Raw genomic sequence first — 72,089 nt, 5'->3', positions numbered from 1 at the left:
CAATTGTCGAGGCCGAATATCGAGGCCAATTGTCAAGGCTCAATGTGATGGATATGCGACCTGTATTTGAGGCCCATTGTAATGTGCATTTAGCCCGTGTTTGAGGCCTAATGTGATGTATATACAGCCCATATTTGAGGCTCGTTGTGATGTGTATTCAGCCCGTGTTTAAGGCCCAATATGATGCATATGAGGTTTATGTGATGAGGCCCATTAGGATGCATTTGAGGGCTAAGCGATGGAGCCCATTGTGATGTATGTTAGGCCCATGTGAAAGGCCTATTGTGATGTGTATTAAGCTCTTGAGTGAGGCCCATGGTGTTATATAATTGGCCCTTGTGTGAGGCCATGGGTCCACTATATGTTAGGTTATATGTGGGTCATTCCTTAGGGGCAATGTTGGTTAAATGTCCACATTATCGAGGCTGATTGTTGATACCAGTTATTGATACCGATTATGAGTATGTCACAGCATAGCATCATAATACATGCCCATACGCATCACTGCATGTTTGTTATGAGATGTGAATGACTATTGCATATGTCATTAGATAGGTTGTTATGAGACTCCCTGATAGGCGGAGGTAATCTCACATGAGTACGCGGTATGCGCAGGATTGATACATGACTGGATTGTATAACTCATGTATCTTACATTGTGTGTTGTGATTACTGTATGCCCTATCGACATCAGGGTCGTAGCCTCCACAGGCATATTGTGGATGGCCAGATGGGATACCAAAAATGTTTGGTTCGAGCATCGGGCTGTCATAGATGGCCCTGGGTGAAAATCCCTAAACCATTTTGGTACCAGAAGATGCCCCAACGTCGAGACCGAGTGGATATATATATATATATATATATATATATATATATATATATATATATATATATATCTATATATATATATATATATATATATATATATACACCGTAACTTTTATTGTAACAGTAGTAAGGTTGACCGTTAGGGTCACCATTATGATACCAATTTAACTATTCTCACCTTGCATCTACCCTTGAACCTAAATCTGACCACCGGGAATGACCTTCATCCATAAATCAAGTCATCCGACCGTTGATCATGTAGTCGAATACATGTACCTCCCCTCAACTAAATCGGTGAATAACTCTTTAACCATAATGATTTAGATGCAAGTTATTTTGTAAGAATTGTTTAGAAATAGACATAGATCCAAGTAGAACCGTTAGATTTCACAAAACTCTTAGATCAACAATAATTATGAAAATGCCATCAACCTATACCCTGAATTCAAATTCACATGGTCCTCATTATCCGTTTCATGTGAAATTTTATACCAGCCCTAATTATGATAAATTAACTGTACACATCAAATTTTAGCCCTTAAATCACATTAAATTAGCTACTGGATCTCTACATTCGCCCATATACTTATCAGATCAAGATTCTGATCCGTTTATCTTGTTCACACCGTATGAATATGCTTAGCCTACCATTAAAATTATAATATGAGAAACCTACACGTGTGAGAAAGTCACTCGAACCTAATGATATACGTGTCCAAACCCTAATTACTCCAGAAACACACGTTATGACCATCTGTATACGAAATTGACCATACATCCACCTACCTACATTGTTAGGGTGCTAACCACCAAGTTCCCTATTTTTTAACTAGTCATCAGACCATCCATCATGTTTGGATCTGCCAAACAGGCCACATGAATATCGCGGTGAATCGACCATCATAAAGATCTTAGGACATAGGTTGAAATTACCTGGTAACTCGTCAATCAAAGATGTACAAATACTGTTTCTAATTTCGGAGAGTGTTAGCCAATAAAAGAGCATCTCAGCCATCCTTGACAGAACGGGCCCCAAATTTAATCGGTTGAGAGATCTTAAGAAATGAAGATGATTAGTAAACTTTCAATTCTTTTGGATAGCACGGTAAGGAGGAACGGATGACAGGAGATACAGTAAGGGGAAGGGCAAATTTATAAATACCAAGTACATGGCAACCACGTACTAAGGAGGATGGGATTAAATGGTGAATGACACCTCATGCATCAAAGGATCGTGTGACCCACCTTGAAAGCAGATCTGACTCAAACTTGGGGCTGTGGGCCACAACGACATGTAAAGAGTGGTGAATGGCATGGATTCTCCAAAAGATCATTACAATTGGACCCCACCTAATCAAACAAGATTGGCATTTTTCCGCACAAGCTAGCTGTAACAACAACGACTAAACCGAACGGAATGATGGGTTTCACCCCATTTCCCTACCCCGCGTGTGGGTCACCTGATCAATGCATTCCCACCATATTTTAGCCCCTGGCCTAAAACAACCCTACAAAACTAATGAACGGATTAGATCTCTAGGAATGCCATTAAAGTGGACCCCACTCAATGCTACAGTAAGTCACAACTCTCCAAGCTAGAAATCCTTTCGAAATAAGTATGTAGTCAAATTCAAAAAGAACTACCTCCATTTCTTGCTCCTAAAACAATCACGTTCTAACTAGGATTAGCATCAACAGATCTCACCACTCCATATGGGATGATCCCTACCCTCAGTGGACCCCGCTAACTCAGGAACCGATTTGGAAAAGAAACTCTCTCGCATGCTATAACAATGCCCGTGAAAACTGTCAGTGTAACGATCTGTAGTTTAGCTTTGGGGTGTACCCCATTAGCATGGGCTACTTGAGTTTTTATCTTGCACCACCCATAGTCAGATGGCCTAAATAGGACCCATAAAACATGACAGAGAATATGGATCTCACTAATCCTCACTGAAGGCCCCACACATTAGTGGTGCGTGTACACATAATGTGTACACTCTCGAGGATCACCAAAACCAAGGCTAGCCAAGATTTCACTCGAGATTTCAGCAAAGGAAATCCTTTCTTCCTTTCGCATTCACGGACGACCGTCCGCTGGGATGAGTCGTGGCCCACCACGATCATACCTAAGGATGATCTGAACCATCTAAACTCATCCTCAGGATATTCTTAACCCCGCTAAGGAGGCCGAATTGGGAGATACCTCGCCCCTGGATCACTGGCCGATCTGTTCTACAAAGGAAAAACCGCAACTGCCTTCTCTACGCATGAAATCGGGGCTACGTAAGTCCAGCCAATCATCCGGTTGCATGAAGGATACGCACGGGTCCTCATGTCTACAAAATACCTCCCGTCCCACTAGTATAAGCCACGACAGAAAGAAAAGAAGAAACGTGGGAGAAAGAGAAGGCTGAAAGATTCAGGTAAAACCCTAGATCTGAACTGCAATTCACACCATTATTAGAATCTAGCCGTTCTCCCATTAGTTGGATTCAAATCCTCCTGTTTTAATAGATATTTTAGTTCATCTTACGCATTTTTCTGTTTTAAAATTTTGATTCCAGTTCCAGTGCAGGTCTCTTGAAACCGGTTGCATTTCGGCCACATTAAGAGGTCCTGCTCTCACTTCCTGATTTTGATATATAAATATTTATCTTTTCATCCATTATTATAAAACCCCTCTCTTATTAGTATTATTGCCAAATAAATCCTAATCTTACATGCCAGTCGTAAAAAAAGAAATAAAAAAAACTTGGCTGAAGTGGGGTACTACTTCTCTAGTAATCTGAGGAGCCCACATGATCTCTGGTTTGATCACTATACATATATTCCATGTAGAGTGTGGTCAACATTACCTGGATCTTACCTGTATCAATGTTCGACCCGGCTAGGTAATCTAAACCTTAGGTTGAGACCTTAACCCTAAATAGTTTGTAAGCTTGAACCTAACTGTATAAATTTATAAGTCATGATAGGGTTTGATTCTAAGGAAACACGCACTCCCTAGCAACACTGGTTAGCGATTCAAAGTATAAGGTGATAATTTTTCCCCTTAAGCTTACCATTTCCAAATTGGTTTAAGTTATAGTCTTTATCAAATGTTAAAATTGTTAATTCATAGCATGCGATCTCTTATATGATTTATATATGATTTACGATTGATAATTGTGAAACATGATTGCATGCGATAGTTGCTACATGATAGCTCTCATTTTAATTTATAGTTCACATCATGACCTGTTGTGATTATTATGCTTAACATATGCCTGTAATGCTATAGCGGTATATTTTCGTAAGAATTATTGTACGTCATTATGAATCTGTATTCACTACACTTATTAGTGGGTAAGCCCTCTAGTGTATGTGAACCCATACTTAGGATGTAACATGATGGAGTGTGGAATGGAATGAACCCTCGACTGGAAGTTATGTAGGACACGATATTCCCTACTCAATTAATTTGATTAACGACTGATCGATGGGTTTCATTAAACATCTTAAGGTGGGAGAAATCTCATGAACTGGGGATGGTGGTAATGGGATACTATGCTTGAGCTGTCGGCTTACGTTGGGTGACGAGCCCCCGTACTGACCATTGAGTTACTTAAAATGGCTGATTGTAATTGGAATAATAACAGTTTGGCTGATCATGCATCCATAGCATATTGGCGATGACGGGTGGCTAATTCTGGATGTTGTAGCATGTTCCCTTGGGAGCATTAAGGGATTACTTTGCTAGCTCCCAGACCACCGACTATCGACCTATTTGTCCAACTGGAAGAGCATTTCCAGGTCGATGATTGCATGGGTGATGAGCCCAAATCCATCTGGATACATCCCCAGGTCGATGATTGCATGGGTGATAAGCCCAAGTCTAATTGGATGAACATCCCTAGGTCGATGTGCATTCACGCATCCATTCATTTAAATAAGACTGTATTTTAGTTGTTTTGAATGTTTGTTGTTTTTAACTATGCTTAGCTAAGGTGGTGGTGTATAATCTTGAGGGGAATTCATACTGAGTTGGCCACTTATCCATCAAATATATAATCGTACAAGTAGCACAGGTAGCTTAAGTAATATGCAGGTTCAGACTGATGAGGAGTCGTATAATAGTCAAGGATGCGTAATTGTACCTACCAAGGAAGCTGCACGATCTTACGGCTTTCGTTTATATGTTTTTATATATTCCTCATGTATGTAAATCTTGTAATGTTAACGTGGAGGCATTGGTTTGTATAAGTCATTATAGGCAAACTCTTGTATACTCTAAATGTAAATGAAAATATTCCTTTATGCTGACTTGTCTATTCTACGCTTATCTGCTAACTCTGATAAAATAAGAAGATTATATATGAAATTTGGCACTTTTTAAGTTAACACTCGGGTTCTTGGGAAACGGGTCATATATTTGGGTCCTGAAAACACCGGGCGTTACAATATATGAGCGCATGAGGGCCGTATACCAGTAAGTCATGTCTTCCACTGTGTCGTGGTTGGTTGGGAGGGGGTGTGGCCTTACTCGCCTAAGGGAGTAGGCATAGCTAGGCTGACTTTGACCAGCTCATGAATGGATCCGCTATCGACATGCCGGGTAGATATTGGCTGACTACTGGTCAAGCGGATAATGAAGTCTCTTCCACTTACCCAGTTGTGCGCTTGATGGGGCGGCAAGCTGGTGTAGAGTATACTAGACCTCGGTGATGATCCCAGAGATGAACTGTACTGATATGTGGACTTATTGAGTAAGAGTTGCATACGCATTCATTCACTATCCACTTGGGCTGGTGGTGCACAACTATTTGTTACGTGTACCTTCGTAATGGCGAGGATTTTGGTTAGGGCGCATGACTAACCTGAGATTAGGAGTTTACTACATTGAGTCTGACTATCCAAATTTAGGTATGGGACTGGTTTAGATAAAAGTCCCTTGTGGTGGACCTCGTAGCCTGCAATACTACGTACTATCATTCTGACTTCACATTGGTCATTTCATTCGCATTGCATATTGCATCCTCAGCACATAGTATTTGGCTCACTGTCTTCGCATTGCATAGCTAATTTACATTGCTTTCTTAGTATATTGGTTCATTATATTTTTGTATCGCATAGCCTGGATAAGACTGATGGTATTTATGGGCCTATCATCATGTTTTCGCATTATTCTGATATTGTATGATTTATAGGCTTGTCAGTATTTTCGCTTACTCTGATTACTCTGATATTGCTTACTTGGCACTTACCTTGGGCACACACTTTCACCACCCACTAAGCTTTCTATAAGCTTATGCACAATAGATGCGTGCAGGTGGCGTTAGGTTGCAGCAGGTTGAGCTTGGAGTATACAACAGATCTCTGGAGCTTTGATTTTCGATATATGTATTTTCCTTTCAGCATTGTATTCAAATAATTATATTAGTAGATGTGTGATGACGATGTTGTCTTTGTGATTTGGGTATACTTGAGTTATGCTTCTTACGAGATAAATGTATATTGGAAAATCCTCCTTGTAGGTTCCCAGCATTGGAATCTGGCGTATTGGCACTAGAAGTCGAGAATGGGGTACTAAGGATGCTGTCAGCACCGGATTTGAAAATCGAGAATTTTATGAGCTTGGTTTTCGAGTTTGGGGTGTGACACCGTTAGTCGAGATCAATTCTGATTGTCGATTCCAATTGTCAAGGCTGATTCTGATTGTCGAGGCCGATATGATTCCGATTATTGAGGCCAATTCTGATTGTTGAGGCCAATTCCAATTCTGATTGTCGAGGCCAATTCTGATTGTCGAGGCCTATTCTGATTGTCGAGGCCGATTCTGATTATCGAGGCCGATTCCGATTGTCGAGGCTAATTGTATAGGCTGATTCCGATTGTTGAGGCCGATTTTGATTGCCGAGTCCGATTGCAAGACTCATATGATGTATATGTGGCCGTAGTTGAGGCCCACTGTGATGTGTATTCGGCCTGTGTTTGAGGCCCAATGTGATATATATGCGGCTCGTATTTGAGGCCCATTAGGATGTGTATTCAGCCCGTGTTTAAGGCTTAATGTGATATATATGAGGCCTATGTAATGAGGCCCATTATGATGCATTTGAGGGTCAGGCAATGGAGCCCATTGTGATGTATGTTAAGCCCATGTGAAAGGCCCATCTTGATGTATATTAAGCTCTTTAGTGAGGCCCATGATATTGTATATTTGGCCCTTGTGTGAGGCCATGAGTCCACTATATGTTAAGCTCTATGCGGGCTATTCCTAGGGGGCAATGTTGGTTAAATGTCTACATTATCGAGGTCAATTGTTGATGCCGGTTATTGATACCGATTATGAGTATGTGACAGCATAGCATCATGATACATGCTCATACACATCATCTACACGTTTCTTATGAGATGTGATTGACCATTGCATATGTTATTGAGTAGGTTATTATGAAATTGTCTCGCATAAGCACACGATATATCCAAGATTGATGCATGACTAGATTGTATGACTCATGCATCTAGCATTATGTGTTGTGATTACTGTATGCCCTAGTGACATCAGGGCCATAGCCTCCACAAGCATATCGTGGATGGTCAGATGGGACACCAGAATTATGTTATTAACATCGTGCTGTCATAGATGACACTGAGTGAAAATTCCTAAACCCTCTTGGTACCAGAGGATGCCCCAACATCGAGACCGAGTGGATATATATGAGCACATGAGGGTTGTATACCAGTAAGATGCGTCTCCCATTGTGTCATGGTCGGTTGGGAGGGGGTGTGACCTTACCTACCTGAGAGAGTAGGCAAAGCTAGGCTAAGTCTGACCAGCTCGTAAATGGGTCTGCTATTGACGAGTCAGGCCGATATTAGTAGGTGGATAGTGAGGTCTCTTCCACTTACCCAGTTATACGCTTAATGGGGCGGCAAGCTGGTGTAGAGTGTGCTAGACCCCGGTGATGATCCCAGAGATGTACAGTATTGATTTGTGGAGAAGGAGTTGCATACTCATTCATTCATTCATTCACAATTCACTCGGGCTAGTGGTGCGCAACTATTTATTACGTGTACCTTCGCAATGACCAGTATTTCGGTTGGGGTGCACGACAAACTTGAGATCAGGAGTTTACCACATTGAGTCTGACTATCCAATTTAGGTATGGGACTGGTTTGGATAGAAGTCCCTTGTGATGGACCCCATAGCCTGCGATACCACGTACTATCATCCTGACTTCACACTCCAGCTTGGTCATTTCATTCGCATTTCATATTGCATTACATCCGCAGGCATATGACATTTTGGGTTGTTATGTTTCTGCACTTATATGGCCTAGACAGACTCAGCAAGATTTACACATTACTTTGTACCCTCGACATCTGATATTTGCGTCATTATGATCTGTATTGCATACTCTGATATTGTATGACCCGTTGACTTACCAGTATGTTTCCTCTTACTTGATATCGTATGATTCATAATCTTAACAGTATTTTTGACATTGTATGATTATGACATTATATTAAATACTTGGCTCTTAGTTTGTACACACACATTCACCACCTTCTAAGCTTTCTATAAGCTTATGCACAATAGATGCGTGCAGGTGGCATTATGTTACAGTAGTATGGAGCTTGGAGCATGTAGCTAACTTCTGGAGCTTTCATTTCAATATATGTATTTCCCTTTCAGCATTGTATTCAAATGTTTATATTAATAGATATGTGATGATGATGATGTTGCCTTTGTGATTTGGGTATACTTGTAGTTATGCTCATTACGAGTTAAATGTACATTGGAAAATCCTCCTTGTACAATCCCAGGATCGGAATCTGGTGTATGGACGCTAGGAGCCGAGAATGGGGTACTACGGAGGCTGTCGGCACCAGATTCAACGATAGAAAATTTTGTGAGCCTGGTTTCTGAGTAAGCCTAGTTTTCGAGCTTGGGGCGTGATAAGTTGGCGACTTTCTATCGTCGATTTATGCGAGATTTTAGGACTATAGTCGCACATATAACAGATTGGATGAAAAAAGAACTATTCCAGTGGACAGATAAAGATGACAAGAGCTTTCATGAGATCAAATATCGTTTGTCTACAACACTAGTCTTGGTGCTTCCTAATTTCGACAAATTGTTTAAAGTTGAGTGTGACACTTCATACATCAGAATTGAAGGAGTATTATCACAGGAAGGCAGGCCGATAGCCTTCTACAGCGAGAAGCTCAGCGAAGCTTGAAAGAAGTGGTCGACTTATGAGCTTGAGTTGTACGCAGTTGTTCATGCACTGCGACATTGGTGGCATTATCTGATTCAAAGAGAGTTTGTTCTTTATACTGACCATTAAGCATTAAAGTTTATTAATAGTCAGGCTAACGTGAATTGTATGCATGCTAGATGAGTTACATTTTTACAGGAATTCACATTCGTTCGGAAGCCCAAGTCAGGGCAGTAGAACAAGGTACTGATGCACTTAGCTGTCATGCATCACTACCTGTTACGATGAGCAACGAGGTGGTCAGCTTCGACTGTCTCAAGGAGCTATATGCCGAGGAAGAAGACTTCAAAGATTCTTAAATGAAGTATCAAGAAGGTCACCCCAGTGACCTTTATATACAGCACGATTTTCTCTTCAAAGGGAATCGATTGTGCATCCCCCAAAGTTCTCTGAGGGAGAGGATTATTCAAGAGCTACATGGAGGTAGCTTCAATGGACACCTTGGGCGAGACAAGACACGAGCTCTTGTGGAAGAGCGGTATTATTAGACGTAATTAGTACGTGATGTGGGAAAAGCGTACAATGTTGTCGTGTTTGTCAGACCTCCAAGGAGCAATCTCAGAATACGGGTCTCTACACCCCGTTACCTGTACCTAACGGTCCTTGGGAAGATTTATTAATGGACTTCATGTTTGGTCTTCCACGAACACATTGCGGCATGGATTCGGTGTTCGTGGTAGTAGATCATTTCTCCAAGATGACACATTTATCCTATGCAAGAAGACCCTCGATGCAACACACATGACGAATTTATTCTTCAAGGAGGTCATACGGCTACACAGGGGCCCCAAGACCATTACTTCTAATCGTGACGCAAATTTTATTAGCCACTTTTGGTAGACTTTGTGGACTCGATTCGATACACGACATCAATTCAGTAATGCTTACCACCCATAGACTGATGGGCAGACCGAAGTTGTGAATCGCATGTTGGGAAATCTCATTCACTGTATTTCTGGAGAAAAACCGAAGTAGTGAGATTTGGCCTTGTCTCAAGCAGAGTTTGCATTCAACAAAATGGTGAACCACTTGACAGGGAAATCACCATTTCAGATTATCTACGAACGAGTCCCTTGCCACACACTTGACTTGGTCCCTCTGCCCAAGCACCCAAGCACGAGCATTACATCAGAACATATGGAAGACAAGATCATGGGCATCTATGCGGAAATGCAGACCAAGCTATATGCCTCGAACGAGAAGTACAAGGAATAAGCGGACAAGCATCGGCGACAAAAAGTGTTCGAGGTAAGCGACCGCGTTATGGTCCATCTGCGAATAGAGAGATTTTCGACTGGGACGTATAACAAGTTGAAAAATAAGAAGATTGGATCCATCCCAATCATTTGAAAGATCAATGGTAACGCTTATGTTGTTGATCTTCCAGATGACATGGCAATCACACAGACTTTCAACGTCGTGGACCTGACCGAGTATCATAAACCAGAGTAAGATGAGAACTCAAGGATGAGTTCTTTTGAAGTGGAGGGGATTGATGTAGAGCGGGTCGCGTACATTTTCATGGCCAAGATGGATCAAAAAAGGCCCGGTCGACGACAGAAGTGATCCGAACCGTCGGACACTAGATTGGGCGGTATCTCACAATCTGAAATGAGTTATCGGGCGTAAAATATATGATTTTGGGGTAAAACGAGCTACTTTAGCCAACCAACCCAGCTATGCCGAGTTACGAAAGCTGAATTTATGAAATACGCCTGGATTGACGGTCATTTCCCAGTTTTAATTTCATTTTTACTATAAATAGTAAGTTTTAGTTTGATTATAACTCTTCATCCGTCGGGCTTTAGGAGTTACATCTAATGTGAAAAGAGCTTAAAATAATTAGGAGAAAGGTTTAGTAAAGCCAAATAGGACACTATTTTTGGCCAAAAACCTTGCGTACTAGTAAACATCACGACCGTCTATAAATAGTAAGTTTACTATTTATAGTAAGTCATGGATTCTAGGAGTTTTAGTTGTAGTTTGATTTTGATTTCTTTCCCATTGCTTGGTACCCCTATTTAAAGGGTTGTGAACTCATTTTTATTCATTCATTAATCAATTTTGAATTTATTAGAATTTATTTCTATTTTTTGCTTTCTTTCCTCGTGGATTCAAGAAGTCTCTATGAGGAGTCCAGAGAAGTTCTGTGGATTCGGAATAGTTATCCTCTTGAGGAAGACGGTGCTCGACCTCACGTCCTTCCCTATTTTACTTTGGTATATAATTTCTTCATTCTTGACTTTCAAATCTCTAAGCTTCACTTTGGTAATCTTTTGAGCATTAATTCACTATTTTATGTGTCCTCTTCTCCAAAGCTCTCAAAATCACCTTGTAAGAGAAAATAGTGTAAATAAATCAATTAAGCACTATCATGTCATAAAACTAAGGAATAAATATGGAAAAACATGCAGTATTTCATACTTAACACACTCCCCAACTGATATTTTGCTAGTTCCAAACAAAATATGCAAACCCAAATTCTCAAAATTCAAATTTCAACTTTCCTTAGCAATTTTCTATGCAATGCTATATATGTGAGTGATATTTAAAGGTATGAGAATAGAATATGGATAATTTAGATCTTAATATCCTTAGCAAACAATTGAGCTAAATCCTTCCTAATCACTTAATTAATAGAATAAGTCCTAACATCAAGTTTCTAACATGTTTAGTGAACTCTAACTTATAATTCTATGAAGTTAATTTACTTTTCATATTGTTAGTCATGTTCATTACCTTAAAGTGGACAGCTCAACATGAGTACTAATTCTGATTTTATCCCCTATTTCACTTATTTTTCAGCTTTTGAATTTACATCGATGGCTTTCACCTATATTCATTATTTTTATGATTTCTTTACATAAAATTTTCATCTAAAATACATCTAATAGGTAGCCATAATCAATCTCGATATGTTCTAGCTGGTTTGCTTTTCTTCTTTTAGTAATTTAGGTAGATAATGATATCTAGACTCGGTTCCTAATCACTTTTAAGTAATTATCATGCTATCACTTAGAAAGTAAATACTTTTATGCGTAACATAAGTTAGATGTAGATTGTGAGCTAGACTCAGTCTATGTTTATATATGGAGAAACGTCTACCATGAATTTGGCTGGGTCCACTTGACTTAAATAATGGCCTTTGTCAGAACCAGTGGGCCGATTTTACTTGCCATGCAAGGCACCCATGTATGAAAGCAATCGACAACATGAAAAGAACTTGTTAATCTTAGGCATTCAGTGCACGAGTGCAGGCATGAAAGTAATCAACAGTGTGAAAAGAACTTATCAATCTTGGGCATTCAGTGCATGAGTGGACAGGCTTGGCATTCGGGCCAGGTCATCTTTTTAGTATGGTCCATTTTATAGGTGGCTCATAATTCTCACACACATGTGCCAAGGTGACGTGTATTATGTGGGGTGGGGGCTAACAGGCATAAATAGAAGTTATACGTAGAAGTTATAGTCCTTGGTAGAGAGATCAACACCCTTTTTAACTGTCCACATGCGTCACCCCGTTTTGATTTATTTGATATGATGTAATTATTTGATAAGCTATATTTTTAAAGCTTGAAGACATTATAAATAAGTTAATTTTTAACTTATGCTAAGTAATTAAGTTACTTTTTTTTAATAATTAAGTTCATTTGGTAAACATCAATGTAAAAGTAACTTATTTGCCAAAAACTACTTACCTTAATAAGTAAATTTTTTAAAGCTTCATAACTTATGACTTTTCTACTTATTTATTTTTTATTTTTAAGAAAAGGTCATTTCATATATGAGAATGTAAGGAACTGTACAAGTATGGATGGGCCTATTAATAAAAAGGAAAAATAGGCCCATCAATCAAAAGGGGAAAACAAAAGCTCTAACGTTCTCTCAAATAGCCTAAACCAAGTTTGTCCAGGAAGAGGCAACCTCTAATGATGGGAGGAAGCCGTTCCAAAGACTGGAGGCATCTGTAAAGTTGACCTCCACTACCCATGCAGGCTATCTTGTCTACCACCGCATTGGTCTCTCTAGGAGAATAGGAGATGTTAGCCTCAATTCTGTCCATGAGGGACCTGATTTTGATCCACTAATACCACAAAGCCAAGACTGGATGGCCTTCTTGATGATAGAGTCCACCAACAATTTGGAGTCACTAACAATCTCCACCTTGCTGAAGCCTTTTTCAATGCAAAGGTGTAAGACCCATATCCTATCATGTACCATTCCGTAGGCCTCCACAGTTCTCCTGGTTGAATTCTGGCGACCTGCAATCTGTTATCAGCATTTGCGTGTGATCCTGAGTCATATCCCGTGCTTTAAAGTTGGCTTGACCCGAGACTTGTACCCTTGTGACCACACCGTCATCTTGGTTCTGACGCCGCGTTTCGCGTGCCGAGGCGATACTCGAACCAGGAGATGTGGGCCTGCGTTCAGTTCGAGGAAAAACACTGCGCAAGAGAATCTCTACCAAATGTCAAATCAATCTCATCAATCAATCAAAGTACAAGCCATCACTCCATCACATCCCCAAGTACACAAGCCATTCCCCAAGTCAACTCTCTCTTACACAACCCATACCAGCCATCACCCATCATCCATCACTCCATACATCACCCATCTCTCTCCCTTACATCACTCGTATTTCTCTCTCTTCACTCCATTTTCTCAAGCAACCCCATGAGAGCAATCAACCAAGCTCCATGGATAGAGTTTATGTGGCCCACTTTCTATCTCCTATCTCCACCATCCAAGTTTCATCTCAACCATTAAAGTTGTTCCTTTGGAGCTCTAGCATGCATTGGCGGAAGAAGGAAGAAGAGATCAAAGGTGGGTGATTTTATAATTTGATTTTGTGATTTGAGGGCCCACATTGGTCGGACCCATCTTGATGTATGCATTGTATAGAGAGGGCCCATAGTGGTGGGGTCCCTCCCCTTCTCACTGATATTTTTCTCTCTCCCTCTCCTTTATGGTGATGATGAGGCCTTGTGGCCAACACGGATGGACCCCACCATGAAGTATGTATTTTATCTAGGCCATCCACCAAGTGGGCCCACATAAGTGGTGAAATCCCACTACAGTGTGAGTGTGATGGGGTATGGTAGACGCTGCTACCAGTGTCCAGAGAACACTGCAGCAAGCAGCGTCCAACTTGCTTATAGTAGAGAGGACAGTGGGACTCACAATAGGCCCCATACATGATGCATGTATTTAATCCACACTGTCCACCCTATTTCCCTACTCATTTTAGGCGTTGAGCTAAAAAAAAGAGCCAAAAAAAAGCCAATTTGAATCTCTAGCAGGCCTTATTGTAGAAAGTAGTAGTTTTGGTGATATAAATTATTAGGGGCTGTTGTAATGTTTCTGTGCATCAGATCATGTCTAATACTAAACTCATTTGAACTGTCCCGAGCCTGGGAATCCAACCAACGGATTAATCTTCTTGATGTGGGCCCCACCTATGAAAAACTATCATAAAACAAAAAATATATAAATAGGTAACTGAGGGGCTGGACGCCCCCTTGCTGCTGACGTCAAGCATCCAGAGGACGTTGTAGTGTCATGCTGTTGGACGTAGGTGGGAGGGTGGACCCCACCACAGGCCCCACCGTGATGTATGTTGAATATCAGCACTGTGCATTTGATGGGCCCCCTTTAATTATTAGGACATCCTAAAAATCAGCCATTCACGGCACTTAGGTGGCCCACACCATCTTAAATCATGTAAAGACATGTTTAACATATAAAAGCACTTGCTGTGAGGGCCACTTGATGTTTGGGTCTTATCCCCATCTTCCATATGGCTGGACGGTGGGACCTAGCATTGATGTATTTATTCTATATCCATGCTAGCTATCAGGTGGACCACTGTAAAAATCAGTGGAGATTGAACGTCCACCATTGAAATCATTTTTGGGCCATAGAAGTTTTGGACCTATATGAAATTTGTTTTTCCTCTTAGTTCAAGTCTCTGTGACCTTATGTACAGATGGGATGGAAAATAAACGTTGTGGTGGGCCCGACATGGGACCCACTGATGAAAGTGTTTTACCCACACCGTCCCCACATGTGGACCCACCTTATGAAGTGGGACGGCTGGTGTACCTCACTCCAGCTATACAGCTGCTGTAGTGATGTCAACAAGTTCTGTGGGACCCACGCAGCTAGCAGCTGCTGTGAGGTCAGCAAGTTCTGTAGGTCTCATTCCATTGCGTCCATCTATTTTTCAGCTGGATCATCCACCCATGTGAACCCTACCATGATGTATGTTTTGTATGCACACCGTCCAACAATGGATGGCGGTGCCCATTATGTATGTGTTTCATATCCACACCATCTAAACGGTGGGACCCCACCTTACGTATGGGTTGTATATCCAGTCTGTCCATCAAATGGACGCCCCCTAGAACCACCATGATTTATGTGTTTTATCCTAACCGTCCGTCCACTTGCTGGGACATCAACCCCATCCACATGGGACTCCCTGATGTATGTATCTTTCCCATGTTGTACATGGCTAGGACGTGGGGCCCATATGATGTATATTCATACCATCCATCCCCAATAAATGAGGCCCACCTTAGTGTATGTATTCTATATCCACTGTCCATCCAGTTTGCTGGACGGTGGACTCCACTTTGATGTATGTGTTTTATACTATCCGTCCATCTGCCCCAGGACGGTGGTAACCCACCTCATGTACATTCACGCCGTCCATCTATTTTCTGGGGTGGGACCCATCTTAATGTATGTATTGTATTTTAGCACCGTCCATCTGGACGTGCTGAGGGGCCAACTGCGATGTATATGTTTGACCTGCACCATCCAGTGGCCCACCTACTGTGTATTCGCAGGGCCCACCATGTTGTACGTATTTCATCTATATCGTCCACTTATGCGGCGAACCTTGATGTGTGTGTGGCAGGCACATTGTCCATCTGTTAGGGCCCACTTTATGATGTGTTGTATATCTGAGCCGCCCAGCAGCTCATGCTGCTGTTGACGTTAGCAGCTATGGACTAACCATGGGGCATGTGTTTCTCCAAGCCGTCCACCTGTTTTGCCATGTACAGCCCCACCATGATGTATTTATTTCATCCACACTGTCTAGATTATGCTAGACGGTGTTGGACAATGTTTGGATTGTGCTGATTTACATAGACAATGTTTGGACAATGTTGATCATTAGTAGTGGGCCATGTGCCCCATGGAATGATAGTGTACAGTGATACACATGTTACACCTACAACTATTGAAATGATTTTTGGTATGCTACAAGCCCATTTGAGGCCCATTGGTGCGGCCCATCCATGAGGCCCATCATGATGTACTTTTGGCCCATAAACGGGGCCCACTTGTTTGAATTTTGGCCCATGTGACAGGGTCCCCCTGCCTTGCATTTGAGGCCCATGTGATAGGGCCCACCTGCCTCGTATTTAAGGTCCATATGATGGGGCCCACCTATAAGGCCCAATGAGATGTATTCGGGACCCATGAGAGAGGCCCATTGTGACGTATTCATGGCCTATGGGCAAGGCCTATTGTGATGAATTTTCAGCCCATTTGATAAGGCCTAATGAGATGTATTTCCAACCCATATGTTGTGGCCCATTGTGATGTGTATTGGACCATTGTTGCGGCCCACTTGACATATGAGGCCTTTGTGTGAGGCCATGGGCCCACTTTATGTTTGGCTCTATGTGGGCCACTACTTGGGAGCAATGTTGGTTGAATGTCCACGTTGATGGGCAATGATGGTTGAACGTCCACATTGTGACCATCCCTTAGCCCTTGATAGGCCCATTCTCACCAATTCCGATTGTTGAAGTCGAAGCTGATTCCAATTGTCGAGGCTTATTGTCGAGGCCGATTTCGATTGCTGAGGGCGATTGGCGAGACCTATAGGATGTATATGCAGCCCGTGTTTGAGGCCCAATATGATGTATATGCGGCCCGTATGTGAGGCCCATTGTGATGTGTATTCAGCCTGTGTTTAAGGCCTAATGTGATGTATATGAGGCCTATGTGATGAGGCCCATTGTGGCGCATTTGAGGGCCAGGCGATGATGTCCATTATGATGTATATTAGACCCATGTGAGAGGTCCATCGTGATGTGTATTAAGCTCTTGAGTGAGGCCCATGGTGTTGTATATTAGGCCCTCGTGTGAGGCCATGGGTCCACTATATGTTAAGCTCTATGTGGGCCATTCCTTGAGGGTAATGTTGGTTAAATGTTCACATTGTCAAGGCTGATTGTTGATGTCAGTTATTAATACCGATTATGAGTATGTAATAGCATAACATCATGATACATGCCCATGCGCATCATCTGCATGTTTGTTATGAGATGTGGTTGACCATTGCATATGTCATTGGGCAGGTTGTTATGAAACTCCCTGATAGGCGGAGGTTATCTCACATGAGTGTACAGTATGCGCAGGATTAATGTATGACTAGATTGTATGATTCATGCATCTTGCATTGTGTGTTGTGACTAGTGTACGCCCTAGTGATATAAGGGTCATAGCCTCCATAGGTATATCGTGGATGGCCAGATGGGACACCAAAAATGTTTGGTTCTAGCATATGGGCACCATAGATGTCCTTGGGTAAAAATTCCTAAACCTCATGGCCAGGAAACGCCCCAACGTCGAGATCGAGTGGATATATATAAGCGCATGAGGGCCGAATACCAGGAGGCCACGTCTCTCATTGTGTCATGGTCGGTTGGGAGGGGGTGTGGCCTTACCCGCTTGAGAGTAAGGGGTATTGCTAGGCTGAGTTTGACTAGCTCATGAATGGGTCCGCTATCGACGTGCTGGGTAGATATTGGCTAATTACTGGCCACGCGGATGGTGAGGTCTCTTTCACTTGCATAGTCGTGCATCAATGGGAGGCAATTTACATATAGAGTGTACTAAACCTTGGTGATGATCTCAGAGAGAAACCTTACAGATATGTGGACTTATCGAGTAGAAGTTGCATATTCATTCATCCACTATCCACTCGGGTTGGTGGTACGTGACTAATTGTTGTGTACCTTAGTAATGTCAAGGATTTTGGTTGGGCGCGCGACTAACCTGAGATCAGGAGTCTACTACATTGAGTCTGGCTATCCAAATTTAGGTATGGGACTGGTTTAGATAGAAGTCCCTTGTGATGGACCCCATAGCCTGTGATACTACGTACCATTATCCCGATTTCACTCTAGCTTGGTCATTTCATTCGCACCGCAATTGTATTGCATCATCAACATCTGATATTTGGCTTACTGTCCCCACATTGCATGGCTGATCTACATTACTTCATCAGTATATGATATTGATTTTATTATATTTTTACATCGCATAGCCTGGATTAGGTTGATGATATTTGTATAGGACTTATCAATACTTTTGCTTACTCTGGTATTGTATGGTTCATGAACTTACCAGTATTTCCGCTTACTCTGATTACTCTGATATTGGTTACTTGGCATTTACCTTGTGCACACACTTTCACCACCCACTAAGCTTTTTATAAGGTTATGCACGATAGATGCGTGCAGGTAGCGTTAGGTTACAACAACATTTAACTTGGAGTATGCAGCGGACCTCTGGAGCTTTGATTTTGTCATATATATTCTCCTTTCAGCACTATATTCAAATGTTTATATTAGTGGATATGTGATGATGATGTTGCCTTTGTGATTTGGGTAAACTTGTGGTTATGCTTATTATAAGTTAAATGTACGTTGGAAAAAAAATCCTCCTTGTAAGATCTCAGGATCGGAATCTAGTGTATGGACGCTGGGAGCCAAGAATGGGAAACTACGGAGGCTATCGGCACCGGATTTGGTGATCGAAAATTTTGTGAGCCCAGTTTCCGAATTTGGGGTGTGACAAAAGGAATAGGCCCTCCCAGATTACCTTGGTCTCAACTCGACCATTAGAACATATCCCATATCCAAAAGCGAAAGCAAAGATGAAAGGTCCTGAGCTGTCCCTAACAATACCTCTGCCTCTCGATGGGCCTGGATTGCCTAAAGCTGAACCATCAACATTGACCTTGATCCAGCCGGCATTGGACCGAAGCTAATAGACCATCTGCATCTTCATAGGCCCCGTCTTGTCTCTGTCCAGCCCTAAGCTAAATAGGGCAGCAACAGAGGAGCATTGGACTATTTTCGGGAAAGGGAGGTGAGGATCGAGTAGTTTTATCCAATGGCTGATTTTAGATATAACTTTATTAGTATTAATAGTGGATCCTTCCATGCAGGCTACATTTCTAGCCAGCTAGAGCTCCTAGAAGATAAGGGCTAGAGTTAGGCCCGTTAGGGAGATATAAAGGTCAGCTAATCCTGCAATAGACCACCAAATAAAAGCCGTTCCAACCACTAAATGTTGGGAAGTTGTTCTCGGGATGTGAAACAAAGTTTCAAAATTCCTCCATACCTTTGAGGCCAAGGCGCCTGAAGAGAAGACATGGTCGATTGTCTCAAGATTCGGCTATAAAGGGGGAGGGCAACAATCACATTTTAAGGCCATGGAGAAACCTTTTGCTTGGGTTATAATGTCAACAGGGAGGGTATGATGAATGAGCTCCATGTGATGAGGGAAATCTTTGGAGGGAGAATGGAATGCTAAACCCATTTGGACCAGCTCTTCTTCACATCGGAGAGACGAGTGCACAACTAGGCCGAAGCAGTATTGAATTCACTTGATGGAGAATGGATCCAAATCCGGGAGTCGTCTGAGAACAAGGGTACAGATTCCCTCATCGCTTATATGGTCGAGCACCACTTGGGGAAAAAATAGCCTAGAATGAGGTAGATCACACCAACTATTTAGACCTATCCAATCAAGAACACACTAGGGCAAAAGAGTATAGGGTGCAAGTTCCATTCTTATAAGGGGCCAAGACCGGACCAATTGACATCCCAAAAATTGCACTCTCCACGCCCAATGAGCCAGCAAGAGTGGGTAGGAATGGATGGGAAGAGAGAGCAGATTTTTTTCCATAGGGGGGAGGCATAAGAGGCATGGCTAGTACCCCCAGGTTCTACCACATCAGCAGGGTAGTTCTCTTTCATGAAGGTTGCCCAGCAGTTGCCATTTCCCCTGCACAAAACAGTCCATGCCATCTTCAATATGAATGCATTCATGATGCTGCTAAGACTTTTCACATCCAACCCACCTTCGAATTTAGGCAAATAGATGGATTTCTAGTTAACCCAGTGATGATGTTTTCTATTGCCTCCCAGCCCTAGAAATAATTAGAAAAATAATTTTCCAGCTCCTCTAATAGGCCAATAGGGACCACAACAGCTGCCATGATATGAATTAGAATACTGGAGAGAATGTGGTCAAGTAGCCTGCTTGAGAAAGAAATTTTCTTTTCCAACTAGATATACGTAGAGATATCTTGTCAAGGATGGGCTAGAAGAGGGTTTTATGTCGTCTGCCTTTATAGATTGGAACACCTAGATAAGTAAAGGGGGTTGCTCCTTTGTTGAAACCCAGAATCCGTTGGATGGATCTCACTCGCAGATCAGATTGGGTAGCTGAGGTAATGAAGAAACTCTTGTGTGTGTTGAATTTCATGTCGGAAGCTTTCTGGCAGAGAGAAAGGAAACTATTAATGCGTCATAGAGTGTCACAGCTACCATTGGCTAGGAGGACGGTATCGTCAGCGAACGACAAATGGGAGACGAGGTAGCAGTTACTGTGAGTCTAGTAGGATCAGCAGATCCCTCTATTGATTAGATGCTTGAAACCTCGGCTAAGGATTTCAGCCGCAATGATGAAAAGGGCTAGAGAAATAAGGTCCCCCTAGCGGAGGCCTCACGAGGACTTAAAGAAGCCGTTGGGTTCTCCATTAATCAAAATTGAGAACCTTTAGTTGGACTAGCATTTTTCAACCAGAGAAATCCAACTAGAAGTGAAGATGAATCTGCGAAGAACGACTTTGAGAAAATTCCAATCAAGCCTTTCATAGACTTTTTCCATATCAAAGGAGGCCCTATGTGTGGACTGTCTGCATTAAATATGGGGTTCACAAGGTGGATGGTCCACATAAAAGATGGGCTCCACATGATGGATGACCCTCTATTAATGCGGGGTCACATATGGAGGATCCACATCAAAGGCTGACCCATAATGATAAAAGCTCACATCTAAAGTGAGCTAGTATGATGGATGACCCACTTCAAAGGTGTGGCCTACATGATAAATGGTTTGTGTCAAAAGTGGGCCCCACATGAAGGGTAGTGGACATTGAAATTGGGCCCCACATGATGGATAGTCCACATCAAAGGTCGGCCCCTAATAATGAATGACCCACGTCCAAGGTGAGCCCCACTTGATGGGCAACCCACATTGAAGGTGGGTCCCACATGATGGATATTTCACATCAAAGGTGGGCTCCACATGATAGATAATTAATAATAGTGGGCCCCACATGATGACAATTAATAATAGTGGCCTAACATGATGGACAATCCACATCAAGGTGGGCTCCACATGATGGAAAGTCCACCTCAAAGGTCGGCCCTAATGATGAGTGGCCCATATTGAAGGTGGGCCTTGCATAATGGATGGTCCATATCGAAGGTGGGCCTTGCATAATGATGGCCCACATCAATATGGGCCCCGCATGATGGATGATTCATATTACAAGTTGACCCTAATGATGAGTGGTCCATATTTAAGGCAGGCCTTGCATGATGGATGGCCCATATCGAAGGTGGGCCTTGCATAATGGATGGCCCACATCAATATGGGCCCCGCATGATGGATGATTCATATTATAGGTTGACCCTAATGATGAGTGGTCCATATTCAAGGCGGGCCTTGCATGATGGACGACCCACATCAGTGGTGGGGCCCACACGATGGATGATCCACGTTAGAGGTGGGCTCCACATGATGAGCGGTGGATTGAAGGTGGGCCCCACATTATGGACAATAACATTGATGGTGGGCTCCACTTGATAGATAACCAACATCAAAGGTGGGCCCTATATAATGAATTGTGCACATTACGGGCCAGGTCATAATAATGAATGGCCCATATCCAAGTGGGCCCATATGATGGACAACCCACATTAAAGGTGGGGCCCATATATGGAAAATACAAATGCTTGTAAAATCAAAATAATTTCTTTTACATGCGTCTGGTGGGGAGAAAAAAGGGTGAGCATAATTTCACCAGATTTTCATAATTGCATGAGTTGAAATTGGCTCGTTAAAGTAGTGCACAAAATTTATGGGCCCACTGTGATGTGTGTGTCTTATCCATGCCGTATATCCATTTGGCCAGCTCATTTTAAGACATGAACCCAAAAATGAGGCAAATCCAAAGCTCTCACCACAGTAAATATTGATCTTGATGATGTCTATTGATGAAAGTTGTTTTCTTATTAGGGTCCACATTGATGTTTATTTGTCATCCAACTGGTTCATAAGGTCATAGAGTCATGTATAAAGGGAAAACACAAAAATCAGCTAGATCCCCCCCACCAAAAAAATAAAATCAAATCAATAATAGGCCTTCAATTCCCACTCTTTCATGAGGTGTGGTCCACTTAAGCTTTGGATCTTCCTCATTTTTTTGCTCATTCCCTAAAATGAGATGATGGAGTGTATCTACGGTGCGGATAAGAACATACATCATGGTGGGCCCCAAATTTGTAACATCTACGCCACATTGAGAGCAGTGCCAAAAATACAGAAAGTAAATAACGATTATTTATTTATGGTGATTTATCATGGGAAACAAATATTCAAACATCCCCAAGTCTAGAAAACATTTTACGTGCTACAAAACAAAAACTACATTGATTGGATGATATTGTTGTCAGAGAAGATGTCTTAAATCTTCTGGGTTGCTCGACCGGTCAAGCGGGTTACTAGGCTAGTCAAGGCCATCTCGACTCGAAGTCTAGCGAGCACAGATTTTTGGTGTTCAGGCCGCTCGACCAATCGAGGGGATGGCTCAATCGATCGAGGGGGTCCCTCGACCAGTCAAGGACTCGGGTCGACCAGTCGAGGTTACGCAGATTCAAGGCCGGATCTTATGTGGACTGCGAAAATCTGAGGCGGTTTCGCAAAGGTGCGAAAGGGAAGTTTCCTAAACTATAAATAGGGGTCCTTAGGGCTATTCTAAAGTATTCTAAGGCTTCTTAAAGGTATTCTAAAGGGTTCTAGGGTTATCAAAGGGTATAGTAAGCATGAGATTCGAGGTTGTTCGAATCGGGTATGTCCCCTTTCTTTGTAATTGATGCTTTCATAGTGGAATTCTGTCACTTTGTGCCGTGGTTTTTCCCAAAAGGGTTTTCCACGTTAAATCTGTGTGTTCTCTTATATTTTCTTGGTGTCATTGTATTGTTATCCAAGATCTAAATCCTTGTGATTTCGCAGGCCAAAATCCCAACAAGTGGTATCAAAGCAGTTGTTGGGGCACAGATCTGAAACTGAGGGATTAGTAATAATGGGATGCATTAGGTATGAGATTGAGAAATACTTAAGAAAAATAATTTTGAGTTATGAAAGATCAAGATGATGAGTTTCTTAATCAAGCAAGGCAAAGATAGTGCTCTTGAGGAGCGAAAGTCTACTATGACTGATGATGATTGGAATACTCTTGATAAGAAGGCCTTATCATCGATCCATTTACGTCTCACGGATGAGGTTCTCTACAATGTCATGAGGGAGAAAACTGCGGCTAAGTTATGGGTGAAGTTAGAGGATGTCTATGCAAAAAAATCCTCTGAAACTCACCTACAGTTGAAGTGGCAGTGGTATAACTTCAAGATGGCAGAGGGTGGAGATCTGAAGGCTCACATCAGCAACTTTAATAAATTGGTTTGCAAATTGCTGGATATGAAGGAAGTGATGAAAGATGAAGAATAAGCATGTATGTTGCTAAATTCTCTTCCGGCGTCATATGAGTCATTTAAAGACACTATGTGCAGCATGAATAAAACCCTGAGTGTCGACACTGTTATCTCAGCCCTTCAAGGGAAGGCTATGAGAAAGCTAAACGGCGACATGGGGACAACTTCTGATGCATTGTTTACTAGGGGTAGGAATTCTGAACAAGGTACAGGTTCTTCAAGTTCTAGATCAAAATCCAAGGGTAAGGGTAAAAGAAAGGTAAAGTGCTGAAATGTGGGAAGGAAGGACATGTGAAGAAGGATTGTGAAAATCCTAAATCGAAGAGAAAAAATTCCAAGGCTTCGTACATGGAGGCCAATGCTGTGACGTCAAATGGATCAAGTGGATGTGATGGTAATATTTTGTTTGTGTCTATGATCAGACAACCATACGATGATCGTAAGGGCGAGTGGATTCTAGACACAGGAGCATCTTTTCACATGACTCCTCATTGGAGTTGGTTCACCAGCTACAGGGAGTGCGATGGTGGATAGGTATTTATGGGTAATGATATTGCTTATAATGTTGTGGCTGTTGGTATAGTGCGTATCAAGATGTTTGATAGGGTGAAGCGTACCTTGACTGATGTCATGCACGTTCCTGATTTGAAGAAGAATCTGATTTCTTTTGGTGTACTTGAAGCAATGGGTTATAAGTTCATAGGTATTGATGGTGCTCTTAAGGTATCTAAGGGGGCACGAGTAATCATTAAAGTGCAACGACTCGGTAACTTGTACAGGTTGATCGGGAGCACTTCAAAAGGTGGAGCTGCAGTGGATGTAGCGGATTCCACCTCTACACATGTGTGGCATGCTAGGCATGGCCACATGAGCGGGTAGGGCAGGAAGGCTGAGACGTGTGGACAAGGATACAGAGCAGGTACAGCAACCACCTATGTGAAGAATCACATAGCATGATAGCAGGATATTGGTGAAGTACATGAATGACTCTAATATCGAAGGGGATTCATCTTCTATTCAGATAGCTCTAGGTGAGCTTGGTGCTGAGAAGTGAAAGGTGACTATAGGCGATGTGATGGATTCGTTGTACCAGAACGACATATGGGAGTGGTTGGAGCTTCTAGTAGGCCGGAGAGCGGTTGGATGTAGGTGGATCTTCAGGAGGATACATCATAGATATAAGGTGAGGTTGGTAGCAAAGGGTTATGCTCAGAGAGAAGAGATCGGCTTCTCAAAGATATTCACGCCGATGGTGTAGAAGGTGTCTATTAGATCCGTAATTGGCGCTGGTTGGCCAATGTGATCTTGAGCTGAAAGGATGGATGTGGAGTCTGCACTTCTGCAAGGGAAAGTAAAGAGCAGATCTACATGAAGCAACCAAAGCGGTTCGAAGTTTAAGGGGCTGAAAAAAGACTTTGCAGGAGGTCGTGGTTTGACCTGTCGCCTAGACAGTGGTTTGATTCCTTCATGTCTGAAATCAATGTACTGAAGACTCGGTTAAGTGGGACATTCAGGATGAAGGATTAGGGGACTGCAAAGATGGTCCTCGGCATTGAGACTGAAAGAGGAGTAGGCTTTGGTAATCACAGGAGAAATACCTTGTGTGTAGGTATTAATCAAGGATGTGATGGGCCAGGTAAAGCCGGAGAGCATTCCCTACGCATCTCTCCTCAAGTTTTCCTCAGGACATGTCTCAAAACAGATGGGAAAAACCAGGATATCTCATGAGCCTTATTCGAATGCGGTTGACAGTGTATGCCAGTGTCTGGATTAGATCAGTTATTTCATAGGCTATCAGTGTTGTGAGCAAATACCCCGGCAAGCAATATTGGGTAGCGGTGAGATGGTAAGAAGACTATGTCTTTCCTTTTGAGAAGACAAGAATAAAAGTGGTTGGGCATGTGGACTCTGATCCAGCAGGCATGTTCACCTAGATAATTCCTGCAGAGAAGTTTAAATTCTATGTAACTTCTCTGGGCTTGGTGATGGCAGAAAAGAAGGACGGAGTATGCACGAGAAGTTATGATGTGATGAAGAGATAAGAGAAGAGGTCAAGGAGCTACACGTTTGAAGATTGAAGACATTGTGGTGATTGTTGTCAAAGAAGATGTCTTAAATCTTCTGGGTTGCTCGACTGGTCAAGTGGACTGCTCGACCAGTCGAGCAGGTCGCTAGGCTAGTCGAGGCCATCTCAACTCGAAGTCCAGCAAGCACAGATTTTTGGTGTCCGGGCCGCTCGACCAGTAGAGGTTACGCAGATTCGAGTCCGGATCTTGTGCGGACTGCTGAAATCTGTGGCGGTTTTGCAAGGATGCGAAAGGGAAGTTTTTTAAACTGTAAATAGGGGTCCCTAGGGCTATTCTAAAGTATTTTAAGGCTTCCTAAAGGTATTCTAAAGGGTTCTAGGGTTATCAAAGGGTGTAACAAGGGTGAGATTCGAGGTTGTTCAAATAAGTCCTCTCTCTTTGTAATTGATGGTTCCATAGGAATTCTGTCGCTTTGTGCCGTAGTTTTTCCCCAAAAGGTTTTTTTATGTTAAATCTATGTGTTCTCTTGTGTTTGCTTGGTGCCATTGTATTGCTATCTTAGATCTAGATCTGTGTGATTCCGCAGGCCAAAATCCCAACAGATACAATCCCCTTGAATTTGGTGTCATTTTCTGTAACAATTCTTTTCTCTTGGATGGGATGGTTTCAATTGTCTAAGAAAAGTAGCTCTTTAGAACCATAAACAATAATGATGTGGTGATTAAATTTTCAGATGACCTTTTTCATGTAAATGATCTTGACTGTCCATGTTAAAGGCCATTGATCAAATGGTTATTATTTGCAAGATTATCATGATGCTTCTACAGTAGCCCATGAAATATATGTTGGTCATAATAAACAATCTAGATCAGACTAAGTATCCCAATGTAGCTAGGAGCACTATAACTTATAATGCTCTAAAAACATTGGAGCATTTTTTTAAAAAAATTATAAATAACATGCAGTATTGGTCACTGTATCTCTATGATACTTATGGGTAATAAAGGTTATGAATTCAACATCTATCCAAAGAACCATTTAATCCATCTCTGACTTATTATGAATTGGTTCATCTTTATCTTTAAAAAGTTGACTTGTCTCTCTATACATACAGGTAGAAGATTTCTTTTTTCTTTTTGAAATCCCATTTTAGGGAGTCAATAACTACTATGTAAAAATATTTAAAATGAGATGATGCACAAGAAAGGCTAACAATTTAGGCTTTGAATTTAGTTCACTTGTTTTAAATATTTTAATGGTGAAGATTTTCTCTAGTTTTATTAGGCGAAGCCAGAGTGCATCTAGTCAACTGAGCCTTGAATGATTCTTGATTTAGATAGAGTCATGACCAAATCAAGTCCATTTTAGAGAAATTTGATTTAGTTCAATGGATTATTTTTTTTCTTCGAGTTTTCAAATAAAGCTAGTATAGCAAGAGAGGGAAATGTAGGATCACATCAATGCATTTTCTCTCAATGTCTTGAACACGAGAAAACATCTCTTATAAGTCATTACACCATTTCAAAAGGATCAGTAAATACATTTTTCTTTCCACCACTAGCTTTATATTATTTTATGCATTAGTTGAGTTGACTGGGAATTTCCCAACGAAAATCACACCAATTGAAAGTTTTTAGTCATCCTAGCTACTCTCTGAAACCAGATTGATTGTTCAAAGACCCATGCTACATTTCATGCATGCATGTGCCTTGTATTTTGTTTTATCTCATCTGTCGGCATCAAGTACACATAATCTGATACACCAATCCCGTTTACACCTACACACACACACATACACACACACACTACCAAAAAAAGGGGTAAAGAATACAGACCGTGTTAGTTTTCTACTACGGATATAAACCTTAGGTATAGTTGCTACAGTTTTAATCCATAGCTAAAAAGTTGAGACACCATTAATAATTAATGGTGTTCAAGGGGCTCAATGGGGCCTAAAAAAATATATGTTATATCTAAGCGGTCTATATATTTTTAAATATTACATTAGAGGATAAAAAAAATCTGGTAGATCGAGGGCTCAAGTGCACCACATGGTAGGAAACATGTATATTAAATTACAGTTACTTCTTATGGTGTGGTCCACTTGGGCCATCAATATACCTAAAATTTTGTGTCATAAACTAAAATTATTTATTGGAATGGATTAATCAAATATATCATGGTGGGCCCCATGGAGCCCCTGTCCGGACCGTCGCGTCTGTCCAGCCCAAATTTGGGCGTGGGCTCAAAACAGAGCCGTGCCCAAAAGAGCGTATTTCACACACACACACACACACACACACACACACACTCTCTCTCTCTCTCTCTCTCTCTCTCTCTCTCTCTCTCTCTCTCTCTCTCTCTCTCTCTGTTCCCTAATCCCCTCTCCCTCCAGATCTCTGCTCCATCTCTCTCGATCTCCCTCCCTTCCTCTCCCTCCCTCTCTCGATCTCCCTGATTTCCCTCCCTCTCTATCGACGTCTCTCTCCTAGCTCATTCTCTTCAAAGCAGTCTTTTCGTCGATCTCTCTCCAACAGTTGAAGAGAATAGAAGAAATCAGATGAGGAAGTCGAAGGTACTTTCTCTTTCTCTCACATTTCCTCTTTTGATGGCTAGAAATTGGGCAGTAGCCATGACAGCGGCAGCCATATCTGCCACTGTCCATGGTCGCCTACATGTTTGAAGAAATGCTTCAACAAAGAATCTGGATTGTGTTACTCTTGTAGAAGGTGGATTAATTCCACAGTTGGAACCACTAGGTAGATCGTGGATGATACTCATGGACGGATGAGGAGATCCCTTTGAATACAATATTTATGAAATTTATACGCTTTCTATTTTTCCTACAAGTATTTTCATATTCTTATTAGAATTAACTCTTACTGAATCAATGCCTGTGCGGTTAATGGGGATGGATTACAAATTCATTGGCAATATGTCTACATTGCCTCGAATCTAGCTAAGTGCCATTGTTGTGAAGAGAAAACTTTAATACTCAGGAAGAATGCGATGTTTCATACATATGCACATAGAAATTGTGATGTGGTCAAGAGGTAACCTGAACTGAACTGTGCAAATCAGGGCCCACTTTACATGGGTCGTGAACAAAAATTTGATGGAATTGATATGTTACCTGGCCAGTTGGTTACTTCTAAATAGAAGGTTGAAATCCAAATAGTCAACTTTCCAAATTTGGCAAACAAATGTGTATCAATACAAGGATGTAGTCTCTCCTTTTAAGGTCATATTCAACTTTGTCATGGCACTATATTTTTGTTAGTTTTTTCAGTTTTTTGTGTTGTATAGCGGTTCTATATGATGATAGGTGTGGCCTGTTCCTTTTTGAGGAGCACACCCAAATGATTATACAACTTGCTTCTTTTTTTTTAAGAAAAAAGAAAAAAAAAAAAGGTGAGACTCATCTGAAAATCAGGGTGGGAGATGTTCTTCCAGTGGTCCGGTATCATCTGAAGGTTAGGCTGCAAGTTTCAGTTGTCTTCCTACAAAGTGTTAGGCAACTAGTCGTTGCCACTTTCAAAACCTGTCTTCTTTCAGCAAACCGGCATGCCCATAACCATGATGTGATTGTTCTTTTGTTCAGACTATTGTTCTGTTTTGTTCCCTTGTGTAGCAGTATAGATGGTTGCAGATAGGGGTGGGCTGCTGTGGACTGATGTGCTACTCTGATCTGCTGATGTTCATAGGGATGGCTATGTTATGGTAATTGAATTTTATATATATGTGTGTGTGCGCCTTTGCTGAATTTTTTATATAGATCTATCAACCAATTCTCATCAAGAGAAGATACAATTTGACTTGATGGTGGCCGTAGTTTGAGTCGCCTAGAACTTGATCAAGTACTCATGTAAGTTACCAAGGTTTAAAGGGCTTAGATTGTGTCAGTTTTCATGATTCTTGCAAATACCCAATCAATCTCGCTATCCTTTTTTTTCTTTTTTTCTTTTTTATTTGAGCCTAGACCAGATTATTGTTGTACTTCTTCAGGTGCTTATATTTTTCAACAACCACTTCTCTAAATTCTCACCTTATGAAATTAATGTGTTTGACTCAGCAGGAAAGACAGGAACTGAAGATTCGTTAAGTTCAATATATTCCTTTGTTTAGCTTTTTGTGGAAGTTTGGAGAACTTGATCTTTTTCTAATTCTTTGTTTCTAAGTTGTCTTGCTTGGGAAGATTTGCTGACCAAAATAACTTTTTAATAGATATGAGGATTTCTCCTTGACATTATGTAAAATGTATAGACCATCATTGTTATTCTCATGCATGTCATAAGAGCACTTCTCTTTCAACATTGCACATGATAATGACATTGTGCTCTGTGTACAGGAACTTGGTGGCTAATCATTTCGTATTCGATAGTTCTAACAATAAAAGGGTGTTAGATGAGATACAACATTGGTTCACATTTAATCAAATTCAAATGTTTTTTTGTTAGATGAGAGATTGATGTGAAGACCATTGCATCAATGGTTTCAACTACTAAATTATAAGCCTCACTTGTACAAGCTGAAAAGTGGAATGTTAAGGTTCAACATTTTGTCCTAAGCACCATATGATTCCTCATGCAGTTATGATTAAGCTTGTATGCATATGTTATTTAGTTGTTCATAATTTATTTTGTAGGTGCACAATGATAGTTTGATATGTGGATGCAGTTAGTCCTTTGCTTTAAGGTGCATTTGGATTGGTCAATGAGAGACATATTCATGATTTTTGGGATTTCTACTCTTGGTAGAATTTTCAACAATCGTGTACTCGGGTGCTTTAAGGTGCGAGCTCCTTTCCTTCTATGCAAACTGTCTTATATATACTAATGGACTTTGTTTAATGAATATATGTGATGTATTTTACAAGGAATTGTTGATGTTGTAATGTAGTATTTATGGCAATCTAAGGAACACAATGTCATGGAGTTCCTGGTTCTTGCTGGAGATCATTTATATTGTATGGATTATGAGAGGTTCATTCAAGCACATAAAGAAACTGACACAAATATCACTGTGGTTGCATTGCCAATGGATGAAGCAATTGCATTTGTTCTGATGAAAGAAATGTTAATTCAAATGGTGCAGGACTGGTTTTTCTTCTGAAGGGTCTGCTTACATATATTTTTTGCAGATTTGGGAGAACTATGTTGAAGGACAGGAAGTTGTAAATGGTTCATCTGTTGTTGAAAGTAAACAAAAGGAAGTACTTTGGGTGCTTTGTCACATTTGCTTTGTCTGTCATCTTTCTTGTTTGTTTTCTTAAATCATATAATTTACGTATCTTCCTGGCCTTTGCTTTCAGGTGGTGGTAGCTGAAGTACTTGGAGATGGCAAGTTCTACATCCAAACAGTCGGCAACCAGAAAGTGACTGCTATTCAAAAGCAGCTAGCTTTGTTGAACTTTCAAGAAGCCCCTGTTGTGGGTGCTTTTAATCCTAAGTGAGAGTTTATCTACTATCTGTCCCAGTAACTTGGCATTTTGAAGATGTCACATATGTATGAGATCCAAACTGTTCATCCATTGTACCCTACTATGCATTTTCATTTTGTTTGAATCTAAGTTCTTCATGAATGATTTTCAAACTGATATGTACGACGTCTGATAGAGCTTTGAATTAGGTTCGGATGAGAATCTAGTTTCTTTTTTTGTCTTTTTTTTTTTTTCCTTGCTTTTTACCCTTTGTTTCAGGTTAAGAAGCTTTTAGAGATTTTAGAGGATAATGCTTGTTGATGCTTCAAGTGATGAGAGTTCACCTCAAAGAGGAACATGCTGTTTTTTTTTTTTTTTCACTTAAAAAAATAAAATAAAATAATTAACCAACCAGCTTTTATAATGAACAGATATGCTATATTTTCTACTCTGAACTACTGTGACTAGGTAATCAACAGATAAGCTATACAATCTGCATTCATGTTTTTATCAATCCTTCCTGGATTTGTTTCTATTGTTGATGTTTCAATGAAGGTGTTTATTTTTAAGTGAAATCCTCCTCGCTTTGATCTCTTGGTTATCCCAAAAACATTCTAATGGAAAATAAGTAAATTAGTTAACTAAATCAAGCATTAGAGAACTTGTCTTTAGTTATTAGTTTTTTCCCCTTCACATTTTGTGGTTACCCACAAGTGAAAAAAGGCCTTGTTTGGAAGTGATGGAAAAAATTCCTCATTGAATGGGTTGCTTGTTTTCTGTCAAACCGGCATGAGGTATAGATTCCGCTCAAATCAAGCTGCCATTTAGTTTTTATGTGGTCTTTTTATAGCAATCATTTCTACCGAACTGCTAGTTTAGAACTCCCAAATGTGGTCCAAAGTGGATTTTGTGAAATGATGTCTAGATTTTGTTCAACAACAAGGCTTGAAGAATGTGTGAGTGCTCTTCTTTTAAGCATGGTTAATCTGGATCTTTTTACTAGATGTACTAAAGACTTCTCTATTACTTCTCTGTGTTTCCTTTCTAGTCTGATACATTGTACTTTCATAAAAGATGCATGTTGAGACTGAACTCTAATCCAGCCTAATGACAAAGAAAAGATTGCTGGATTGGTAAGCATTTTCTGGCATTGGGATTCTTAAAGCAATTGTTGATTTGCTTTGACTGAGGTGACCTTCTAGAAAATCTCTTTCTAAGCTTTGACTGAGGTGACCTTCTCTAACTCCACTCAAAATCCACCAACATCTTTAACATGTACTTCTCGTTAGTGTATATACATACTTCTCGTTAGTGTATATACATGTTCATTTCTTTGATACTGATGCAAGTTACGTAAGGGCTGTTGATCTTCTATTCATCTAAAGACTAAATATCTCTAGTGGATTGGAATCCTTCCCATAATAAATGATGCTAACATAATTATAATTTTAGCATTAATTCTGTCATTTGTTATAGAAGAATCATTTGAACTCTAGTCAAAGCTCATATGTATTAAAAAAAAAAATGAGTAACATGGTATATTATCATTATTTAGTTTATTTGAGTAAATTAAGCTTAAAAATAGGATCCTTGGGCAGTTTTGAAGTGATTTTAGCATTTTGTCCTTGTTGATAGATATCAACTTACGTGCGAGCCACATATCTGGTTGTAGGACCAAATTAATTGTTGGACAAGGGATCTCATAGTGGAAGAAAATCTCTACTGAAGAAAATCTTCTTCTTCTTCTTTCCTTTCTTTCTTTGTTGATTGTAACCTTGTCACTATTCTACTACGGAGTAGGGTGCTATTAATGTAGCTTTTGTGGAGGCCATCAGGCCCCATGTTCTAGCACTCTGGAGCAGCCCTTATGGGAAGAAAGTCTTTTCAAGCAACAACCTGAAGAAGTAATTTATGCTATTTTAGGAAGTTCTGCAAGTGAGTAATCACTTTTCCATTTTTTTTTCCCAAATGATCGTTTAGGCGTTCACCATTTTCTTGGTAAGTGCAGATAAAAGATCCATAACATATTGAATTTTTATAGCCATCTGAAAAGTTCGATCCGAATTTTTACAGCCCCAATTATTTCTATGATAGTTTCCAATAACACAAGGTGAATGATTTGTTTTACATGGTAATTTAAGTGATTTATTTCCAATGAATTGTATTTCAATTATGAAATATTGTTCTTGGTTGTCATGGTGATTTAAGTGATTTGTTTGACATGATGATCTGGCTTCAAGGGAATCTTGTATGTACTAATGCAAATGAAGTCAACATAATCAAGTTCTGTGGGTCTCAGAATGGAAATGGAGTGACACCTAGAGGCTCAACAAACACCACACCCATTTGTCCCACTCTAGCATGCCGTGCAGATTTCAATTTTGAATGTTTCAAAATCTTATCTTCTTTTTTTTTTTAATGAATTAAAAGTCTCTCATGGTGCTTGTGAAGAAGAACCTACAGGAAATCTGTCAAATTTTTAGAAACCTTTCGGGCATGATTCAAGCCTTGCCTTCTAAACTTCTAGAAGAAAGGCATTGTGCGACATTTGAATGACATGGGTGATTCAAAAACTCTCATCCATGAGCCATAGGTGTGCTTTTTCCTAACTTTTCAAATTGACAATTTGCTTCCCAAATTTTTTCATATTTGGGTTTTGTTGGTTTGAATTGCAATTTGGTTTCGACCCATGTGTGCAGGAGTCCTCTTTGCTAGTAGAAAATGATGAAAAGAACTCAGTTGGTAATTTCAAGAGCCCCATGGATGCTAACAAAAAGCGTAAGCTATGAAGTATTGCCAGATTGGCAAGGGTAACTTCTTTGGTTGATCTCAATTCAACTTCACCTCCCAGCAATAGTAGATTATGACTTTCAAGAAAGATTCTAGGGAACTTCTACTAGATTTCTATATGAGTTCACGGAAAAAGAAGGCTGACCAAATAATCATTTTCTGGTATGTTCTTGTTATCATTTTTGGAAAAGTTTTTTTTTTTGGAGGCCCATTTCTGGATTATATTTCCATAGGTCTGCATTTGGTTGGTGTTGTAGAATGATACCATCTGACACTCAGCATTTGGTAAACTATATGTGTGTGTGTGTGTACATATATAATTGTTTGCTAGACCAACCATTGCTCTCTCTACATGCACTCTTAAATGCAGCTATAGGATATTTGAGTTGTATCCCGGCTCGAATCCTCCCGTGTGTATTAGTTTTGATGTTGTTTGCATCCTGCTGAATGGAGGGTGAAAAAGGTTTTTAAAAAAAACATCAAAGTTGTGCATTAGTTTAGATCTACCGTGTAGATGACCTGGACCTTAGATTGGACTGTTAACAATCAGGTTCTTGATGCATTTATGGTAATAATTGTTGTTTTAAACCACCTGCTCATTTTAATCAGGTGTGGTGTTATCAGAGGTTGATCTACCTATTGCTTTAGACCTGATTATCTATATAATAAGTCCAACTTTATATACAGCTGAGATGTCCTAACGCAGGTCATGTAGATCACATGTGAAGCTCATGTTTGAATGCTGAGGCTGAATGGTTGTATACATGTCTAGATACCCTACTCATCTGCATCAGAGCTCTTTCTAGGTTTAATGGCATCAAGGATTGGGTTTCTAGGTCTGTTGAATTTGAGTTGTAACAGATATTGCCTTAACCTTCAAAGGGAAAAATAGAGAATTTTTTAGTCTTAAGATCTTACCTTTTGTTTTTCTTTACCATTCTTCCTCATTTTAACTAAAAGAAATTATTTGAAGTATTGCTCTAATTGACATGTTTATACATTTAATCTCTGGTTTGGCTACACAGTACATCTTATTTTATTAATTGGATTTTATTAGGGATAGGTGAACACATTTCAATCAGATTTGGTTCATTTTTTGTTCTTTAATAGCAGCATGTCTCTCATTTTATGAGAAACAAGATCTGCATAAATGGTCAGTTTAAAAAAAGGATCTTATCCAATGTGTATCTTTGTTATATAGATATCTCTCATGTTACAAGAGCTGAGGCTGTGTGTGTCGGTTTGTGTAGGGGCCAATACTACAAAGCATGCCTTTATGCTGGAATTAACATTAGTTGGATCAATGGTGAAGTTATGTCTGGCCAGGTAGTAATCTCTTGCTTGTATTCTCTCTTTTGGTTTAGCTTAAATTCTGATGCAGTCCATGTGAGCCCCACTTATCTTGAGGACCAAGATTGGGAGGAAGTGCCAAGCACTATCATCTTTATTCTGGTTTAGCTTAAAATCTTTATTTGTAAATCTGTGCCCATATGCATTGTCGGAGAAACTAAAAAACTTACTCATTCTCAGATTGCAATGTGGAATATGCATCTATTATTCAAAGAAAGGGCGACATTCCAAGCACTCAGTCATTCTATCCTTGCTAGCTAAATTGGTGAGTCTTCTTTCCTTTATATTATATGATTCATTGATGAAGTAGATCCGGATATGCGTTGGAAGTATCTGGATGTTGAGCGGGGGTCCCTGAAAAGTGTGAACCGCTATTATGACCATGATGAAGCTGTCCATTTCCTATGGATAGAAATATGGGTGGCCTGGCCATTTGGACAGGTCCATGTTTATATATTATCTCGAAATTAATAAAGTAGATCCGGATGTGCGTCGGAGCTATCCGGATGTTGAGCGGGAGTCCCTGGAAGGTGGGAACCGCTGTTATGACCATGATGAAGCTGTCCATTTCTTATGGACACATTGGAGGGGCCTGGTCATTTGGACAGGCCGTGTTTATATCTGTATTTGCAGGGACCACACCCTTAACCTAAACCACACCCTAAACCTATAACCTAAACCTAAACCTTAACCTATAACCTAAACTTTAACCTATAACCTATAACCTATAACCTAAACCTATAACCTATAACCTAACCTAAACTTAAACCTAAACCTAAACCTAAACCTATAACCTAAACCTATAACCTAAAACCTAAACCTAAACCGATAACCTAAACCCGATCATAAACCCGATCCCGAACCCGAACCCGATTTCCTAAACCTATAACATATTCTCAATTCCCTAAAGCTATAACCTATAACCTATAACCTAAACCTAAACCTAAACCCAACCTAAACCTAAAACCTAAACCTAAACCTAAACCAAAAGCTATAACCTTAACCCAAACCAAAACCTATAGCCTAAACCTTAACCTATAACCTATAACCTATAACCTAAACTTATAACCTATAACCTAACCTTAACCTAAACCTAAAACCTAAACCTAAACCTATAACCTAAACTTAAAACCTAAATGTATTCTCAAATCCCTAAACCTAAACCTACACCTAATCTTAATCTCAACTCCCTAACCTAAACCTAAACCTAAACCTAAACTTGAAAGCCCAAACCTAAACCCGATCCCGAACCCGAACCCGATTTCCTAAACCTAAACCTTAACCTATTCTCAATTCCTTAAAGCTATAACTTATAACCTATAACATATAACCTAAACCTAAACCCTAACCTAAACCTTAACCTAAACCTAAACCAAAACCTATAAACTAAACATTAACCCATAACCTATAACCTATAACCTAAACTTATAACCGATAACCTAACCTTAACCTAAACCTAAAACCTAAACCTATAACCTATAACCTAAACCTAAACCTATAACCTAAATGTATTCTCAAATCCCTAAACCTAAACCTACACCTAATCCTAATCTCAACTCCCTAACCTAAGCCTAAACCTAAACTTGAAAACCCAAACCTAAACCCGATCCTGAACCCGAACCTGATTTCTTAAACCTAAACCTTAACATATTCTCAATTCCCTAAAGCTATAACCTATAACCTACACTTAAACCTATAATCTTAACCTAAATCTAAACCTAAAACCTAAATGTATTCTCAAATCCTTAAACCTAAACCTACACCTAATCCTAATCTCAACTCCTTAACCTAAACCTAAACTTGAAAACCCAAACTAAACCCGATCTTAAACCCAAACCCGATTTCCTAAACCTAAAGCTTTAACCTATAACCTATAACCTAAACCAAAACCTTAACCTAAACCTATAATCTAAACCTTGACCTAAACCTAAACCTATAACTTTAACCTAAACCAAAACCTGTAACCTAAACCTTGACCTATAACCTATAACCTATAACCTAAACTTATAACCTATAACCTAACCTTAGCATAAACCTAAAACCTAAACCTATAACCTAAAACCTAAACCTAAACCTAAAACCTAAATGTATTATCAAATCCATAAACCTAAACCTACACCTAATCTTAATCTCAACTCCCTAACCTAAACCTACACCTACACCTAGTCATAATCTGAACTGTCTAACCTAAACCTAAACCTAAACTTAAAAACCCAAACCTAAACCCGATCCCGAACCCGATTTCCTAAACCTAAACCTTAACCTATTCTCAATTCCCTAAAGTTATAACCTATAACCTATAACCTAAATCTAACCTAAACCTATAACCTTAACCTAAACCTAAAACCTAAAATATAACCTTAACATAAACTTAGGTTTTGAGTTTAAAAGTCCATCCTAGGTTTAAACACATTACTCATGTTGGATTTTTTCATAGTTTAGAAGATTTGTAGGTACATTTTTGAGTTCTTCATATATAAGTGTTTTTTTTTTTTTTTTTGTTTTTCTTCCTTTTGAGATGTGTACAAAGGTATACTTATTTAATTATGTTTACAAATGTTGTTTTATACAGGCTGACAAGCTAAAGAAGTCAGTGGAGGATGAAATTCATTTTCTCAAGGGAATGGTTTCAGAACTTGAAAGTGATCTTATGTCGAAGTCCACAGAAGTTACATCTGCAGTTTCAAGGAAAGAAGAAGTTTTATCTTCTGCATTTGCTAAAATTGACCATCTGAAGGAAGAAAATTCTGTAAAAACGTGAGCATTATTGAATGCATATGGAGGGTGTTTACTGTGTTGGAGTGTATTTGTTTCTTGCACATGAGGGCATGCCTTAGTTGTAATTCTAATGATAAGTTGAGCAAAGTGAAGTATTGTTTATTTAGAAATGTAAATATATGATGCATTGTATGATTTGATTGCTATTTGTAATAAATGCATCCTTTTTTTTCTGATTGCATTTTATATACTATTTTTATCAGTATTAAGCTTAAATGAGTTATCAATCACAACAAGTTCTTGCAATGGAAGCAGGTTGTATTAGCTATAGCTACGGCTTTTGTCTGTAGCTACTGGTATCTATCGCTACGGATATTATTAGTGCTATTGAAATCTATTGCTACGGATAAAATCCCTTTTGCTACGGATATGATCCGTAGCACATCCGTCGCTATTGGTGGGGTAGCTAAAGGTATTGCTACGGATATAATCCGTAGCTATTGGTATCTATTGCTACGAATTATATCCGTAGCTATTGGTATCTATTGCTACGGATTATATCCGTAGCTAATGATATCTATTGCTATGGATATAATCCGTAGCTATACCTTTAGCTACCCCACCAACAGCGACGGACGTACTACTGATTATATCCATAGGAAAACGGCTTTTACTTCGATTTTTGGCCGTAGCCTTTGCCCGTTTTCTTGTAATGACACACACACACACACACACACACACACACACACACACACATAAGCTATGAAAGAATCTCAAACAAAATTGGAAACAAATTCTCGAGATTCGGCGGATTCGCAAAATTCCTTGCGAATCAATTCGACGTTATCGAACACCCTTCGATGTCATCGACACTTAACCTTCGATGATATCGAATAACTGCCAAAACTTTCCAGCGACATCACATGGAATTTCGAAAGATCTCAATTGCATTGAACTAGCTTCAATAGTATCGAATTTGATCTTCGACGTTATCGAAAAGCGACACATATATGTCCAACAACTAACTGAGAAAATTTGAAAAATCTTGATGGATCGAGCACTGTTCGATGTCATCAAAGGTGACATTGAACAGACTATCGATTGCATCGACATGCCCTGTAACTGACTCAATTTAAGACATCAATTATAACATCCAATGCACACACCACGGGAAATATCAGTCCTGATGATGTCCACCTATGAAAGTTGTTTTCTTCTTAGGGTCTACATTAATGTTTATTTTTCATCCAACTAGTTCATAAGGTCATAGAGTCATGGATAAAGGGAAAACACAAATATCAGCTAGAACCCCCTTCCCCCTAAAAAAAATAAAAAAATAAAAATAAAAATAAAAATCAACAATAGGCCTTTAATTCCCACCGTTTCCTGTAGTGTGGTCTACTTGAGCTTTGGATCTTCCTCATTTTTCTGCTCATTCCCTAAAATGAGATGACAGAATGGATGGACGGTGTAGATAAGATACATACATCATGGTGGGCCTCAAAGTTGTTATGTTTTCCTCCTAGAATTTAGAATTTAGAGAAGAAATGCTATGTTTCATTGAGAGTAGTGCCAAAAATACAAAAAGTAAATAATTATTATTTATTCAGGGAGATTTATCATGGGAAACAAAATTCAAACACCCCTTAAGTCCAGAAAACATTTCATATGCTACCAAGCAAAAATTACATTGATTGGATGATATAATCCCCTTGAATTTGGTGTTATTTTATGTAACAATTCTTTTGTCATGGATGGGATGGTTTCAATTGTCTAAAAGAAATAACTCTTTAGAATCATAAGCAATAATGATGCCTTGATTAAATTTTCAGATGACCTTTTTCATCTAAATGATCTTGACTATCCATTTTAAAGGCCATCTATCAAATGGTTAATATTTGCTAGATTAGCATGATGCTTCAACGGTAGCCCATGAAATATATGTTGGTCATAATAAACAATCTAGATCATTAGGCCAGACTAAGTATATGTTGGTCATAATAAACAATCTAGATCATTGGGCCAGACTAAGTATCCCAATGCAGCTAGGAGCACTACAACTTATAATGCTCTAAAAGCATTGGAGCATTTAAAAAATAATTATTATAAATAACTTGCAGTATTGGGCGGTGTATCTCTATGATAATTATGGGTAATAAAAGGTTATGAATTCAACACCTATCCAAAGCACCATTTAATCCATCTCCGACTGATTATGATCTGGCTCATCTTTATCTTTAAAAAGTTGACTTGTCTCTCTATACATACAAGTAGAAGATTTTATTTTTCTTTTTGAAATCCCAATTGTTGGGAGTCAGTAACTATGTAAAAATATTTAAAATGAGATGATACACAAGAAAGGCTGACAATTTAGGTTTTGAATTTAGCTCACTTGTTTTAAATATTTTAATGGTGAAGATTTTGTCTAGTTTTACTGGGTGAAGCCAGAGTGCATCTAGTCAACTGAGCCTTGAATGATTCTTGATTTAGACTGAGTCATGACCAAATCAAGTCCATTTTAGAGTTGATTTAGTTCAGTGGATTGTTGTTTTTCGAGTACTTTTCAAACAAAGCTAGTATAGTTAGAGAGGGAAATGTAAGATCACATCAATGCGTTTGGTCTCAGTGTCATGGACACGAGAAAACATCTCTCTTAAGTCATTACACCATTTCAAAAGGATCAGTAAATGCATTTTTCTTTCCACCAATGGTTTTATATTATTTTATGCATTAGACGGGTTGACCCCGGAATCGCCCAACGAAATTCACACCAATTGAAAGTTCTTAGTCATCCTAGCTGTTCTCTAAAACCAGATTGATTGTTCAAAGACCCATGTTGCATTTCATGCATGTGCCTATTATTTTGTTTTATCTCATCTGTCGGCATCAAGTACACATAATCCAGACCCACATGTAACTGATGGACCCGACCTGATTTTTAAGGCTCTAGGGCCAATTTAATGGAAATGGGTCTACCAATATTTTAGACGCGGTCTAGTTAGGCTTGAGTCAGGTTCACCATTTTGGACCCAGATAAAATCAGGTTGGTAGTTTGGGCCGGGTCAGTTAATTTTGTAAGTAATATTGTATATATAAAATAAGTATTAATTAAGAGATACTGATTTACGTACACTACATGTGTGTAAAAAATGTACATGTGTGTGCATTGGAATCCGTCCATCGGGTGGTGCCGATCCTAAGACCCGACGGGTACCAAGAACTAATCAGATCCAGTTCAGGGTCTAAAAGAACATAATCTTGGTGGTTTTGTGGATAATACAATATTGGTCCACAATGCTGACATGTCATGTTGCTTCATGACGCAAGGTAAACATGGAGATAATGTGACATATGATCCAGGCCGTTGAAGTGCACCACTTATCTGTCCATACATCCACCTTGGATCTTTGGGGTTTATTATTGCTGGAAATGAGCTCAGTTCGCCGGTTAGGTTCTTGTTGTAGGCAGTCATATGGGCCAGGCTAGGTTTTGAGTCTTGTTTTAGGCTCTGCAGGTGGGCTTGGGCTTGTTTCTTTAAGCTTTACAAATAGAGTCCCATTTGAATACTAACAGCATTGGGACACTAAGAGAAGATCTAATCCATATTCATCTGGACTGTTCATTAGGTTCGACAAAAATTGCAACGGTTATGGTGCTAACATCACACTGACATAGCAAATATGAACATTTCTTCAATGGTCTTTAATATGGACGGTCAAGATCATTTACACCAAATAGGTCAAATGAACAATCTGATCCATCCACTTGTAAGTGACCGTTATGGATTGTTTATGATTCTCAAGGATCACTTTTTTGAGGCAATCAAACCAGGGACAAAGAAAATAAGGTCAAATCAAGGATGGATTGGACCATCCGATCAGTACAATGTTTTTTGCATGGTAGGCAGTGAAATGTATTCTGGACTGAATGGACAGTACAGATCAATCAATTGGCTTGTCCAAGTGATCTAATGCAATCAGGAGCACCGCACTTTGTAATGCTCTGAGAGTACTAGAGCATTTATCTTCTATGAAAAGTGAAAACTCGGTCAATGCATCCTCCGGCCTTCAATTTATGTTCTGGGCCTGGACCTGCAAATGAAGCCCAATGAAAAAACGGAGCTGAACGTGACCTGAAATGAGGGATTCCCACATGTTCAGGGAAGTGGATTGCATGCAGCATTCCTATCACTCTGGGAGGACGTAGTCCAAAATCTGTGTTCCCCATTACGATGTATGTGTTATCCACACAGTCCATCAGTTTTGCCAACTAATTTTAGAGCATGAACCCAAAAAACCATGCAAATCTAAAGCTTAAGTAGATCACACCACAGAAAATATTGGGGATTGAATTCCCACTGTTGAAAATTTCCCAAGGTCCACCGTGATATTCAATTTGCAATCCAACATGTTCATATGGTCATACAAACCTGGATGAAGGGAAAACACAAATATAAGCTTGATCCAAAACTTTTGTAGCCCTTAAGATGTTCAATCCCCACTGTTTTTTTTTTTTTTTTTTTTTCTTGTGGTGTGGTCCACCTGAGCTTTGTATCTGTATTTTTTCTTTTTTTGATCTGATGAGCACTAAAATGATCTGGGCAAAATGGATAAACTAAGTGGATAAAACACATATTATGGTGGGCCCCACATAGCATGGCTTAGGCCATCCCTGTGGCGGGTGCTGCAGGCGACTGCTTCCCATCAGTGGATTGTGTATTACCTCCATCAGGATGCAGCAGGACACCGACTCAACGTGGTGGAATTTGGTTGGCTGGTAAAAAATAAATTCAGTCGAGTATATGATTCATCTAACTACCTTCAAACGAGTTTTGGGTGGGCTGGCTCATCTCTGATAGAAGCCTACAACAGCCAACTAAATTTCATCAAGTGTAGTCTATTTCTGATAGAAGCTTGTAACTAACTAAATTTCAATAGGTGACCTCTGATATAACCTTGTCTGTCCAATAATACCCAATCCACATCCCACATTCAATGATCTTCATCACTCGTTGGCATGAGTTTATGCCAAGTTTTCAGGACCACTTTACACCACTCAAATGCTTGAGTTGAGTCCTTATTACGCAGACTGACAGCGAGGGATATTCAGATTTAGTAGTGACTGCTTCAGTACTGAACTCAGTACTGGTTGGAACCCATCAATGCTTTGTGGGCTCCACCATGATGTATGTGTTTTATCCATGCCGTCCATCCATTTTACCAGCTCATTTTAAGATATTATTCTAACAATGACATATATTCAAATCTCAATTGCACCACACCACAGGAAACAATAGAGATTGAATGACTATAGCCAAAAACTTCTTGTAAGCCACAGAAATTTTGAATCAAGCTGTTTTTTGTGTGTTTTCCCTTCATCTAGGTTTATGTGGCTTTTTGAACAGTTGGATGGTAAATAAACATTGTGGTGGGCCCTAAGAAGGTTTTAATAATAAGGGTTATAATTCTCTTTACTTCATATGATTTGGTCACTTGAACTCTAGATCTGCCTCATTCTCTTTACTTCATATGATTTGGTCACTTGAACCTGCCTCATTTTTTGTCTCATATTTAAATTGAGCTAGCAGAATCAATCAACGGCGTGGTTAAAATACGCATTCACCCAACTTGAGCTGATGAGTGTATTAGCACACTCATGCAGTATGCTGCCGGACCTCACCTAATGTGGTGGGACATGGATTGCGTCCTACCCCTGCCCAGACGATAATCCGTCCGGGCGGGGCTATGTGCGATCCACCGTGATGTAAGTGTTTTATCCACGCCGTTCATCGTTTTTCTCGGATCATTTTAAAGTATGATCCAAAAAATATGGCAAGTTCAACTCTTAGTTGAACCACAAAGTGGGATTGAACTTCCACCATTAAAAAGTTCTTGGGAGCTGGAGAAGTTTCAGATCAAGCTTATATTTGTGTTTTCACTTCATCCTCGTCTAAATGGCCCTATTAATAGGTTGGATGGTTAAAAAACATCATAATAGCCCTTAAAAAGGTTTCGATGGTGGTTGTCATTATCACTGGAGCTTCCTTTGGCTTGGTCCACTAGAGCTGTGGCCCTGCCTCATTTTAGGATCATATCATAAAATGGTATGATAAAAGAGATTAATGGCGTAGATAAAACACTTACATCATTGTATGCCCCACAGAGCCCTGCCTGGACAGATTACCATCCGGGTGGGGTATAGGACACAATCCGCATCCAATGTAGTAAGGCCCTAAAATAGGGAGATTTGATTAATTAAGCATACATCAGCCATTGAATTACTTTCAGACATGTTTTTCTTGGCTCCATCTAAAATGATAGTGACACGTGACGTAAACAAATCTTGCCATCTATAACCAGTGAGAATATCTTTAATAGAGCCGTTACTATTATAGGTAGAACTTTCATGAGATTCCTCCTCTCATGGGCTATGCACGCTTTGATATTCACATTATACATCTAAAAATCATTATCATCCAAAACTCAAGTAGGCCACACCACAGGGAAAGGTTAGGAATGGACACCTATAAATTTTATACAGAGCGCACCGATGGAGTTTAAGTGCCACCTAATGTGCCCTATGGTAATTACCTACAATGATGGCATAAGAAAATTCAAGCTGGCCTTACTGCATGAATTTAGAAGTTTTTATGCATCATTTTATTAGGTGGCCTACCCAAGTATTAGTAAGTCTAAATTTTAGGGTCAAGGCCAAGCAAGGGGTGATGCACCTGATAGTCCGGGTTGATTTTGAGCACATTTAAGTTGTTTTCATCAAGTAAAAGAAAGCTAAGTCAGAGTAGGTACCTTAACCAACCTAGGCAAGCTTTTCCTTTTTCAGAGTTTTTCATGTAACCTACCCTATACGTTGAGAAAGCTGACCACTGCCGCTACATAAAGTCATCTAAAAGAACAATGATTATGAGTGGCATGCATAGAGTTAGATGAGATGGTCCACACGGTGGGCTCGACTTAGCCCCAGATGAAAAATAGCCCTACGATCGGGTCAATTGGAGGATTTTAAAATCTAACCGGTGGACATTTGTTTTTTCAATTTGGCCCAGTTCCTACTGCTCACTGTTCCACCCATTGCAGGATTGGATTGCATGAGTTTTTGCAGTCGGATATTAAGTGGAGTTCACCATGATGTTTGTGAGAAAACCACTCAATTCATCTGTTTTGCCGCTCATGCTGGCACATGAGTCTAAAAATGACACAGATCTAAAACTCAAATACCACTCCATAGGAAAAAGTAAGGAGGGAAATGCCTACCGTTGAAACTTTTAAGGAATTCACCGTGATGTTTATTTATATGCCATCTAACTGATCATAGGGTTATTTCTACTAAGATGAACCGGAATCATAAGAATATTAACTTGATTCAATATCTTCCATAGCTCCACGAGTGTTTCAACAACGGGTGTTTAATCTCGTAGTTTCCAATGTGGCTCACTTGAGTTCTGGATCAGTCTTAGTTTTTGCTTATTTCCTATCATGAGTTGAAAAAAACAGATGAATATCACAAACATCACATTAGGCCCCACGTAGCTTCTGACTAACTTCCGTGTCGCACGGGTCGCAGGCAATCCATGTCCATTGATGGCTAAACCGTCACTTCAGAGAAATTGTAGTAGGTCTATCTACAATGAAGCACGTTTTGAGAGGGTTGGATGGAGACCCATGGAAAGAGGAGGATGTATAGGTATGCCCTACCAGATTAGGTCAAATATACCGTCCAACGTATTCAATGAGGCAAATCCTATCGAATGTCCATACAGCAATTTCTTGTCACCAGGGGTTGAATGGAGCCCCTGCAATCCTAAGCACTGTGTGGCCCACCGCGATATCATCCAAAAAATCAAATATATGCAACATCTGCCCCATCCCACAGGAAATAGTAGGGATTAAACCATCATTGATGAAAGATTCCAGCAGCCTCTTGTGAAGTTTACATGCCATCAAATCTGGTAATATATAAGGAGACTCCAATCATAATCACAGAGGAAAAAGACACATACATATGAAATCGTACCATGAGGTCGGCCTCGTGAGAGCTTCGTATGAGGCAAGTTGTGTGGGCCCTACAATGATGTTTGTCAGACATGCTCATTGTGCATTTGGTGGGTTTCAGACATCTCCCACACACAGCCCAATGATCACAACGCACCTTCTTAGGTAAGCACCTGTGCACGCATTTTTGTTTTTGTTTTTTATTTTTTTATTTTTTTATTTTTTACGCACACACATACCCCCACACACTCATGCTGCGCGTGAGTAAGCATCTGTGCGCACGTGTCATGGGCACAAAATCCAAACGGTTCACATGATGTGGCACCTCGTAAAACCCCAGTGCCCAACTTTTACCCTGATCTGAAACTCTAGTGGGCCATGAAAAAGAAAACAATTTTATCCGTTGATTTGCCTCTCTTTACTATGGCCCTTGAGAGTTTTGGATTAAGATGAAAGTTGGGTTTTATAGTTTCTTTGGGTGCCACATCACGAGGATTGTTCAAATTTGTACCCACGATGGGTGTGCAAAATTGCGCACAGCTGCTCACTTGCGAAGGTGGGCAGGTGAGCATTACTCTCTCTCTCTCTCTCTCTCTCTCTCTCTCTCTCTCTCTCTCTCTCTATATATATATATATATATATATATATATAGAGAGAGAGAGAGAGAGAGAGATGCTCATACACAACTAGTTGGATATTTCAAATTGGTCCAACTAGCTAGGCATTAAATCATGGAAAAAACTTTTGTTGGGAATTAGTAATTATCTCCCTGATAAATTGTGTATACTATATCCTACTTAATAAAGATGCGTACACGTATTAAAGTTATGGACCGTTTATCAAATGGCCCGCTAATTGGATATTATTTATAATAAAAAATTATTGAAATATACTTATTTCTTTACCTACAAGTGCAAGTAAAATCTAGACACTTGTAATGCATTTTTAATTGTCCAAATTTCTCCTATAACTGTTTTAACTACTAAATAGTAAATAATTTTTTTTATTTTATTTTTTACATAACATGATTACAAGGTACTATATTTGTTCAATGGACCAAATCCCTTACATATTTGATCCATTATCTGAATAAATTACACTTGTACAACTTCAAACTATAATTCCTCTTATTGAAAAGGTAGCCTCTCTCTCCCCATTCATTTATTACTCTCTCTCTCTCTCTCTTGATATTCTATCCAACAATAACAGTGTCGTGATCTATTATTACTTTAAGGGTCAAAAAATTATGCTGACACACGATTTAGTTAAGGCTACACTTAAGGCAAAAATTATGCTGAGTTTTTATTTTTATTGGTAAATCTCTATAACACACCATATAATCAAAGTGGATTTTATATACAAGTCAATGTGGGCCCATGTAATGCCCCATCCAAAAAGGAAACAGTGTCCTGAGGCGCATGTGCGAACCAACACAAGATCAGATAATTTAGTCGTACATGTGGGCTTGCTATGAACTAATTAATGTCGAGCTTGACCACTAATGAGATCAAATCAAACCGTGCTCGGGTCGAGTACAGGCCATAGAGCTAAGTAACCCCTTTATATTCGACGATTGTCCGTACGGGTCATGTATCGCCTAAGGAAGATCCAAAAATTTCGAAACTTTGTCAGGCCTTTGGGCTCGCTGGGCTTGTGGTCCCACGCGGACGCCATGTCTCGAAATTACCCTAAAACTATTTCTCAACGCTGCCATGCTGGCACTTACAAGCCGCAAGTCGCATGGTTTAAAGAAATAAAATTATGAAATTTACCCTTATAATCCCGCTGCTTGAGTATGCAAATCAGGGTGTTCTAGCCGTCGGATCTCTTCTAAATTCACACCGAAGGTTGGAGATAATTCCCAGCCCACGCGTACAAAATCTGGCCATTGATTGTGGAACGGTGACCGTTGATCGCGAATCAGGCTGCTGCGGCATAACCCCGCATCCGTTTGCAATCAAACTTTGCCCGATCCTTCATCAGGCCATGGGGCATCTATCCCACGTATCAGATGGGCGAGGGGTCCATCAGAGTAGCTCTAATAACTTGAAATGGACTCCATATGACTATTTAGGGAATTTCCTTAAATCTGAGGGTCAATTGAAATAAATCTCGACATATAAAAGTCCAGCCTCCTCTCTCTTAAAACTCCATTTCTCAGCTGAGAGAGAGAGAAAGGGAGAGAGAGAGAGAGGAGAGAGAAAGCCCCACCTTGATGTGCATGTGAGCTTGGTGCTTGGATTTTGAAGATTTCGACACCCCTACCTCTCCTCTACCAGCAAACTTCGTTGTTCTTCGCCGTTGGAAGAGAAATTCTAACCCATCTAAGGTAATATAAGGATTCTCATACTATTTTCATAAATTTTGCAACATGCATGTGATCCATGTCCATCCGATGCAATGCAGGGTCCTGACACCTTGAGCTTGCGGGCCCAGCGTCGCTAAAATCATCTCAGCAATCTCCAGTTAAGTTTAGGTGAGGACCATTACCTTTAGGTAGTCAATTATCATGCCTAGTATAGGTTTAGTGAATGTGTGTGGTGCATTGTTAGTGCATGTTGCTGAATTTTCATTTGGGCTACAAAATTAAATTAATGGACTAGAAATTGCTGAAATTAATAAAGGGGATTAGAACCTAATACCCCCAAATCTGTGACTTGTGCATTTGAATGCTTATATAGGGAACAAATATCTAACTTTTCCGAAATCTATGCTAGTTGGTTGTAAATTTTCAGATTTGGTGTTAACTATGCTTTAACAATGATATGTATTGTTGTAAATTGCTAATTGTCGGTTAAATGTTGCTACATGTCATTTGTGTTAGGAGTAAAGGCGTGGAATGTTGTCACATTACTAATTTGCTGAACTACTTGCTTAATTTCCTCGATTTATATCTGAATTATGTGAATCTTGTTAACTCACGGAAGGCTAGTTGTTGTATATTGATGAATGATTGCCCTTATAGTTGTATATGTTGGAACATGGTGAACATGACCCGTATGGGTTAGCAGAACTTGAGATATTACTGTCCATATACTTAAATTGCTGATTTATGCCTACCTTGAGTGAACTATCTTTGAGTTTGACAATACAGGTTGTGTATTATTACATAGACCCTTATGGATGGGCCGATTATCTGGAATTGCTCGGGGCGACCCCCTTTTGTTGGATTTGTCTGCGAGTAATGTGGACCGAATAGCTGAATTATAGGTTGTTGGCCGTAATTGGACTATGCGAGACTAGGTTCTCAGGCCGATTAGTTATGGTTTAGCCCATCGGGGTACATTAACTAATAGTCGACCATCCTTGTATGTTAACCTTGTTTGATCACGCCTGTATGAACCCGAAATAACCTAAGACCGTTATGCCCATTGTTAACTATGGTTTACGGCCCACAAAGTATCATAATGCAGAGTGTATGTACGAGCCTGGACCGAAATGGGTGCTTAAAGCATGGACTTAACGCTCTGATGACACCCAAGGCAAGGGACGGACTCCAGGAGACGAAGATCGATGGAATTACACATCAGGGACCCAAGAAAATCAAGAAATTGAAGCTCAAGTGGCCCGAAAAGTGTCCAATGCAAGATCATAGGGTTCCCACCATCCGATCAGTTCAAACTTCATACGTGGCCCGAGGACCATAAATAAACCGTACACATCAAAAATCAGCCATTGGATCTGGATATACTCCAGTTTCGTTCCCAACCGTTTAAATGAGCTGACAAAACTGATGGACGGAACGGATTTCTCATTAACATCTCTGTGGGGCCCCGCTGGTGATGAATGTGCATAAAAATCACGTGCACCAGCTGTGCACTGAACTTCTCCCAGTCGGTCAGCGCACGCTGACCGACTCTCTTCTCCAAATCAAAGACGGACACAGCGTCATTGCGCCGTCCGTCGGTTCCGTGCAGTGGGGCCCATTCCTCATCAAAATTTGCAATCTGGACCGTCCATTGTGTACAGAGGAGGGTTATTAACCTCACCTAGGTGGAATTTTTCTAGGAAGCAGCGTGTAGCAGATTTTGACCGTCGAAACTCAGGATGGACGGCGGAATACAATATCCAGTGGGCCGCACAAGAACCTACGAAAACTACTCCTCCCCGACTGATTTTTCACAAGGAATCCAACTGACGGAGTGGATTTCCTCTCCAGCATCGTTCATGGCCTCCACCACGCGTCAGCGCATGCCCTGTTACGGGCGTTCGTGAAAGCCGGACGCCGTCCGACGTTCGCGGCGGGTTGTACGCCCTTGGGAGCGGTCGGACGGCTAATCGGAACCGTTCATCATGTAGGTGGGCCAAAAATCCCCCAAGGGACGTTGTTTTTTCGGAAAGATATGATTGAAGTGGGCCGTGTACCGCTCATCTTCTCGGCTGCGTAAAAAGAGCTGCGCAGAGTGTCAACTGCATCCGTGACGGAAACTGCCGTGCGTATACAGCCAGCCACCACTCTCTCCTGCTGCTGATATAAAAGGAAAAGAGAGAGAGGAGATGGGGTATCGGAGGGAGCTAGGGAGAGGAAAAAGAGGAGCAGAAGTCTGTGCTCGGTTTGGGGCTGCTGTGGAGAACGTGGGAAGGAAAACGGATTGGCTGCCGAACGCGGAGCAGTTGCTGCTGCTGTGCACGATCAGGGATTGAAGGAGTTTGGGCAGAAGGCTGGAGATCTGACAGGAGAGAGAGAAAGACAGGGAGAGAAGAAAGAAGTTTTTTTTTGCTATGTTTTTTTTTCTCAAATTTCTGATGAGATCTAGCCCGACCATGCGGGGCTAAACCTCTTAGCTAGGGCTAAGAGGTGAAGCTTGTAGTTTGATGGGAGAAACTTTTTGCCTTTAATTTAAATTTCTAAACTGAAGTTGATATAGTTGATTATTAAAGGAATATTTTTCTTAGTTTTTAATGGCATATTGTGACTGAAATTACAATGGGCGTGCAATGGCTTTGAATATTCCTTTCCTTTTTTATGTTTATGAAGTCAGGAACCTCTGTTGTTCATCATTGTCCCATGGGCATGGTAGGATGACAGTACCTTCCTGACCTCCATGGCATGTTGATTGATTGATAATTAGATTAATTCTGTTGTTTGCTTTGTCTCCTGGGCATGGTTTGGTGATGGAATCCACTCTAATTCATACACCTTTCATCTCTTGAAACCTATATCAATGGCAGTTCAGTAAATTTTCATAATTTGTGATAGTGGCATACGATCTCCCTGATCTCTACAAGTGGATCCTCTGAATCCCTAGTTTCTTCCTCTGAATTCCTTAAAGTTTTAGATAATTCTTCCACAATTATTTCTTAAAATTCTATTTGGTTTAGATCACATCTTAGTCTAGTTCTAGTTCTACTTAGTTTCAGATAACGTACAAGTATCAGTCCCTGTGGATTCGACCTCGGTCTTACCGAGTTTATTACTACATCACAACCCTGCACTTGGGGTGTGAACAAGTTTTTGGCGCCGTTGCCGGGGACTGATAGTTACGATTTTCTGAAATTAATTAGTTTTAGAATTAGGATAAGATTAGGATTTTATTAACTTTAGTTTTAGATTTTTTCTATTTGATTTTTAGAACTAACTTGTTTCCTGTTTTGTAGGATCCTGACATAAAATCTCTAAATTGGTAATTCTTTCCTAAATTCTCTACTTTTTCTTTTTATAAGAATTAGGGTTTAGATCTTAGAAACTTTCTAATTCTAGTATCCTCTGTTCTGTAGGAAATAGGTTATTTTTAGAATTTAGGTTATTTAGAAATTGACTTTCTATTTTGGTTCTATTAACTTTCTAATTCTAACACTTTTTGAATCTAATTCTGTTTCTTAATTTATTTTTAGGATTTTTGTTTAGAAACTAACCTTCCTATTTTGTAGGCCTTTAAGATAGAAATCTCTATTTTGGTACACTCCTTCCCTACTCTCTATTTTTCAATTTTCTTGTAGTAATTTACTTTTTAGTTTAGGCTTTCCTAGTTTACTTTAGAAATTTCCGTTTTTCTTTAAAGAATACTTTCTTTTAGAAATTACTTTACTGTTATTTTTCTTTTAAAGTATCGTTTCTCTCCTTTATAGAATCTAACTTATTTTTGTTTTATTTTGCAGGTCCTTAACTTAGGAGCCTCAATTTGGTAATTCCTTTCCAATTCTCCCTCTCTTTCGTTTTAGATTTTCTTTTTTCCTTCCTTAGGATTAGGCTGTGAATTGAGGGCTGCGAGTGTTTCATGCCCAAGTGGGCCCGTGACGACACTCGACGTCTCTTGACTGAAGGAGGAGTGGTTGAGGGGTTGACTATCCATCGCAGGATTAGACACCGCTCGAAATCCCCTGAGTTAACTGAGGTTATGGCTGAAGACCAACCTCCTCTACTTCCACCCAGGGTGGAGGATAACCATGATGAGAATGAGGTGCAACAGGCACCCCCGCCTCGTACTTTACGAGATTTTCTACAACCGGCGGGAGTGAGTACGCCCTCATGCATGATTTTTCCTGAAAACACAGGACAAATGGACATCAAGCCAAGAGTTATCCAACTCCTTCCCAAATTCCATGGACTTGAATCTGAAAGTCCATATTTACATTTGAAAGAGTTCGATGAGATAATAGCTACATTATGTTTTCCTAATGTATCTGAGGATACAATTAGGCTGAAACTCTTTCCTTTTTCCTTAAAAGAGAAAGCTAAGACGTGGTTACATTCACTGCGTCCTAGATCCATTGGCACATGGAACGACATGCAGAGGGAATTCATAAAAAAATTCTTCCCACATCATAAAACGATTACCCTCGAAAAAGCAATCATGAACTTTGCCCAAAACGAAGATGAAACATTTTTCCAATGTTGGGAAAGGTTCAAAGATTTGGTCAGTTCATGCCCACAACACGGATTTGAAACGTGGCGCATTACAAATTTTTTCTATGATGGACTGACATCTTCCATGCGCCAAATGGTCGAGACAATGTGTAATGGAGAGTTCATTAATAAAGACATCGACGAGGTATGGGACTACCTCGATAGTTTGGCTGAAAAAACACAATCTTGGGACTATTACCCAAAGTCGAACACCACGTCTAGGCCAACTCAATCAAAGGAGAAAGGTGGATTATATCTCTTGAAAGAAGAGGATGATCTCAAGTGTAAAGTGACTACGCTCATAAGGAAAGTTGAGGCCATGGAAGGAAAGAAGGATAAGGTCAATGAAATTGTTTGCGGCATCTGTGATTGCAACATTCACACAACTGAAAATTGTCCTACAATACCTGCCTTTCGAGGAGTGTTGAATGAACAAGCCAATGCCGTAAATAACTATCAAAGACCTTTTACTGGACCTAACTCTAACACATACAATCCTGGCTGGAAAAATCATCCAAACTTTAGTTGGAGGAATGGACAAACGGCGACTCCTCCAGGTTTCTTCAATCAAAATCCAAATCAAGTGAAACCTCAAGAGGAACCGGTTCAAAATCCCATACAAGAGCCGGCTCAAGCAATGCGGGGAATTACAGATTTTATGCAAAAGATAGATTCTCGTATGACGGTTATAGAAAAGGGGATGCTTCCTGCACAACCTCTCCCCAATCCTAAACCGCAGTACGAGAATAATGATCCCAGCTCTTCAAATCAGATGAGGCATGCTAAATCCATCACCACTCTTAGGAGTGGGAAGATCATTGATAAAACTCTTCCGGTTAGGCCCAAAAGGCCTCAAGAACCAGAAGAGGACAACAATGATGGATCCAGTGATGCCCCACAAAAAGTAGAACCAGAACTTCTAGAGAAGCCAGTTGCTCCATTCCCCCAATGGTTGGTTTCACCAAAACCTCTCTCTAACTCTCAGGATATCCTGGAGGTGTTGAAACAAGTGAAATTCAACATTCCTCTACTTGATGTCGTTAAACAGATACCTTCATATGCCAAATTTCTAAAAGACTTATGCACGACCAAGCGACGGAAAATTATTCAAAAGAAAATCTTCTTGACTGAGAAAGTGAGTGCCATCCTGAAGCAAGACGTGCCGCAGAAATTCAAGGATCCCGGTAGCCCAACCATATCATGTGTAATCGGGAACCATCGAATTGATCACGCACTTCTTGACTTAGGAGCGAGCGTCAATTTGATTCCCTACTCGGTATACAAACAGTTAGGTTTGGGTGAATTAAAACCCACCCTAACCACACTACAACTTGCTGATCGCTCTGTTCGTGTACCAAGAGGGATAATTGAGGATGTGTTGGTCCAAGTTGATAGATTTTACTACCCTGTAGACTTTATCATCCTGGACACCGAACCCATCAATAACATGAGCACTCAGATTCCCGTCATTCTTGGTCGCCCATTCCTCGCCACGTCAAATGCAATTATCAATTGTATGAATGGTATCATGACTATGTCTTTTGGAAATTTGACATTGGAGTCAAACATTTTTTTCAATAACGGCAGCAACTCAGAGGATGATGACGATTTCCACGACATTAACATGATTGACTCTTTCGTGGAAGATACGACACCTCTGACCTTATCCTCCGACCATCTAGAGACGTGCCTGGCCCACTCCCATGATTTTGATGATGACATGATTAGGGAGACGTGCGCCTTGCTTGATACTGCACCGGTACTTGAAGTTAACCGATGGAGGCCACAATTTGAAGAATTACCACAAACTGATGTAGTGCCTCTACCGTCTAATCTCAAGCCGCCGAAGCTTGACCTAAAACCTTTGCCCTCTGATTTGAAATATGCCTATTTAGGTCAGGATGAGACATACCCGGTGGTGATCTCTGCCCACCTGGAGAAAGAACAGGAGAGTATGCTTATATCTACTCTCATTGAGCATAAAGGAGCCCTAGGATGGACGATAGCGGACCTCAAGGGAATCGACCCCTCGATTTGTACTCACCGCATATATCTTGAGGATAATGCAAAAACCGCTCGGCAACCACAACGTAGACTAAATCCAAATATGAAGGAAGTGGTTAAAGCCGAGGTTCTTAAACTATTGGATGTGGGTATTATATACCCTATATCTGATAGTCAATGGGTGAGTCCAACTCAAGTGGTCCCTAAGAAGTCCGGAATCACCATCGTAGCCAATGCTAATAATGAACTCGTGCCAACTAGAGTCACTACTGGTTGGAGAATGTGCATTGACTACAGGAAGTTGAATACCGTCACGAGGAAAGACCACTTTCCTTTACCATTCATTGATCAGATCCTGGAAAGGTTAGCTGGTCATTCCTATTACAGTTTCCTTGACGGGTATTCGGGCTACAACCAGATAGAGATAGCCCCGGAAGACCAGGAAAAGACCACATTTACATGTCCCTACGGCACCTTTGCCTATCGAAGGATGCCATTCGGACTATGTAATGCCCCCGCCACCTTTCAGCGATGTATGCTTAGTTTTTTGTCTTACATGGTGGGGCTATATCTAGAGGTCTTCATGGACGACTTCTCTGTTTATTGTCCATCTTTCAGCAATTGCATGGAAAGTCTTTAATGTGTTCTGAAAAGATGTGAAGAAAAGAACTTGGTACTTAATTGGGAGAAGTGTCATTTCATGGTTCAAGGGAATTGTCCTTGGGCATATCATCTCGTCCAAAGGAATCGAGGTAGATAAGGCAAAAATCGATCTTATCTCTAACCTACCTCCACCCAAGAACATCGAGACGTGCGATCCTTCTTAGGACACGCAGATTTTACAGAGATTCATAAAGGACTTTAGTCTTCTCTCGCCCTTTATGTAATCTTCTTCAAAAGGATGCTCCGTGCGAGTAGACTGAGCAAAGCCAGGAAGCTTTCACCAAGCTTAAAGGCACGTTAACCATCGCACCTATCATGCAACCACGACTGGATCCTCCTTTTGAACTTATGTGCGATGCTTCGATTATGCTCTTGGGGCGGTCCTAGGCCGAGAAAAGACAAGAAGCCCTACGTCATTCACTACGCAAGTAGGACTCTAAATCCCGCCCAGGTGAACTACTCGACTATGGAAAAAGAACTGTTAGCTGTAGTGTTCGCCTTGGACAAATTTAGGTCCTACTTGATCGGATCCAAGATCATTGTCTACACAGATCATGCGGCACTTAAGTATCTTCTTTCTAAGAATGATTCTAAGCCCCGCCTGATACGATGGATCCTTCTACTCCAAGAATTTGATTTGGAAATCAAAGATAAAAAGGGAGTAGAGAACGTAGTGGCCGATCACCTTTCTCGCCTTAATACCTCTAAGTCCCTTGAGGCGACCCATATTAATGATATGTTCCCTGATGAACAACTGTTCAGAGTCTCCCATTCACCTTGGTTCGCTGATATTGCTAATTATCTTGCTACAGGTGCCATACCGACACAGTGGACTGCGTAAGATAAGAATAAATTCTTCACCGAGGTGCGCAACTTTTTCTAGGATGATCCTTATGTATTTAAATATTGCCCAGACCAAATTCTAAGGAGATGTGTACCAGACGATGAGCATCAGAGCCATCTCCTTCTGTCACTCCGAGGCCTGTGGTGGTCACTTTTCTCGCTAAAAAGACCACGGCCAAGATTCTCCAGTGTGGCTTTTATCGGCCCACTATGTTTAGGGACACTCATGAGTTTTGCAAAGCTTGTGAGCGTTGTCGAAATTGGGAGCATTGTCCCGCGAAATATGATGCCTTTGAATCCCATTCTTATCATCAAGCATTTGATTGGGGCATCGATTTCATGGGACCATTCCCCCAATCGTTTGGAAATCAGATATTTTGCTCGCCGTGGATTATGTCACTAAATGGGTCGAAGCGATTCCGTGTCGAAAGAATGACCATCGCACGGTCATTAAATTCCTAAAAGAGAACATCCTTTCTCGATTCGGACGCCTCGAGCCATCATTAGTGATGGGGGCTCACACTTTTGTAATAGACCATTCGAGAGCTTAATGAAGAAATACGGTATCTCTCATAAGGTGAGCACCCCATACCATCCACAGACAAGTGGACAAGCCGAGATTTCTAATAGGGAAATTAAACATATTTTGGAGAAAACGGTTAACCCGATCGTAAGGATTGGTCAATCCGATTGACCGATGCCTTATGGGCATACCGCATCGCATTTAAAACTCCTATTGGAATGTCTCCTTTAGACTTGTCTATGGGAAAGCTTGTCACTTGCCTCGTGGAGTTGGAACATAAAGCGAATCTGGGCGATCAAAAATCTAAATTTCAACTGGACCACTCGCTCGCTACGCAAACTTCAATTAAATGAACTTGAAGAAATCCGGAACGATGCGTATGATAATGCGAGAATTTACAAGGACAAGATGAAAGCATTTCATGACCAACACATTTTGCGAAAATCATTCATGCCTGGTCAGAAGGTCCTTTTGTACAATTCTCGATTACATCTCTTTCCGGGTAAGCTTCGATCTCGTTGGACCGGCCCTTACATTGTTGTTACTGTTTTTCCTCATGGGGCCGTTGAGATAAGAGATCCCGACAATGGCAAGGAGTTTAAAGTCAATGGCCATCGATTGAAACCATTTGTCGAGAAATTTGATTCAGAGGACATGTCCATGCCTCTGACTGATCTTGTTTACCAGGATTGATCTCCTAGTCTGATGGAGGTATAGGTAGGTTTCCTGTTTTCTTAGGACTAGGGTAGTTGCTTTATTTGTCTGGCTGAAGACGGTAAACTTAGCGCTCCTGGGAGGCAACCCAGCTCGTCATTTCATTTCTTTTTTTTATCATTAGTTAGTTCAATGTTTGTGGGTAACATTGCTGCAAACCCTCACGAGATTACAACTCGTCCACTAGGGGTAACCTAGGGGTTTAAAGGCTTGTTGCATACGCTAAATGCAATCGAGAGCACCTGCGAAAGTGGTATAGGTAGGATTGTATTTTTGTTATTTTATTTGTTGGTTTCTCTCTTGTGCTGACCGCTCTTACGTAGAAATCTTTGAAAAGCCTCTTGATTCTTTCATTCAGGTACTATCTTTCCATCACTCTTATTTTTCCGTTGTCTCATGTGCATTGCATGTCTATTTCTTTTTACATTGAGGACAATGTAGATTTTAGGTTGGGGGTGGGAGATTAGGTCACCTAATCAGCATTTTCTTGGTCTTGAACAAAAGTTGTGAAAATTTTAAAATTTTTCTGACATTTTGTTGAAGTCGAAGTGATTTTGACGGCCATCTAGGGCACTTAGAATTTTAAGATGCGTGATGTTGGTACTATTAAATTTCAGTTATCTATTAAATTTCACAGCTAAGTTTGAATTATTAATCCATTATTAGAATTTGTACACATTGGTTGAGTCATGAATTCGCAGGACACATCTCGCTTGCATATTAAGGTTTCAGTTCGATATTAAAGGATTAACTTGGTAATCACTAAACATGAAAGGAACCAACTTGGAAAACTGAAAGGATTGGGCAAATGGTCTTTACCTTAGGTTTGCTCCCTATAGGTGTAGATTTAATTCCCCATGAATGATATGTGAAAAAGTTGGGTGTACAGACTTTACCTTAGGTTTGCTCCCTATAGGTGAGGATCTGATCTCTCTTCTTGGCGTTATTTCTAATGAAAAAAATCAAAAAAAAAATAAATAAAAATTAAAAGAATAAAAAAAATAATGTGTAAGCCAAGAAGAGTTATCGTGAATTCTCTTGTTGATTACCAACGATATCCTGAAATAAAGAATTGAATATTAATGTTGAAAGTTGGGATTACACTTTACACCTGTGGAACTCAATGTTTAGGATTATTTCTAATTACGGGACTAATACTTTGAATTTGGTTATGAAGTTTACCGTGTGTTTGGATCTAGGAGAGAGTAAGGCCCAACATTCATGAATTGTTGAATTCTAAATATCTGGATTGTTTTCCAAAATCACTTGAGTTCATAGAAATTCTCCTGTAATTCTCAACTTATTTTTTCGCATATTTTGCTCGGGACTAGCAAAATGCTGGTTGGGGGTTGTGTTGAGGGTCAAATATTGCATATCAGACCCATTTATTGCATTGATTTACACGCATGATACTGCTTAAATGGCCTGATTAATCGTGTTTATAATGCAGAGTGTATGTACGAGCCTGGACCGGAATGGGTGCTTAAAGCATGGACTTAACGCTCTGATGACACCCAAGGCAAGGGACGGACTCCAGGAGACGAAGATCGATGGAATTACACATCAGGGACCCAAGAAAATCAAGAAATTGAAGCTCAAGTGGCCTGAAAAGTGTCCAGAATGCAAGATCATAGGGTTCCCACCATCTGATCAGTTCGAAACTTCATACGTGGCCTGAGGACCATAAATAAACCGTACACATCAAAAATCAGCCATTGGATCGCTGTGGAAGTGGCTCAACGGATAGATCAGATCCTTAAATCCTTAAGTGGGGCCCACCTGATATCTGGATATTCTCCAGTTTCGGTCTCAACCGTTTAAATGAGCTGACAAAACTGATGGACGGAACGGATTTCTCATTAACATCTCTGTGGGGCCCCGCTGGTGATGAATGTGCATAAAAATCACGTGCACCAGCTGTGCACTGAACTTCTCCCAGTCGGTCAGCGCACGCTGACCGACTCTCTTCTCCAAATCAAAGACGGACACAGCGTCATTGCGCCGTCCGTCGGTTCCGTGCAGTGGGGCCCATTCCTCATCAAAATTTGCAATCTGGACCGTCCATTGTGTACAGAGGAGGGTTATTAACCTCACCTAGGTGGAATTTTTCTAGGAAGCAGCGTGTAGCGGATTTTGACCGTCGAAACTCAGGATGGACGGCGGAATACAATATCCAGTGGGCCGCACAAGAACCTACAAAAACTACTCCTCCCTGACTGATTTTTCACAAGGAATCCAACTGACGGAGTGGATTTCCTCTCCAGCATCGTTCATGGCCTCCACCACGCGTCAGCGCATGCCCTGTTACGGGCGTTCGTGAAAGCCGGACGCCGTCCGACGTTCGCGGCGGGTTGTACGCCCTTGGGAGCGGTCGGACGGCTGATCGGAACCGTTCATCATGTAGGTGGGCCAAAAATCCCCCAAGGGACGTTGTTTTTTCGGAAAGATATGATTGAAGTGGGCCGTGTACCGCTCATCTTCTCGGCTGCGTAAAAAGAGCTGCGCAGAGTGTCAACTGCATCCGTGACGGAAACTGCCGTGCGTATACAGCCAGCCACCACTCTCTCCTGCTGCTGATATAAAAGGAAAAGAGAGAGAGGAGATGGGGTATCGGAGGGAGCTAGGGAGAGGAAAAAGAGGAGCAGAAGTCTGTGCTCGGTTTGGGGCTGCTGTGGAGAACGTGGGAAGGAAAACGGATTGGCTGCCGAACGCGGAGCAGTTGCTGCTGCTGTGCACGATCAGGGATTGAAGGAGCTTGGGCAGACGGCTGGAGATCTGACAGGAGAGAGAGAAAGACAGGGAGAGAAGAAAGAAGGTTTTTTTTCTTTGTTTTTTTCTTTTTATTATGCTTTTCTTCTCAAATTTCTGATGAGATCTAGCCCATCCATGCGTGGCTAATCCTCTTAGCTAGGGCTAAGAGGTGAAGCTTGTAGCGAGATGGGAGAACCTACTTTATGCCTTTAATTTAAATTTCTAAACTGAAGTTGATATAGTTGATTATTAAAGGAATATTTTTCTTAGTTTTTAATGGCATATTGTGACTGAAATTACAATGGGCGTGCAATGGCTTTGAATATTCCTTTCCTTTTTTATGTTTATGAAGTCAGGAACCTCTGTTGTTCATCATTGTCCCATGGGCATGGTAGGATGACAGTACCTTCCTGACCTCCATGGCATGTTGATTGATTGATAATTAGATTAATTCTGTTGTTTGCTTTGTCTCCTGGGCATGGTTTGGTGATGGAATCCACTCTAATTCATACACCTTTCATCTCTTGAAACCTATATCAATGGCAGTTCAGTAAATTTTCATAATTTGTGATAGTGGCATACGATCTCCCTGATCTCTACAAGTGGATCCTCTGAATCCCTAGTTTTCGTCCTCTGAATCCCTAGTTTCTTCCTCTGAATTCCTTAAAGTTTTAGATAATTCTTCCACAATTATTTCTTAAAATTCTATTTGGTTTAGATCACATCTTAGTCTAGTTCTAGTTCTACTTAGTTTCAGATAACGTACAAGTATCAGTCCCTGTGGATTCGACCTCGGTCTTACCGAGTTTATTACTACATCACAACCCCGCACTTGGGGAGTGAACAAGTTTGATCACGCCTGTATGAACCCGAAATACCCTAAGACCGTTGTGTCCATTGTTAACTATGGTTTACGGCCCACAAAGTATCATGAGCCGATGATTGGGGTATGGGACACTGTGCTTGTGTTGTTAGCGTACGCTGGGGTAACGAGCCTCCCCATAGTGTCCATTGAGCACTTGGACTCGTAAGCCGAGAATGGTGGTATGGGACACTGTACCCGTGTTGTCGGCCTATGTTGGGGTGACGACCTCCCTACAGTGACTGTGAGTAGGACCTTTGAGTCTCAATCTGTTTCGTCTATGCTCATACTACTTTTCGGGATTGACAACCCCAAGATAGGGCTAAGGGTCGCGAGAGCCACATGGTCACGGGTCTGGAGCCGTACGATCGGGTTAGGGCAATAAGTTCACTAAGGGTATTCCAGTTTCCCCAACCTGCTGGACGAGTGAACTTAACTAATCAACCAGGCCAACATATCCCACAATATTGTATTATATTTGTGGCGATTATACAGTTGAGGTCACTTTTGAGGGAATATTGTTTCATTGCGAACGTCAGATGTTGTTGCTTGAGGGAGTGCTGGTTTTTGGCGAGGAGCTTGCATCATGTCATAATCATATATTTGCATTAATAACAGTGTTTAGGATTCCTTGCTGTATTTTGTTCATTAAATGTATCCTATGCATGATATAATTCGATGTCTATTGCTAATGGTACCACTGAGTTAATCACTCACTCCACTGAGGTATTCAAACCTTAGCTTGGTTGTGTTCATTAGAGGAACTTTAGTGGTCCTAGGTCAGATATTTAGTCGACCACAAAGATCTCTGCAAAGGATCTTTTAAGAAAAGAACAAATTAAAGCCAATGAGTTTGAAATCCTTTCTTTCCAAGGCAAGCCCCAATTTGATATTGAAGAAATTATTTGTCCGAAAATGCCTGCATAGAGAATTTTGAAGGACCCAAAAACCCAACGAATGAATTTTATCACCTCGAAAAAGCTATAAAAGGAACATCCGAATAAGAGCTCGAGGCCCCATTCCAAGCACATTTATCTACATGTGTACTTTATATTCATGCTTATTTTTCTTTTCCTAACTTACCTTACTATTGCCTAGTGGTTCTTGCTAAAATATGTTTATCATAAGAGTAGATTAAATATCTATAACCTTAAGTTGTTAGATCTCCATGTCCATCTAAGTTCCGATTCAGTTGTTCATACTTTTGTCATATCTTGCTGACCATCTGCCTCCTTTGTCTGTTCCGATAGACGCGTCCTGTATTTATCTTGTCTCTCACTTGAATTAAATTGTAAAGCATGATGGTTGTAACATGGCTAATACATTAATAAAAATCGATCATGCTTATGTTAGTCTTTATTGTATTATGTATAAATCTTTTGCTTTAATTGAAAAATACCACGTTAAAGCACGAGTGAAATAAAAAGCTCTTAGTCTGGCCGATTACATAATCATTAATATAAGGTAAAAAGAACTCATTCATGAAGGCTAAGCCCTTCCCTTACTCAAATTGCTTAAGTACGACACACGTTAAATCAATAAGTCAATGATCGAGGGGACTCTCGCATTCCCATACAATCATACATGCATATGTATTATCTAAGTCCTTGGTCACACGAGTGGCCTTAACTGGCTGAATCTAGAGCGACTCAGACAATACTCTACTATTATCTTTTTGTAATATTTGGACTTCTATATCTTTAGGATTAATAATTTTTTTATCACAAAATAATAAAAATAAAAATAAAAATAAAAAGAAGGTATAGCTTACTATAACCAACACTTGCTATTAGTAATGACTTTGCTGGTATGTATCAAATCTAGACGTTCATCCAGCGGTCCTATGTCGGGCATCGTGGAAACAGTTGATGGCGATGCACATTGAGAGTGGTTCTTTGCTTAGATGAATGTGAGCCACCCACCACAGTTTCCTTTAAACATCCATTCATTCGAAAGCATTTGGATGGTTAAGATTGTTTAGTCAGTGTGATTTTCAAACAATGGGGCTTCTATGATGGCCCAACCTAGACTCTCACACTCAGGTGGATGCGTGGGATTAAAGTCGTTGATAATCGAGGAGGAGAGGTGCTTGACGCATTAAGTCAAATGTGTTAAATCGGAGAAAAAAATCATGAAAGAGAAAGAAAATGTATATTATATTTCAGGTGTTCTATAGTATATTTCATGATAGTTCACGATTGAAGATTTTAATTTTGTTATTTTGTGCAGCCAAATACACCAGTAAACACTTTGCACTAAATGAGATTGATTAGCCGTGAAATTTCATGATATTTGTTGCAATTAGACGAAGCCTCGAACATCTTGCTGCAGTAAAAATGGTGGGCCACACATAGGTATGTGCTATCACAATGACAAGTCTCAGCTATTTTTGGACTGGAAATTTTCTCGGAAGATTTTCAAAGTTTTAGGTATTTGTTAGGTAAAATCTTTGACAAAAATAAAATTATTTATTTTAAGGTTTTTTAACAAATTACTACCTAAGTGTTGTAGAAATTACAACCAGGTACTTTTTTAAAAAGTGTCTTTATATATATATATATATATATATATATATATATATATATATATATATATATATATATATATATATAATTTTAATTATTTTTTATTTTTATAAATTAAGGTACCTTATTAATTGAGTAATTTTCACTAAAATACCTTATGTTAGAAAAATCAAATTAGGTGGATTATTTTTATTAAAAAACGCTGCCCTTTTATTTTTAAGTGCCTGTGTATCAAGCACCACGGGGAGAGACTGAGTGCACATACCTCGTTTCAACACTTAAGGTCTTGGTATCGATCCCTAGTGGTGGGTGGCTAACATGGAGTGTGCGTACTGACATGGGTGTGTACTACCAAGCTAACCATTTTAAAAAAAGAAAAGAAAAGAAAAAAAAAAAAAGCGATGCACGTGCTGCGTGCAGCATCGGGAGTTGAGACTTTTGCACTATCCTCTAACACCGGGCATCGTGTTTGCAAAAGGTGATAGATCCAAGTTCCTCATCAGACCTTACCATGTAATCAATTCAATTTCCGGAGAGGCAACATATATACGAAAGAAATGGACAGCTAATTGATAGGTCTGTCAATGGGCCGGGCTCGGGCCTGCAAATCAGACTTTTGAGCAGCTAGCCCAATGGTACGGCCCGAATAGGGCAAAATCCGGGCCGAGACTACCCTAGCCCGGCCCATTGACAGCCCTATTAATTGCACCCGTTCTAGTTCACTTTCAGCACACCTCCAGGTGAATACTGAATATGAGAGATATACGCTCAGCACAGCCGACCATCTAGCAAGTGCAATGGACACAGGAACAGGCAATGGGCCCCACTTTCAATACAACCATGGGCAGATGAGGCTGGTCAAGCCCCAGCTAGACGCTGAACATAGACGGTTGGAAATTCCATCGTAACCGTCCATTTTTCTCTCTTTTGAGTATGGTTATCTTCAATGTGGGGCTCCCACTTTATGCGTGGTTGAGATGTCCCACACGCTAGCTAGGTTGGCACGAATGCTGCTTTCGAAGGTGCGTGTCGAAATAGAAAACCTCCAGGGCATCGTACACATGGTACATCTGGTACATGACTATCAAACAAAGATGACGTGCGACGCCGGCGGACCTGGAATTCGATTACTTCCTGTTCCCGCCTGGACCGGGCTCTGTGGGGCCCACCGTGATGTATGGATTTTATCCACGCCATTCATCCATTTTTTGAGATCATTTTTTGGGTATCCAGAAAAAAAGGTCAGATCCAAGTCTCAAGTGGACTACACAGCGGGGCTTTAAGGACACCGTTAAAAACTTCTTGGGGCTACAGAAGTTTTGATTCAAGATAATAACTGTTTTTTTCTTTCATCCAGGTCCATGTGACCTTATGAGCAGGTTAGATGGCTAATATACATCACGGTAGGCCCTAGGAAGGTTTCAACAGTAGGCTTTATTACCACTGCTGCTTCCTGTGGTGTGGTTTACTTAAGCCTTGGATCTTCCTCATGTTACAATTATGTACAAAGATGGATGAACGGAGTGGATGAAACACATACATGACAGTAGGCCCGTCGGAGCCCCTGCATGGACCGATTGTGTCCATACAGGGGCAGGACACAATCCACTTCCGGTTGTGGAACACGTGCCATTGTCACATACATACTCCAGGTCCACGACAACCATTAGGTGTGGCCCATACAGCAATTACCTCTCCCACAAATCAGGCCAATCCCCACTCGTCAGCTTTGGCCTCGCAAGGAAAATGGACGGTTAGAAAGATAATCATCAACAACCTATACTCGTAAGTGGACCATCCTATATTATCTAGAATCGAGGCTTGTTTCACGTGGTTCTCCTTGCGGGTCGTTTTGGCAATTCAACTCTGTCGTTCTTTATGTGTCTGCCGCGACTTAATATTTCGAATATGTCTCTGTCCAGTGGGGCCCACATGCTGAGTGGTCTAACAATAGGAACCATCCATTTTCCTAAATCAATAAGTTTTTATCTTACTAAGCTTAATCTGAACAGATGACTTCAACAATGAAAAGAAAATTTTCAATGGTTTTCATTCAACCATAAAAATCAAGGGATAGAATCATTATTGAAAAGAAAAAAAAGTTCATCTAATGTTGTTAAAGATAAACCGGACCGTTCGATCATCTCACCATATTGGCTCCAGTGGTTGGCAACAGACCCTGGAGCCTAAATCGTGACTGAGGTAAAATAAAGAAACACCGCTCTCGTCTAAAGGAAGTAGGTAATAATTATTTACCTTTTTGTATTTCTGGCTGCCTTCTGTATGTGTCTTATCCACACCGTCATCTCCTCGGCCAGCTAATTTTAAGGCCAAAAAATGAGGCAGATTCAAAGTTCAAGTAGACTACACTGTATGAAATAGTGGGAATTGAATGCCTACCATTGAAAGCCTGGGCAGGAGTTTTGGATCAAGATGATATTTTTGTTTTCCTTTCATCCATGAGTGGGTGAACTTATGAACAGGTTGGATGACAAATAAACATCAACGTGAGCCCTAGTGAGAAAACAGCTTTCAATCGGTGGCATCTTTTAGGACCACTGATTCCTAAGGTGTAGTCCACTCGATCTTTGGATCTGCCTCATTTTTGGGCTCTTGCCCTAAAATGTGCTATTAAAATGGAAGGATGGTATGAATAAGCTACATAGTCAGTACTAATAAAGCTTTTTACTGAATTGAATTTTCCAGACAATTCCTCTTCAATTTTCATCTCCGTTGAACGGATGGAAGCAGTCATTATTATCTGTCTACGCCTTATTTACTATGGTAAATTAAAAATCAAACAGGTGTAAAGACAGCGTCAAAACCCTTCTCCTTCAGCATCTCAGGCCAGTTCGAGCCAAGATTGAGCTGAGTTTGCCTGTGCAATATTTTTACAAACACATGGACTACCTTCAAATTCTCACTATATGTAAAACAACAGCAGCGATTTTACAAGTATTTCATCAAACACATTGTATGCAACATCAATTTTTTTTTTTAGCTATTTGTTTCATATACATATTTTCCTTGCCACTAGCCGAGTTAAGTCATTTTATCAAACACTTGGTGAGCAACATCAATATTGAAGTAACCGAGTCACCGAACTAGTTCGATCCGAGTTCGATTCAAGTTGGGGTTCGATCTAAGTCGAGTCGAGGTTGGGCAAGTTCCAACGAGGTTTGAAATTTTTTCGAGCTTAAAAAATTAGCTCGACTTGGCTCAAACTCAATTTCGAACTGAATCAAATCGTGCTTTTTCGAGTCGAGCCGAGCGAGCTAACTAAGCTAACTCGGTTCGTGTACAACCCTAGTTTTAATGCTCTATAAATTATTTATATATAATAATTAAGTATTCACTTCAAAATTACTTAGAGTGGTAAATTAAAAATAAAAATAAAAATCAAATGATATATAAGAACTTCATTTAAGATGGACTATTGGATTGAATCCATTTCAATAAAGCATAAGACTGATCCTCATTTAAACCAACCAAGTATTAGGTGAGTCATAGAAGTGGGTGTGTGGACACTGGAAATCGACGCCCACACTCTCTTAGCGAAATTGTTATGGTTATCGTTGTGGGGGTGATTGGGCTGATTTGGATTGATGATGTTGTGTTGGAGTCGTCACTAACCGCTTAATCTCATAATCCCGCAGTTGGCTACAACCCGCGGAATATGCAAGGTTGAAGAAATCCGAAGACTCTCCTGCCTTAGATTGACTCCTGGTCTGTGATCCGGGATTCTGAGTAAGGGACCTCGGTTACAAAGAGGGAAGGTGTTAGGCACCCTCTCTGCCCGTATAACTTATAAGGTCTCTACTTAGTGTGGTAAATAAATCTTAAGGGATGAATGATATGGTCGGATTAGAACTAGGCACATGTGGATTTCTGATGTGGAAAGATCTGAGATTTTGACAAACCACAGAGCATACATCCAGCAATGTGTATAGAAAACGGATGTGATGATGCTTATGTCAAAATGAAAAAAGTGGACTAGATTACTAGGAAGTTCTGATGTAACAGGATCCGATGTACAGCAAGTCACAGAGCATACGTTCACTAGACATCTAGAAGAGCAGGAGGGTTGAGAAGGGAATAGATATCATGATGAATGCTTTGTATGTAAAATGAAATGATCTTTAGCTTACTCTTGAGATGGCTAGAACATGGAGTACACCATGACTAATCCGGGCCAGACTAAAGGATTGAGATGGTTGAGGTGAGGCTAAGAAGTGGCTGAAAAATCAAGACTTTGGGGCTTGGGAGCTCCTTCTCACCCTCACTCTCTTTCTTTCTCTTTCTCTCTCTCTCTCTCTCTCTCCCTTGGTTTGGTGTTCTGAAATGTGAAGAGGAGAGGGTTATTTATAGCCTTCTCCAATGACATTATTGTAATTATTAGGTTTGAGAGAGTTAAAAGCTGATGTGGCAACTTATGACTAGTTGAGAAAAGAGAAACGCCATGTGGTGCACTCCCATTGGCTCTTGGGGTTGGTAAAGTGGTAAATAGTGAAGGCTGAGGGGTAATTCCATATGAAAGTTGACTTTCGAGTATAGAGACAGTTGTTACTCGAAGGACACATGCGTCCAGCGAGCGGAGGTAATCAGACTACCGCTGGACTACTGCTCGGGCTGGGTTTGGTCCAAAAGTCGTGTAGCTGGCTCTGCGCATGTTTTTTGAGAGGAATAGTCAAACTACCACTCGGGTATAGTTTCTCTCGAAATTTGGCCGGTGGGTCCTTTTTTGGTTCCTAAGAGCGGAACAAAGTCTGTTTTGGTTATTTTACTTAAAAATGACTCAAAACTGGCTCGATTGTGACCTGAAAATGGCCCGAGAAATGGGTTGATTGTGGGTGAAGGTTTGGGTATGCTTTAGCTTGAATGATGACTTATGATGGCTCAGGTTTGATTGGGGTTTGGATTACGGTTCCTGGATTGTCCTAGCTTTCCAAGATATTAGCCTGTGTGGGTTGTCTATAGATGCTCCTCTTTGGCCTATGTCATGAGCAACCGAGCGCCAAAGCAAGTGGACACCCCACCCTTCTGGTTAGAAAATGTAGCGATTCGAATCTATTGCTTGTCATTATATCATTGTCAGTTGACTGTTTGGAAAAGAGATGACTTGTACATACCATGAGGGTTGAGAAAAATGTTGTGATTGTCCCTTCGCATTCGTGTGGCATTACGGGTCACCAATCACAACCCTTTCACGTCAGATTGTTAATAGCATTGGAGTGTAAGTCTGGAAAGTAGGGCCTCTGCGCGTTGATGTAGCTTTATGAGGTGTCCCGTACTGTTTGGATATGTTGTTTCCTTTGCTACGTAATCATCCTGGGAGTATTCGTTCTGTTTGATTGTCAAAGTGGTTAGTTGCCCTGCGCGTTGGTGCGGCCTTATGGGGAACTCACTACGTCGTCTTGGACTCGATCAAATTTTACGAACATCTCGGACTAGGTATGTGCAGGTATTCTTTTGTCATGTAGTCTGCTAATTCTGATACTTTGGTTATAATGGATTGTTGTCACTTTGAGTTTGATTATTCTTTTCAGAGATAGATCCACTCATTTCTACTAGCATTCGTACGACTGTCTAGATATAGAGATCGGGTCAATCATACATGTATCATGTATGGATTTGATCATCCTCCAGGGAAACTGGAATGACTCAAATCTTATTTTTCTGTTTGTATTGCCCACAACTAGAGAATATGGAAGATTCCTCAGTGTACTGCGCGCAGCGTGCAGTTTTTTTTTAATTTTTTAAATTTTGTTTGACATCGTGCTGCTTCCACTGATGAGCTGGCAGGGCTAACGGTTTTTATTTGAAATATTTTTTTAAGATTTTAAAATATCTATCCGATCTCGCGGGAGAGCGTCGTCGGTTGGTTTTTATTGTACGGTCTGGGTCGAAAAGTCAGATGGCCTCCGCTAATAAATTAATGGGGCTGACAGTGCTTATTGGAGATATTTTTTTGAAATTTTTTGAAACATTTGTCTGATCTTGCGGGGGGTGTCATCGTTCGACTTTTATTATGCAAGTTAAGTAAACAGTCGTGTTGCCTCTATTGACAAGCTGGTGGGGCTAACGGTTTGAAATATTTTTAGATTTTTGAGAGATCCGTCCGATCTCACGGGAGGGCGTCGTCATCCGGTTTTTATTGTGTAGTGATCTAGATTGAATAGACAGATGGCCTCCACTAATGAATTAATGGGGTTTATCATGATTTTTTGGGAATAAATCCTGATAGTTCTGTTGCTTCCACTGGTGGACTCGTGGGACTTTCGACTGATCTGATTTTTATTGGAATTGTATTAAAGATATATTTTTGTGATTTTTTTTAAGGATCCGATCTGTTGTTTTGCACTCTAATGGTTGCGATCGAGATTGGATTCACTAGGGATGTATTTTTTGTATTTTTTTTTAAAGGATGAGATTATACATGAAAAATGAAAATGAAATGAAAATTTTTATGTCATGTATGTCTGTGTGTACTTGTGTCTGAACTTGTACCTGGATGGTGGAATCAGAATATTGAACTTAGCCTATGTTGGATCCGGTATTCTGTGTTGTTTACTAGGGATCCCGGTTCCTTGAGAGTAGCGCATAATAGGATCATGCCCCTTGGATTTGGGCAAAGTCTGACAGAATTCTGATCTGTGACCTATCTTTTCCTTGTGTTTCTTCTCTTTGCTCGTTGTCTTGGCTTCCTTGTACCTGCACTTTTTTTTCTTTTTCTTTTCTATCCATTTTTTTCGGTTTTCACCACGACCGGCTTTCTCGTCATTTTTGCCCGTGGTGCCCTTTCGGATTTTCACCACGTCTCGAGTTTTTGTTCTTGCCTATCCCTTGGCAGCTGTGCTCTTTTTATCCTTGGTACCTTTTTAAGTTTTCACCAAGTCTGCTACATGCCCGCTGTTTTTACTCGAGGCGTCCTTTCGGGTTTTCACCTTGCCCATTTTTCTTAGGCATGCTACTTTCTTTTCTTTTCTTTTTCTTTTAAAGTAACAGAAGTGGGAGAGTAGACTCCATTCATTGCCGGCCGATTGGTGAGCTACCTAACTTTGTCTTCAATCACGACCTTAAAGCTGCTGACGTTGGTTTAAACTATCTTAAGGGGAAACAGGCTGGTGATTTGTGTTCTTACTCATTGGGTTTGACTTCTTCTCTTCTTTTTTCTTCTTTCTTTTTTAATTATTTTTTTGGACTGCGCGCTTTATTCATCCGTTTTTATTTTATTTTTAAACCCTTTATTTTTTTGGAATACTTATTAGAGGGAAGGAATGATGATGGAATGTACCTCAAGATGCTAACATGTTGTCGTTTTACTTTAGCTTTACGATTGTGGTTGTTGACATAGTCAGGTAGGATTACCCATGGTAGATATTCACGTTGTCGGCGTTGATGGGATCTAGAAGATTTTTGCCACTAATGATGGTGAGACGAAGGGCACCTCACGGATGATCAGCGGACCGTCTCAAGATGGCCTTGAGTTGCCCCCTGGATCTAGTAGGCACAATGATAAGATGTGCATTGTTATCATGTTGCTAACCTTTCTTTCAGACTTGTTTGTCATTGGTCATGGCGATCGTTGTGTGCTTTATGTCTTCGAGATGTAGTTGGTTGCATCGAGCTTACCACCAATCATTTTCCTTGACTTCTTGCTTCATTCTTATTCATGATGTGGGATGTTGTTGTCGCCTGCTTTTGTTTACCACGAGAATATATTCATGACCATTAGATGCCTTTGGGGCCATTCTTTCGATGATGCCCACACCCTATAATTAAGAGGGGTTAGGGTGTTGCTAGGTTATAAAGACTCGAAGCATGCACATGGATCCGTTACACAAGCTTCGAATATTTGAAGCACTTCCTGACATGCTGCAATAGTCTGCATCCATCGTGAACTTCAGACATGATCTTGACAGCTTTACTTGATGGGCTTGACTTCAGGTTTCATAGTAGATGGTGTATGATTGGTTCTTCATTTGATCTGGGTAAGGCTTCATAGGAGGACCCAAAGTTAGATAGCCCCGGGCCTCAGGAATTCTGCCATCCTCTGCTTGTTTTCAGGAGGTGAGG

General features: G+C 40.4%; 1 protein-coding gene, 1 long non-coding RNA gene and 1 other non-coding gene across 3 annotated transcripts; 2 read left to right on the top strand and 1 right to left on the bottom strand.

Annotated features, from left to right (window-relative positions):
- The first annotated feature begins 30,595 nt into the window (after positions 1–30,595).
- On the top strand, positions 30,596–35,757 carry LOC131253899 (uncharacterized). The gene is made up of 4 exons (XM_058255011.1): positions 30,596–30,786; positions 31,136–31,216; positions 31,307–31,443; positions 35,455–35,757. Exons 1-4 carry the CDS (start codon positions 30,661–30,663, stop codon positions 35,660–35,662), a joined length of 552 nt encoding a protein of 183 aa, XP_058110994.1. The 5' UTR covers positions 30,596–30,660; the 3' UTR covers positions 35,663–35,757.
- A 2,217-nt stretch (positions 35,758–37,974) lies between these two features.
- On the top strand, positions 37,975–38,535 carry LOC131253898 (uncharacterized). The gene is made up of 2 exons (XR_009175341.1): positions 37,975–38,007; positions 38,127–38,535. It is a non-coding gene; the product is annotated as an uncharacterized LOC131253898 (long non-coding RNA).
- Positions 38,536–53,057: 14,522 nt separating this feature from the next.
- On the bottom strand, positions 53,058–53,164 carry LOC131254463 (small nucleolar RNA R71). The gene has a single exon (XR_009175578.1). It is a non-coding gene; the product is annotated as a small nucleolar RNA R71 (small nucleolar RNA).
- Positions 53,165–72,089: the final 18,925 nt, after the last annotated feature.

Source organism: Magnolia sinica, chromosome 8, assembly GCF_029962835.1.
Source record: "Magnolia sinica isolate HGM2019 chromosome 8, MsV1, whole genome shotgun sequence".
Classification (NCBI taxonomy): Eukaryota; Viridiplantae; Streptophyta; class Magnoliopsida; order Magnoliales; family Magnoliaceae; genus Magnolia; species Magnolia sinica.
This window is presented reverse-complemented; position numbering and strand designations above follow the sequence as displayed.

What these genes read in the sequence shown, in the direction of transcription:
- LOC131253899 (XM_058255011.1), top strand. Translation starts at nt 30,661, where the DNA reads ATGTGGATGCAGTTAGTCCTTTGCTTTAAGGTGCATTTGGATTGGTCA. An exon ending in GTGTACTCGGGTGCTTTAAG is followed by an intron (nt 30,787 to 31,135) that starts GTGCGAGCTCCT and finishes TATTTTTTGCAG; the next exon opens with ATTTGGGAGAACTATGTTGA. An exon ending in GTGGGTGCTTTTAATCCTAA is followed by an intron (nt 31,444 to 35,454) that starts GTGAGAGTTTAT and finishes CGGTTTGTGTAG; the next exon opens with GGGCCAATACTACAAAGCAT.